This window comes from Rhinoderma darwinii, chromosome 3 (genome assembly GCF_050947455.1).
Source record: "Rhinoderma darwinii isolate aRhiDar2 chromosome 3, aRhiDar2.hap1, whole genome shotgun sequence".
In the NCBI taxonomy this organism is placed as follows: Eukaryota; Metazoa; Chordata; class Amphibia; order Anura; family Rhinodermatidae; genus Rhinoderma; species Rhinoderma darwinii.
The window spans coordinates 18,150,653-18,221,306 of NC_134689.1; the positions used below are offsets into that span (position 1 = coordinate 18,150,653).

Sequence of the window (70,654 nt, forward strand, 5' to 3'; positions counted from 1 at the left end):
CGGCGCCGGTTGTAACGGAAGTGTCCCCTGCGGTAGTTTGGGAAGGCCCCAGGGACGTGGGATCGTTGCAGGCGCGTCCTGTGGTGGCGGTTAGAGAGGCGGTCGCGGTGTCGGTGCAGACTGAGGCACAGAAGGACGGCGATCGAGTGCGCATGGACGATCGTGCTCGGGGGGAGGTGTATGTTTGTTTTGAGGGTCCGTTGGGGGCGCATTTAAAGCAGGAGGTGCGTGATCGGATCTGGAAAGATGAATACGTTGAAATTTTTTCTCTCTTGCCGCTGGCTAAATTCAATTTGGATAAGAGCAAGCGGGATGAGAGTAAAAAGGACGAGGAGGAACGGCGGCGGTATAGGCTTATCCCGCAGACGTTCGTTAATTGGTCGCAGGCGTTCGCCATATTGGCTAGTGTGATAGGGGAAAAGGCGCCGGAAAATTGTTCGGCGTTATTTTGTTATTTTGATGCTATTGGGGAGGCTCATAGGGCGTATGGGGGTCAGGCGTGGCTGCGATATGATGAGCAATTCCGTCAGCGGAAGGCGGTTCGGCCGGCGATTCGGTGGGACCAGAAGGATATTGCTCTCTGGTTACGGGTTACGGCTCCGGTTAGGCAGCCCTTTCCCGGGAGCGGTGGCCAGGGAGGCCAGTCTAGTCAGAGTGGACCAAGCGGCGGGGGAAAGGCGGGGTTTTGCTGGCAATTCAATGAAGGCCAGTGCAAGTTTGGGGCCACGTGCAAGTTCAAGCACGTGTGCTCCGAGTGTAATGGTGCATCACACGGGGCGGCAAAATGTCTGCGGAAAAAGAGGTCCGGGAACCAGCACGGGGCTGGTCAAGGGGGTGTCGCCGGTGAGGGTGGAAAGGATGGCCCCTTATCTAAGTGAGTATCCGGATAGGGCGGCAGCTAAGTTGCTTTATGAAGGGTTTAGTGTTGGTTTTGTTATTCCTCCGCCTCCTTATGAGGTTCCGGTTACGCGGAGAAATTTAAAATCGGCTTACTTGCATGCGGAAGTCGTGTCGGAAAAGTTGCTAAAAGAAGTTTCGTTGGGGCGCATGTCGGGGCCATTTGTGGAGTCGCCGGTGAAAGATTTAGTTGTGTCCCCTTTGGGTATTGTCCCTAAACGCGAGCCCGGAAAGTTTCGTTTGATTCAACATTTATCGTATCCCAAAGGTTCGTCGGTAAATGACGGGATTGATCACGAGTTGTGTTCCGTAGTTTATACCTCATTCGATAAGGCGGTGGGGTTAGTGCGGGCTGCGGGTCCGGGGGCGCTGCTAGCAAAAACCGACATCGAGGCGGCGTTCAGGTTGTTGCCGGTGCATCCAGAAAGCCAACGGCTGTTGGGTTGTTTTTGGAATGGGGCCTTTTACGTGGATCGGTGCCTTCCGATGGGGTGTTCTCTTTCTTGTGCATACTTCGAGGCGTTTAGTAGCTTCGTGGAGTGGGTAACGAGGGGAGTATCCGGGGTCGATTCGTTGATCCATTACTTAGATGATTTTTTGTGCGTTGGCCCGGGGGGTTCGCCGGTTTGCGGTAACTTGCTTCATGCCCTGCAGAAGGTGGCGAGGGATTTTGGGATCCCTTTGGCGCCGGAAAAAACGGAGGGCCCGGTAGCGACGATTTGTTTCTTGGGAATCGAAATTGACTCGGTGGCAATGGAGTGTCGGCTCCCGGCGGATAAGTTGGGTGCTTTGAGGCTGGAGGTGCGACGGGCTTGTAGAAGGAAGAAAATGTCGCTGAGGGAGCTTCAGTCGCTGCTGGGGAAGTTGAATTTCGCCTGCCGGATTATGCCGATGGGGAGGGTGTTTGGTAGAAGGTTGGCGGCGGCAACGGCGGGAGTGCGGGCGCCGCATCATTTTGTGAGGCTCAAGGAGGAGCACCGAGCTGATCTTCAGGTTTGGGATGACTTCTTGGGCCAGTACAATGGTCGCTCGCTATGGATGGCCCCAGCGCAGGATACGAGTGATCTGAATATTTTCACGGATGCGGCTGGGGCGGGTGGCTTTGGAGCTTACGGGGGAGGTCCGTGGTGCGCAGGTCAATGGCCGGCTAGCTGGGTGTCCAGTGGATTGACGCGGAATCTGGCCCTGCTCGAGCTGTTTCCCATCGTGGTGGCGGCTACCATTTGGGGGGACAGGCTCAGGGATAAGAAGGTCCGTTTTTACTGCGACAACATGGGGGTGGTGCTTGCCATTAATAACATCACGGCGTCCTCTCCTCCGGTAGTTCAATTGTTGCGACATTTAGTGTTGGTGTGTTTGTCGTTGAACGCGTGGGTGGTGGCGGTGCATGTCCCGGGTGTACGGAATTGTGTTGCTGATGCTCTTTCTCGCTCGCAGTGGGACCGGTTTCGGCAATTGGCCCCGGGAGCGGAACGTCTCGGTTTGGCGTGTCCGGATCATCTATGGGATCTGGTATCGGTCCCGTAGAGCAGCTGTTACAAAGGTCTTTGGCGCGCACGACGTGGAGTGCTTATGCTGCTTGTTGGAGGCAGTGGGAGGAGTGGGTAAGAGGGTTGGGTGATGTCAATACGGATAGAGACAGGTTGGTGGCACTTTTGTATTGGTTAGGGGATGCCTGGGAGGGGGGGTTTTCAGTAGCGAAGGTGAACCGGTTTATATCCGCGGTGGCGTTTGGGCTTAAGTTGCGGGGCTTGCGGGATGTATCGAAGGAATTTCTGGTATCGCAGGCTTTGAAGGGGTTGCGCAGAGGTAGGGTGGAGGCGGATAGTAGAAGGCCGGTGTCGTTTGCTTTGCTGGGCTTGTTGGGCGGTTCATTGGCATCGGTATGTCGTTCTTCAAATGAAATGGATTTGTTTCGGTTGGCTTTCTCGTTGGCGTTCTTCGGAGCATTTAGAATAGGTGAGTTGGTGTCGCCAAGTACTAAACAGGCAGGGGGGTTGAGATCTGGGGAGTTGAGCCTTTTTGCAGATCGATTGGAGGTATGGTTGCGTAGATCAAAAACTGACCAACTAGGGAAGGGAAAACTGATAGTTTTGTTCGCTCTCCCGGGGTCGGTCATGTGCCCAGTAGAGTGCATGCGGGGTTTTACAAAAAACAGGGGGTCTCCAGATTTGCCTTTGTTACGTCATGTGGACGGGTCGTTCTTGTCCAGGTTTCAGTTTGGAGCTGTTTTTAAAAAATGTTTGACGGCAGTTGGGGTTGCGGCAGGCTCATATTCATCTCATTCCTTCCGGATTGGCGCAGCAACGGAAGCAGGGCGCTGGGTGTTGGATGACGAGGGGGTGAGGCGTATTGGTCGTTGGGAGTCTAAAAGGTTTAAGTCCTATGTCCGCCCCCATATGTTGTAATTTTGTTGTTTATGCTTGCAAATGTTATATGGTGGTGCCTAACTGTGTTTTCCGTTTCAGATTCGCCTCCTTGTCTGGTGTGGTTGATGGGTCATTCGTACGTGCACTGGGGGGCTTTGAGGGCGGACGTCCGCCCGGATGGTCGCCAGTTGCGCATTCCGCGACAGGATGCGGTTGTGCATTGGCTGGGGTTTAGAGGTATGTCGTGGAACAGGGTGTTGGCGGAATTCCAGACATATGTGCGGCTTGATAGGGTTCCGGAGGTTTTAGTGTTGCACGTGGGTGGGAATGACTTAGGAGTCCGCCCTTTTCGTGAGTTGGTGCGGGATATCAAACATGATTTGTTGTGTTTGTGGGTATCTTATCCCAAGTTGGTGGTAGTGTGGTCGGACATAGTCCCAAGGAAGCATTGGCGGTTAGCTAGATCGGTGGAGAGAGTCAATAAGGCTCGGATAAAAGTTAACCGGGCGGTGTCCCGTTTTGTGGCGAAGAACGGGGGCATTTGCGTGAGGCATAGGGATTTGGAGTCAGGATTGGGGAATTTCTGGAGGAGTGATGGGGTTCATCTGACCGAGGTTGGCATTGATATTTGGAGCTTGGCTATAGCAGAAGGCATAGAAAGGGCGGTGGTGGTGTGGAGGAACTCACAGGCTTAAGGTGGTCAAGGCCTGTTTCGCGGTGGCGGGGGGAGTCCTTGAGGCCAGTCAGTACAAAATGGTGGGGGGGTCGCATCGGGGGTATGCGTCCCCCAAAAAAGGTACATGGTTGAAGACTTCATCGGGTGTTATCCCTTTGAAGTGGTCTTCTGGTAGAAGGTATGTCACTTGAAGGCTTCATCGGGTGTTATCCCTTTGAAGTGGACTTCTAGTGGTCGGTATATCACTTAAGGGCTTCATCGGGTGTTATCCCCTTGAAGTGGACTTCTAGTGGTTGGAGCCATCTGCAGAGGTGAACGGTGCTTCCGAGCTGGTTTACGGCTGGAGGTAATTAGTGGTTTGCAGATGGCTAATTCGGTGTGTTCTTGAAAGGAACATCTGAAGGGGCTTCAAGGACTTCCTCTGCTCGGGTTAATGTTAACGTTTAATTGTTATTTATGATTCTGACCCATGTTGGGTCATGTGAATTATTAGGAGGAATTCTCTGGTGGATTCCTAACTAGTTATCCGAATGTTTCGGATTTAAATTGTTTTTATAAAACTGTGAAATTAATAAACGGCTGCTGTGGCCATTTCACATCCAACCTCGGTGTCATGTGTCGTTACTAAATGGGGATGGGGGATAGTATGGTTTAAGGTTAACCTACGACTCTACCTAGGCAGGTCAAGAAGAGGCTGGACGCAGCTGCAGGCTTAAGGGAAGCCGACATGACCGTCCTGGTAGGGAAAGGGTTAATGTTACGAGGTCAGGGAAAGTTGAAGGAGCTGAAGGAGGGACGGGGAGGAGTTAAGGGGGGCGGGGGGGCCGTTACTGCGCTTCCCGCTGTTTCTCGGCATTGAGCCGGAAGCAGCGGGAGGAGTAACACACAGTAAGCAAAGCTCCCACCCTCCCAGCCTTGTTTTGTTACTCCTTAGGTCTTATGTACGTCTGGCTATGAGCGTTGTGTTTTATTTTGTGTGCTTATTTAACATGTTTTTCTTTTTTCCGGAGTAGGTTCTGTTGTCATGGCAGCTGGCGGGGGGAGTCCTTGAGGCCAGTCAGTACAAAATGGTGGGGGGGTCGCATCGGGGGTATGCGTCCCCCAAAAAAGGTACATGGTTGAAGACTTCATCGGGTGTTATCCCTTTGAAGTGGTCTTCTGGTAGAAGGTATGTCACTTGAAGGCTTCATCGGGTGTTATCCCTTTGAAGTGGACTTCTAGTGGTCGGTATATCACTTGAGGGCTTCATCGGGTGTTATCCCCTTGAAGTGGACTTCTAGTGGTTGGAGCCATCTGCAGAGGTGAACGGTGCTTCCGAGCTGGTTTACGGCTGGAGGTAATTAGTGGTTTGCAGATGGCTAATTCGGTGTGTTCTTGAAAGGAACATCTGAAGGGGCTTCAAGGACTTCCTCTGCTCGGGTTAATGTTAACGTTTAATTGTTATTTATGATTCTGACCCATGTTGGGTCATGTGAATTATTAGGAGGAATTCTCTGGTGGATTCCTAACTAGTTATCCGAATGTTTCGGATTTAAATTGTTTTTATAAAACTGTGAAATTAATAAACGGCTGCTGTGGCCATTTCACATCCAACCTCGGTGTCATGTGTCGTTACTAAATGGGGATGGGGGATAGTATGGTTTAAGGTTAACCTACGACTCTACCTAGGCAGGTCATGGGGAGGTGAAAGGTTCTCTTTAAATGAGACTAGTTATGGGAAGTTATTTTCACATACTAAATTACTTGACTTGGGCTCTATAGTAATTTGGGGGCTGCCTGAGTGTGGGTTCAGAATTCATTTTAGGGTCTCTAAGTCTAGGGTTTTAATTCACTTTGGAGTCCCTGAGTCTGGGGTCTGAAATAATTTTGGAGTCGTTTGGGGTCTGAGCTAAGTATTTCTGTTATATATATTGAATTACCATGGATTACGGCTTCCAATAACGTTAATACAGGAGGGGATAAGGGCGAGGCCGAGAGGGGCGTAATGAGTATACGTATGGTGCGGGTAAAGTGCATTAAGACCATAGCAACGAAGAGAAAGGATCCAGCGATGTATGGTGTAGATAAGGGAAAACTGAGTTCCCACTTTATTGAAAAATAATCCACGAACAGTGACACAAAGTAACGGAAACACCAGGAGGGTAACAAGGTGGTGGAATGGCAAAGAATGAAGCCTACGCGTTTCAAGCAGGATCCTTTCTCTTCGTTGCTATTGTTACCTGCCGCGAGCCGTGGCGGCTGATCCGGGCGATACTCAACACAGGAGTGTGAAGCTGGTGAGCTGGAGGTTTCCTCCCTTTTCCTTTTTCCCTGCTGTTACCATTGCATTAAGACCAGTCATGGAACTCCAGGGTGACTTCTAAAATTATTTATTATTTATAGCAGGGGGTACCTCATTCCTTATAATACACATATCAGCTGCTGCAGAACCTCTTTTTGAAGAGTGAAAGAGAAATTCTTGTGCACCATGAATTAGTATTTTTCAACTGTTTTCAACTGGTGCAAATGCTAACATGTGGTTAAGACAGGGAGATGCTTATACCATAGACATGTATTATATCTATTCTGTTTATTACACTCAGATCGTATGGCTGGTAATTACGTGCCCGGAGCGGCAGCTGGGCCACCTTAAAACATTGTGATGACATCACAATGCCTGAGGTTGGTAGGTGGGCCCCCTTAAGACATAGCTAATGACATCACAATGCCTAGGGTTGGCAGCTGGGCCACCTTAAGACATAGCTGATGACATCACAATGCCTAAAGGTCACAGCTGGGCTACCTTAATACATAGCTGATGACATCACAATGCCCCATGCGCTCATCTATACAGGTGCACTGGCCAGAAACATTGCATTTGCATGCTGCGAGTTAGCAGAGATACATGTGAGTGCTCCTGGACAATTTTTGGATTGTTCTTTCTATTGCGATTACCGTTTTTGACACAAAATGAAGAGAAAGAGAAATATGGAAGAAGGAGGAGAAAGAGGGAAGGAGAGTGAGGGGAGTAAAGAAGGAGAGGGGACCAAGAAGACTAAAATGGAGAAAACCGGACTTACAGCTAAGAGGAGTATAAAGAACTGGCTCTTAGCCATCATTGGACGGAGAAGTTCACAAGACCTCCCAGGACCCAGTAACATCAGCCTGATGGACGAGAAGATCAGGACATCAGGTAAGAACTCTGAATGTACAAGCAAGTTCTAGTCATATAAATCCATAGAATGTCCATAGACTCCTACGGGACAAATAACCTCATAACTAGACATAGTGTGCACGCATAGCGCCCATATCTCATATCAGAGTTGGTAACCACCATACAAAAGTAGTATTTACTGAATAGTTCAGCCAAGATGTACACAAAACTTAGCTATGGCAATAAAGAATATAATATATAATTATCGGGGTATATCGGCCTGTATAGACAGATTGATCGCTATCCCTCTAACCTACACGGATACATGCATAAAACTTACAATCTTTTTATTCTCATGTTTTTAATTCTTTGGTCATTTGGTTATATATCCCAAAGCTGCATGATTCTTTGTGAATGATCATTTCTTGCTACCTCATGGGCAGAACCGAAAACAAGTCTGTGCAGCATAGACAAGCTTTCTATTGTGCAGAAAATAGACATGTGCACTTACTATAATAGAGCTTGGTTTACTCTTGTTTACAGAGGACCTATCATGGGGAAGTCATCTCTGCTTATTATTGTAAAATGTTTTCCACCACAAATTTTTTGGGGAATATAACTAATAAAATGTAAAAAAAAAAAAAAACAACTTACAGAGCGTATCAACAATATGTAAATAAGCTGTTCCACCGCAGGGTCTGGCTCCGAACTTCCTGTAAGACTGGTCACGGCACGCCTAGCGCACCTTCCCATAACCCCCCAGTGGCATATGTAGCGTCTATGGCCGCGGGCTGTCGAGTTTACTTACCCTTCGACGCCCGCAGCCATGGATCTGTGAGCGCTGGTCCCCATCTCCTTCCTAGGAGACGCCAGTGCTAACTTCCGCTCCAGTCCACTGTGTTCCGCTCCAGTCACGCTCGTGCCCGCTCTTAAAGGGCCAGCGCGCGCACATGAAAACAATCATCATCCTCAACTCACATGATTTCCTGGACTATAAGAAGGCCCCTGCCATTCTGATCCTTGCCTGAGCGTTGTTTGTAGTATCCTAGTTTGTCTATGCAAATGGCCTCCTAGTGTTTTCCAGTTCCCAGTGTTCCCATTTCCTGTATCCTGTATCCCATGCTATCCTGGTCAAGTGCTGTGCTGTAGTCGTGCTGTGCTGTATTCCACGCCTGTCCTGCTACTCCACGCCTGACGTCTACCCGCTGCCTAGTCCTAGCCGAGCCTGTCTTACTACTGTCCGAGCTGCCACAGGTACCCTATACGCACTATAGACAGTGACCTGCGTCCTGTTAGCCAGCTGCCATACCGCCAAGGCAGTTCGGCCCAGTGGGTCCACGAACCCTATGTGACAGCATACAGTATCAGTACACGAGATCTCGCTAGTTATGATGAGATCTCGCATTCTGACACTATGGGCAATAAGGCCTGTTTTCTATAAGACAGCTTTGATAAATGAGTCCCAATAGAGGAAAATTTAGTATGCAAAATGCGTAAGACTTCTGGCACAAATTGCGCCTAAAAAGTGGCATAAATGGGGTGTGTCAAATTATTATTATTATGTTTTAGACACTTTTTCACCTTCTTTGACAGTTTTGAAAGTGTCTAGAAAAAAGGGGAGTGTCAAAGACTCATTGTAAAATCCGCCAGATTTATTACTGGTGTACACCATTTTTTTTTTTTGCAAAATATCGATGTAAAGTAGGTGAGCCATGAGGTGGCATAAGTAAGAGAAAAAGGTCTAACATGGTTAGCAAGATGAGCCAAATTTATCATACAGCGTGCGCCATTGTGATAAATCTAGCACAATTTCTCCCAGTCTAGTTTAGTTTTATCCTGTCTTCCTTTAGGACAGAATGAATAAATCTCCCCCAGTGTCCTAATTACGTTCCAAAAATGAAAAGTTATTTGAAAAACCATTGTCATTTACATTACACATAGAAAAATACTAATAATAAATACTTATTTTCTCAACCCAATAGGCAAAAAAGGGTCCAAGATCAAGGAGGAGGAAAAAGATAGGGACAAAAAGGGGACAGCAAAAAAGGAGACACAGCGTAAGAGAAAGAGGACGACAGAGGAGAAGGAACCTTCTGGAAAGAAAGCAAAGAAATCTAAAGGAAAAATATCAAATAGTCTGGATGAACTGGAGAAAAAAGCTGAAGAGGAACAACCTGCACCATCTAAGCAGGAGAAAGAGACACCGGCTGCACCTAAGAGAAAGAGAACAACAGACGAGAACCAGGAATCAAATAAAAAACTAAAAACATCTCTGAGATCTTCCAAAGAAAAAACATCAGGGAGTCAGGATGCAACAACCATCCTCAATGAAAAGCCTGGACCATCTCGTGAGGAGACTAGGACAGCCACTGTTCCTCTAAGCTTGAATTCCTTTACCTTCCATCGTGAACTTGGTAAAGGCTCCTATGGCGAAGTAACTCTTGCAAAAGACAAAATCCGTAAAGAACTTGTCGCCATTAAAAAGACGGACAAAAGCGATTTCACAGAACTAGGCCATACTTTCGTAGAACGGGACATACTTGGTCTATCACACGAGAGCCGCTTTCTGATCCACGGACTTGCAGCGTTCCACAGTAAGAACCACGTGTATTACGTCATGGAACTGGCCAGTGGGGGTGACCTCGATACATTTACTGAGAATAACTTTCCACTGGAATTAAACACCGTGAAGTTTATTGCAGCAGAGCTGGTTTGTGGGGTGCAATTCCTCCATAACAAAGGCATCATCCACAGGGATCTAAAGCCAAATAACGTCTTATTAACATCAGATGGACATGTGAAGATCACAGATTTTGGACTGGCAATAACAAATGTCTTTGGAAGAACAACAGACCCCTGTGGTGGAACACTAGGATATGGAGCCCCAGAACTGATCGGGTGTGAGGAATATGGACCAGGGGTCGATTGGTTTGCATTTGGAGTCATCCTCTATAACATGGTCACCAATAAAGACCCCTTTCCTGGGAACACAAAATCAGAGATCGAGGCCTCGGTCCTGAACTATGTTCCACAGTATCCAACGTCTTTATCCTCTGACACCGTGGATATAATCAAGCGGCTGCTGTGTAAGAACCAGTTTGAACGTCTGGGAGTGACAGAAAACATCCGAGAACATCCATTCTTCTCTACCACCAACTGGCAAGAAGTAGAGGCTGGACAAGCGGCACCCCCGGATATACTGGTGACTGAGTCTGTGGATCTGAATATTAGTGACATCAGGCCTGCGCCCTGTACTAGGGACCATAACGCCACAATTAAAGCTAAAGATCAGAAACTTTTCAATGAATTTAGTTTTGTGTGTCCTGAGTGGTCGGAGAACTACCACGTCAGCCACATCTATCCAGACACCCGGCTAAGAAGATTCTCCTCGTCCCAGTGCAAAGTCAACTAAAGTTTCATAACGTCTATAACAACACTGTGCTACTAAAATCTGCAACGCCATAAAATTCACTGTGTCTCCAAGATCTGAGAAACACCAAGGATTTGAGGAACCACCTTGTCCACCTTCTGCATCCCTGTCTAACAACCACCACATGAGGGCTTGGAATATTACATCATATTAACACCTACATTGTGAACAAATCTCCTTTATAGAGGTATTCCACCATCGTATCAGCTGATTGTGCTGCCTTGTCCCCATCGAGCACTTCTGAAGACACCTCCTGGCTGATCCACAGCTGTAGTTTACCTGGGTCATCCCTGGCTATGACATACTACATGCCCCGGAGTCATCATCTGATTGGCCAGCTGTCCATGCCCGAAGAGGCTCAGTCTTGTTTCCAGATAAGACAATAAAGCACACCAGACCTCCACCGAGTCCATGACAGACTTATTACCATTCCTTGTACCATTCTAGGAAGGTGGAGGGTCTTGTTTCTAGGAACCTGGTATCAGAGCACAATCTATAAAGTAAGTACGAAGAATAAATCTTGTAATTGACAAATATCTATTACTGGGATGATATTATCCCGAATTCTTATTTCGTGTTTTTAATAAGTCACTTACATTTCTTATTTCTTTTTGACTCTTCAGGTGATTGACACATTTCGTCAGGAGTTTCCTTCCATTCAATGGTAAGTTTTACTCAATGTCTACATTTACTGAGTTTATTATTGTAAGATACTGCTCAAGAATGGAAAGAAAACGAATGATCGGGAAAACACTGATAATCTAGTATGAAACCAAAAACACCCATGCCAGATTATCATAACACTAACCTGATAGTCCGGCAGGCAGTCTGATGGCCATTCAATTGGGGGGTTGATAGATCTTAATGATACATTGGATCCACCTAAAATGAATGTAATGTAATTATCTATGAGTCACTACATTACCTATCACAGGCCTCCTATGGGGCGCAGGAATGCCTGTGTCATGATGTTGTCATGTAGCGTAGACCATATTATCCAATAAACTAGTTTTTTACAGGATTGTCTAGTATAGCAAACCACAATGTGGGATGGGCCTATGCAAATGTGCTCCAAATGGGCGTTTCTGTGACACTTTGTGGGCGTTCCTGGGCAGATAGGGCTGGGACTTAGAAGTGTCCCACAAATAGAAATTTGAATGCTGTCCAGATATTAACATTTCACCATACCAGTACCAGTAGTAGTTGTAGGCCTCTGCTTGAAGGCTCGGTACATAATTAATTTTAAGTGGATCTATTATTTATTTTATATTTGGCTTAATCATCCAATACTCCGGAATTAGCAGTTCAGAGGATGCACGAATATTACAATGTTTTTATACATACATGTAAACTATCAAACAGAGATGAAGACAAGGACATAAAATCTGGTGACTCTTCTTACTGTTCCAGTTAGTTCTTCATCTACTGACAGATGATACGTTTTTGCCCCTTCTATATAAATACATTGATACTAGAATTGTGACACTAACCACAGGTTTTTTAAATTTCCTTTTCTTTAGATTTCCACCATCAGCGATCAGTCACCGGATATGTGCAGCAATATCATCCTCCATACATGATACCTATTCCTGTGTGCAACATAATAAACATCCTGACTTATAAACTCACATTGTGTCTTTCATTTCCATCTTTTTGATCGTCCGCCTCTATTATGGACAATGGAGTTTATAATATCACTTCTTTATAATACAGTGTATGTTATTTATAGAGGATGTAGATGGAGATTTACTAGATATCGGTATAAATGTACAGACTGCGGTTATCTGCACCGCCAGCCACGTGACCTCCTGCTCAACTCGAATGTTTCAGTGCCATATTTATCTATCTATCTATCTATCTATCTATCTATCTATCTATCTATCTATCTATCTATCTATCTATCTATCTATCTATCTATCTATCTATCATATCTTAAGTACACCAGCCATGAGGTGACATAAGGAGGAGAAAAGTGTCTTACATGTCTAGACAGATGTACTAAATTTATGATATAGCGTGCGCCATTGTGATAGATTTGGCGCAGTTTTTGCTTGTCTGGTCTAAGTTCAAGACAGTAATAATCAATCTCCCCCATAGGATTCATGAAAACATGCCAATAGCAACCAATCACAGTGCAGCTTTAATTTTTCAAGAGCACTATAAGACATTAAAGCTGTGCTGTGATTGGTTTCTATGGAGGGCAACAAAGACAACTTTTCTGTTAGGCAGATTTCATGAATCTCATTGGGGACATTTATCATGAGAGGATTTCCTATAGATAGTCTTGTATGTAGGAGTAGTATTTTGTGTCTGTTAATTTTGCGCCAAATTCACTTGTATCACTCAGTATTTAGTGAACATGGCACATCTTGTAAAAAGCGGAAAAATCGGAAATTGTCTGAATTTCCAGTCAGTTCTCTGGAGAGGGCACCAAGAGCCCAGGAAAGCTGTGTGGCTTCACTATGAGCCTGGTGTCACCCAGCTTTTCAGGGGCTCACACACAATATAAAGAGAGGGCAGAAAAATGCGGCTGAAACAGTTGCATAACCTGCAGCTCAGATCGCTACAGGACAGCCGGCAGCTGCCATCTGGGAGGGTCTGTGAGCTGGGTTTTCCTGAAAACCAGCCTGGGAGGATCAAAAAGTGCCGGCACCACCAAGGAGGAGCGGAGGAAGAGTCAGCACAGGCACAAAGAAAGGCCTTCATGCGATAGCTGGGAGGGAGGGAACTTGGCCAAAATTTTAGGGAGGCATCTAGGGAGAGTGGGCGGAGAGTAGGCGGGATCTAGCGTTAATAAAACTCCTCCCTCTTCTTGGAATTCCTGGGCTTTTGCAGCATGGGCAGCGAAGAAACAGTATTTCCGCCTGCCTGTTTTTTATTGAGATGTGTGTCTTTGTGGTTTGGCCAATTTATCCGACCTTTGGTCTCGAGTCTTCCATGGAGGTACGGTTAAAGAGAACCTTTCACCTGCCCATACATGTGCAGCTGGGTACAGCATGTAATGGGGAAGGCTGCACAAACCCTGGGGCACTTCACATTCTTTCTTTTCCCACACGCTTTCCTCTCTCCAGCTCTTGCTGTGACACTGTCCATATCTGATTGGACAGTGTCACAGCGATAGTAACACGCCCCCTTGCCATTACACGCCCCATTGACAGTTCAGGGGGTTATTTAAATAACGGGTGCCAAATATAACGGCACCGATATCTAAATAACGGAGGAGGGTAGAAAAAAAAATGTAAAGTGCCCCAGGGTTTGTGCTGCTGTGCCCATTACATGCTGCACTCAGCGGCACAGGTATGGGGAGGTGAAAGGTTCTCTTTAAATGAGACTAGTTATGGGGAGTTATTTTCACATACTAAATGACTTGGGCTCTATAGTAATTTGGGGGCTGCCTGAGTGTGGGTTCAGAATTCATTTTAGGGTCTCTAAGTCTAGGGTTTTAATTCACTTTGGAGTCCCTGAGTCTGGGGTCTGAAATAATTTTGGAGTCGTTTGGGGTCTGAGCTAAGTACTTCTGTTATATATATTGAATTACCATGGATTACGGCTTCCAATAACGTTAATACAGGAGGGGATAAGGGCGAGGCCGAGAGGGGCGTAATGAGTGTACGTATGGTGCGGGTAAAGTGCATTAAGACCAGTCATGGAACTCCAGGGTGACTTCTAAAATTATTTATTATTTATAGCAGGGGGTACCTCATTCCTTATAATACACATATCAGCTGCTGCAGAACCTCTTTTTGAAGAGTGAAAGAGAAATTCTTGTGCACCATGAATTAGTATTTTTCAACTGTTTTCAACTGGTGCAAATGCTAACATGTGGTTAAGACAGGGAGATGCTTATACCATAGACATGTATTATATCTATTCTGTTTATTACACTCAGATCGTATGGCTGGTAATTACGTGCCCGGAGCGGCAGCTGGGCCACCTTAAAACATTGTGATGACATCACAATGCCTGAGGTTGGTAGGTGGGCCCCCTTAAGACATAGCTAATGACATCACAATGCCTGGGGTTGGCAGCTGGGCCACCTTAAGACATAGCTGATGACATCACAATGCCTAAAGGTCACAGGTGGGCTACCTTAATACATAGCTGATGACATCACAATGCCCCATGCGCTCATCTATACAGGTGCACTGGCCAGAAACATTGCATTTGCATGCTGCGAGTTAGCAGAGATACATGTGAGTGCTCCTGGACAATTTTTGGATTGTTCTTTCTATTGCGATTACCGTTTTTGACACAAAATGAAGAGAAAGAGGAATATGGAAGAAGGAGGAGAAAGAGGGAAGGAGAGTGAGGGGAGTAAAGAAGGAGAGGGGACTAAGAAGACTAAAATGGAGAATACCGGACTTACAGCTAAGAGGAGCATAAAGAACTGGCTCTTAGCCATCATTGGACGGAGAAGTTCACGAGACCTCCCAGGACCCAGTAACATCAGCCTGATGGACGAGAAGATCAGGACATCAGGTAAGAACTCTGAATGTACAAGCAAGTTCTAGTCATATAAATCCATACAATGTCCATAGACTCCTACGGGACAAATAACCTCATAACTAGACATAGTGTGCACGCATAGCGCCCATATCTCATATCAGAGTTGGTAACCACCATACAAAAGTAGTATTTACTGAATAGTTCAGCCAAGAGGTACACAAAACTTAGCTATGGCAATAAAGGATATAATATATCATTCTTGGGGTATATCGGCCTGTATAGACAGATTGATCGCTATCCCTCTAACCTACACGGATACATGCATAAAACTTACAATCTTTTTATTCTCATGTTTTTAATTCTTTGGTAATTTGGTTATATATCCCAAAGCTGCATGATTCTTTCTGAATGATCATTTCTTGCTACCTCATGGGCAGAACCGAAAACAAGTCTGTGCAGCATAGACAAGCTTTCTATTGTACAGAAAATAGACATGTGCACTTACTATAATAGAGCTTGGTTTACTCTTGTTTACAGAGGACCTATCATGGGGAACTCATCTATGTTTATTATTGTAAAATGTTTTCCACCACAAATTTTTTGGGGAATATAACTAATAAAATGTAAAAAAAAAAAAACAACTTACAGAGCGTATCAACAATATGTAAATAAGCTGTTCCACCGCAGGGTCTGGCTCCGAACTTCCTGTAAGGCTGGTCACGGCACGCCTAGCGCACCTTCCCATAACCCCCCAGTGGCATATGTAGCGTCTATGGCCGCGGGCTGTCGAGTTTACTTACCCTTCGACGCCCGCAGCCATGCATCTGTGAGCGCTGGTCCCCATCTCCTTCCTAGGAGACGCCAGCGCTAACTTCCGCTCCAGTCCGCTGTGTTCCGCTCCAGTCACGCTCGTGCCCGCTCTTAAAGGGCCAGCGCGCGCACATGAAAACAATCATCATCCTCAACTCACATGATTGCCTGGACTATAAGAAGGCCCCTGCCATTCTGATCCTTGCCTGAGCGTTGTTTGTCGTATCCTAGTTTGTCTATGCAAATGGCCTCCTAGTATTTTCCAGTTCCCAGTGTTCCCATTTCCTGTATCCCATGCTATCCTGGTCAAGTGCTGTGCTGTAGTCGTGCTGTGCTGTATTCCACGCCTGTCCTGCTACTCCACGCCTGACGTCTACACGCTGCCTAGTCTTACTACTGTCCGAGCTGCCACAGGTACCCTATACGCACTATAGACAGTGACCTGCGCCCTGTTAGCCAGCTGCCATACCGCCAAGGCAGTTCGGCCCAGTGGGTCCACGAACCCTATGTGACAGCATACAGTATCAGAACACGAGATCTCGCTAGTTATGATGAGATCTCGCATTCTGACACTATGGGCAATAAGGCCTGTTTTCTATAAGACAGCTTTGATAAATGAGTCCCAATAGAGGAAAATTTAGTATGCAAAATGCGTAAGACTTCCGCCAAAAATTGCGCCTAAAAAGTGGCATAAATGGGGTGTGTCAAATTATTATTATTATGTTTTAGACACTTTTTCACCTTCTTTGACAGTTTTGAAAGTGTCTAAAAAAAAGGGGAGTGACAAAGACTCATTGTAAAATCCGCCAGATTTATCACTGGTGTACACCTTTTTTTTTTTTTGCAAAATATCGATGTAAAGTAGGTGAGCCATGAGGTGGCATAAGTAAGAAAAAAAGGTCTAACATGGTTAGCAAGATGAGCCAAATTTATCATACAGCGTGCGCCATTGTGATAAATCTAGCACAATTTCTCCCAGTCTAGTTTAGTTTTATCCTGTCTTCCTTTATGACAGAATGAATAAATCTCCCCCAGTGTCCTAATTACGTTCCAAAAATGAAAAGTTATTTGAAAAACCATTGTTATTTACATTACACATAGAAAAATACTAATAATAAATACTTATTTTCTCAACCCAATAGGCAAAAAAGGGTCCAAGATCAAGGAGGAGGAAAAAGATAGGGACAAAAAGGGGACAGCAAAAAAGGAGACACAGCGTAAGAGAAAGAGGATGACAGAGGAGAAGGAACCTTCTGGAAAGAAAGCAAAGAAATCTAAAGGAAAAATATCAAATAGTCTGGATGAACTGGAGAAAAAAGCTGAAGGGGAACAACCTGCACCATCTAAGCAGGAGAAAGAGACACCGGCTGCACCTAAGAGAAAGAGAACAGCAGACGAGAACCAGGAATCAAATAAAAAACTAAAAACATCTCTGAGATCTTCCAAAGAAAAAACATCAGGGAGCCAGGATGCAACAACCATCCTCAATGAAAAGCCTGGACCATCTCGTGAGGAGACTAGGACAGCCACTGTTCCTCTAAGCTTGAATTCCTTTACCTTCCATCGTGAACTTGGTAAAGGCTCCTATGGCGAAGTAACTCTTGCAAAAGACAAAATCCGTAAAGAACTTGTCGCCATTAAAAAGACGGGCAAAAGCGATTTCACAGAACTAGGCCATACTTTCGTAGAGCGGGACATACTTGGTCTATCACACGAGAGCCGCTTTCTGATCCACGGACTTGCAGCGTTCCACAGTAAGAACCACGTGTATTACGTCATGGAACTGGCCAGTGGGGGTGACCTCGATACATTTACTGAGAATAACTTTCCACTGGAATTAAACACCGTGAAGTTTATTGCAGCAGAGCTGGTTTGTGGGGTGCAATTCCTCCATAACAAAGGCATCATCCACAGGGATCTAAAGCCAAATAACGTCTTATTAACATCAGATGGACATGTGAAGATCACAGATTTTGGACTGGCAATAACAAATGTCTTTGGAAGAACAACAGACCCCTGTGGTGGAACACTAGGATATGGAGCCCCAGAAATGATCGGGTGTGAGGAATATGGAACAGGGGTCGATTGGTTTGCATTTGGAGTCATCCTCTATGACATGGTCACCAATAAAGACCCCTTTCCTGGGAACACAAAATCAGAGATCGAGGCCTCGGTCCTGAACTATGTTCCACAGTATCCAACGTCTTTATCCTCTGACACCGTGGATATAATCAAGCGGCTGTTGTGTAAGAACCAGTTTGAACGTCTGGGAGTGACAGAAAACATCCGAGAACATCCATTCTTCTCTACCACCAACTGGCAAGAAGTAGAGGCTGGACGAGCGGCACCCCCGGATATACTGGTGACTGAGTTTGTGGATCTGAATATTAGTGATATCAGGCCTGCGCCCTGTACTAGGGACCATAACGCCACAATTAAAGCTAAAGATCAGAAACTTTTCAATGAATTTAGTTTTGTGTGTCCTGAGTGGTCGGAGAACTACCACGTCAGCCCCATCTATCCAGACACCCGGCTAAGAAGATTCTCCTCGTCCCAGTGCAAAGTCAACTAAAGTTTCATAACGTCTATAACAACACTGTGCTACTAAAATCTGCAACGCCATAAAATTCACTGTGTCTCCAAGATCTGAGAAACACCAAGGATTTGAGGAACCACCTTGTCCACCTTCTGCATCCCTGTCTAACAACCACCACATGAGGGCTTGGAATATTACATCATATTAACACCTACATTGTGAACAAATCTCCTTTATAGAGGTATTCCACCATCGTATCAGCTGATTGTGCTGCCTTGTCCCCATCGAGCACTTCTGAAGACACCTCCTGGCTGATCCACAGCTGTAGTTTACCTGGGTCATCCCTGGCTATGACATACTACATGCCCCGGAGTCATCATCTGATTGGCCAGCTGTCCATGCCCGAAGAGGCTCAGTCTTGTTTCCAGATAAGACAATAAAGCACACCAGACCTCCACCGAGTCCATGACAGACTTATTACCATTCCTTGTACCATTCTAGGAAGGTGGAGGGTCTTGTTTCTAGGAACCTGGTATCAGAGCACAATCTATAAAGTAAGTACGAAGAATAAATCTTGTAATTGACAAATATCTATTACTGGGATGATATTATCCCGAATTCTTATTTCGTGTTTTTAATAAGTCACTTACATTTCTTATTTCTTTTTGACTCTTCAGGTGATTGACACATTTCGTCAGGAGTTTCCTTCCATTCAATGGTAAGTTTTACTCAATGTCTACATTTACTGAGTTTATTATTGTAAGATACTGCTCAAGAAGGGAAAGAAAACGAATGATCGGGAAAAGACTGATAATCTAGTATGAAACCAAAAACAGCCATGCCAGATTATCATAACACTAACCTGATAGTCCGGCACGCAGTCTGATGGCCATTCAATTGGGGGGTTGATAGATCTTAATGATACATTGGATGCACCTAAAATGAATGTAATGTAATTATCTATGAGTCACTACATTACCTATCACAGACCTCCTATGGGGCGCAGGAATGCCTGTGTCATGATGTTGTCATGTAGCGTAGACCATATTATCCAATAAACTAGTTTTTTACAGGATTGTCTAGTATAGCAAACCACAATGTGGGATGGGCCTATGCAAATGTGCTCCAAATGGGCGTTTCTGTGACACTTTGTGGGCGTTCCTGGGCAGATAGGGCTGGGACTTAGAAGTGTCCCACAAATAGAAATTTGAATGCTGTCCAGATATTAACATTTCACCATACCAGTACCAGTAGTAGTTGTAGGCCTCTGCTTGAAGGCTCGGTACATAATTAATTTTAAGTGGATCTATTATTTATTTTATATTTGGCTTAATCATCCAATACTCCGGAATTAGCAGTTCAGAGGATGCACGAATATTACAATGTTTTTATACATACATGTAAACTATCAAACAGAGATGAAGACAAGGACATAAAATCTGGTGACTCTTCTTACTGTTCCAGTTAGTTCTTCATCTACTGACAGATGATACGTTTTTGCCCCTTCTATATAAATACATTGATACTAGAATTGTGACACTAACCACAGGTTTTTTTAATTTCCTTTTCTTTAGATTTCCACCATCAGCGATCAGTCACCGGATATGTGCAGCAATATCATCCTCCATACATGATACCTATTCCTGTGTGCAACATAATAAACATCCTGACTTATAAACTCACATTGTGTCTTTCATTTCCATCTTTTTGATCGTCCGCCTCTATTATGGACAATGGAGTTTATAATATCACTTCTTTATAATACAGTGTATGTTATTTATAGAGGATGTAGATGGAGATTTACTAGATATCGGTATAAATGTACAGACTGCGGTTATCTGCACCGTCAGCCACGTGACCTCCTGCTCAACTCGAATGTTTCAGTGCCATATTTATCTATCTATCTATCTATCTATCTATCTATCTATCTATCTATCTATCTATCTATCTATCTATCTATCTATCTATCTATCTATCTATCTATCTATCTATCTATCTATCTATCATATCTTAAGTACACCAGCCATGAGGTGACATAAGGAGGAGAAAAGTGTCTTACATGTCTAGACAGATGTACTAAATTTATGATATAGCGTGCGCCATTGTGATAGATTTGGCGCAGTTTTTGCTTGTCTGGTCTAAGTTCAAGACAGTAATAATCAATCTCCCCCATAGGATTCATGAAAACATGCCAATAGCAACCAATCACAGTGCAGCTTTAATTTTTCAAGAGCACTATAAGACATTATAACCCCTTAGTGTCTAAGCCTGTTTTGGCCTTCAGGACCAGCCCCATTTTTGCAAATCTGACATGTGTCACTTTATGTGGTAATAACTCCAGAATGCTTTTACCTATCCAAGCGATTCTGGGATTGTTTTCTCGTGACATGTTGTACTTTATGATACTGAAAAAATTTTGTCATTAAATTCAATATTTATTTGTAAGAAACGCCAAAATTTAGAGAAAATTAGCAAAAATTAGCATTTTTCTAAATTTTAATGTATTTACTTGTAAAACAGATAGTAATACCACACAAAATACATACTAGTTTATATTTCCCATATGTCTACTTTATGTTTGCGTCGTTTTTTGAACATTCTTTTATTTTTCTAGGACGTTACAACGCTTAGAACTTTAGCAGCAATTTCTCATATTTTCAAGAAAATTTCAAAAGGCTATTTTTTCAGGGACCAGTTCAGTTCTGAAATGGCTTTGAGGGCCTTATATATTAGAAAGTCACCATAAATCACCCCATTTTGAAAACTGCACCCATCAAAGTATTCAAAACAGCATTCACAAAGTATTTTAGCCCTTTAGGCGTTTCACAGGAATTAAAGCAAAGTAGAGGTGAAATTTACAAATTTCATTTTTTTTCCTTCAAAAATTCATTTGTAATAAATTTTTTCTGTACCACAGAAGGTTTTACCCAAGAAATGCAACTCAATATTTATTGCCCAGATTCTGCAGTTTTTAGAAATACCCCACATGTGGCCCTAGCGCGGTCATGGACTGAAACACAGGCCTCAGAAGCAAAGGAGCACCTAGTGGATTTTGGGCCTCTATTTTATTAGAATATATTTTAGGTACCATGTCAGGTGTGAGGAGGCCTTGTGCTGCCAAAACAGTGGAAACACCCCAAAAGTGACCCCATTTTGGAAACTATACCCCTCAAGGAATTTATCTATGGGTATAGTTAGCATTTTGAACCCACAGTTTTTTTGCTAAATTTATTTGAATTAGTATGTGAAGGTGAAAATCTACTTTTTTTGTGAAAAAATTAGGAAATGTTAAATTTTTACAAGGAATAAAGTAGAAAAAACACCCCAACATATGTAAAGCAATGTCTTCCGATTATAGCAATACCCCATATGTGGTAATAAATTGCTGTTTGGACCCACAGCAGGCCTCAGAAGAGAAGGAGCACCATTTGGATTTTGGATTTCTGATTTTGCTGGAATAGTTTTCAGTGCCGTGTCGCGTTTGCAATGCACTGGAGGGAAGAAAACCGTGGAAACCCCCCAATAGTGACCCCATTTTGGAAACTATACCCCTCAAGGAATTTATCTAAGGGTATAGTTAGCATTTTGAACCCACAGTTTTTTTGCTAAATTTGTTTGAATTAGTATGTGAAGATGAAAATCTCCTTTTTTTCTGAAAAAAGGTAGCCATTTTTTAATTTTTACAAGGAATAAAGGAGAAAAAGCGCCCCAACATTTGTAAAACAATTTCTCCTGATTACGTAAATACCCCATATGTGGTAATAAACTACTGTTTGGACCCACACCGGGGCTTAGAAGGGAAGGAGCGCTATTTGGCTTTTGGAGCTCAAATTTTGCTGGAATGTTTTTGGGTGTCATGTCGAATTTGCAAAGCCCCTGAGAGACAGAAACAGTGGAAGCCCCCCAAAAGTAACCCCATTTGGGAAACTACACCACTTAAGGAATCTATCTAGGGGTATAGTGAGCATTTAGGCCCCACACGTCTTTTGCAGAATTTATTAGAATTAGGCCGTGAAAATTAATATCAACATTATTTCCACTAAAATGTTGAATTTTTTCAATTTCACAAAGGATAAACGAGAAAATGCACCCCAACGTTTGTAAAGCAATTTCTCCCGAGTACGGCAATACCCCACATGTGGTCATAAATGTTTTTTCATTAGAAAGTAATTAACCCTTTACGAACTGATTCATGTTTTGCTTTTTCGTTTTTCCTCCCCGCTTTCCAAGAGCCACTACTTTTTTATTTTTCTGTCAATAGAGCGGTGTGGGGGCTTATTTTTTGCGGGACGAGCTGTCGTTTTTATTGGTACCATTTTTTGGTACGATGCCATATCGGTGGACATAAACGGCTGTTTGGGCACGCTGTAGGGCTCAGAAGGGAGGGACGCCATTTGGCTTTTGGAGCGCATATTTTGCTTGGTAGTAGCTCTGGCGTTTTGCTGGTATTTCAGTTTATAATGTTGGGGCACATGTAGGCTGGGCAGAGTACATCAGGGGCATAATAAGAGGGTATAATAATGGGGTAAATAAATAATAATCCACAGATATGTGGCCGGTGTCGCACTGATAAATGGTGCCCGATCTTATCCACTTTTGGAACGCTCTGCACATTTTGCATCGCCATAATCTGGGAGCCGGAACTTTTTTTATTTTTTCACCACCGGAGCCATGTGAGGGCTTATTTGTTGCAGGACAATCTGTATTTTTCATTGGTACCATTTTGGGGTACATGCGATTTTGTTGATCACTTTTTATTCAATTTTTCGGCAAGCCAGGTGACCAAAAACCATCAATTCTGACAATGATTTTTATTTATTTTTGACGGTGTTTACCCTGGGCTATAAATGACTATTATACTTTATTCTGCGGGTCGGTACGATTACGGCGATACCATATGTATATACGTTTTTTTATGTTTTGCAGCGTTTGAGCAATAAAATAACTTATTTAGAAAATAATGTATTTTCTGTGTCACCATATTCTGAGAGCCATAACTTTTTTATTTTTCAGTCAAAAAAGCTGTGTAAGGGCTTGTTTTTTGCGGGATGGGTTGTAGTTTGTATCAGTACTATTTTGGCTTACATGCGACTTTTTGATCACTTTTATTACATATTTTGTGAGGGGTGGTGACCAAAAAATAGTGATTCTGGCATTGTTTTTCGTTTATTTTTTTTGCGGCGTTCACTGTGTGGGAAAAATAATATTATAGTTTTATAGTTGGGGTCGTTACGAACGCGGTGATACCAAATATGTGTACTTTTTTTTACGTGTTCATTTTTTTTCCTATAATGAAAGACTTATTATAGGAAAAAAAGAAAAGCAGTTCTTGTTTATGTCACTTATAACTTTTATTTTTACACTTTTTTTAAAACATTTTTATTCTTTTTTTTACTTTTTTCACTTGTCCCACTAGGGGACACTTAGACTTGCAGCTCTGATCGCTGCTGGAATACATTACACTACACACGTAGTGTAATGCATTTCAACTGTCATTGTGACGAGACAGTCACACTGACAGGAAGCCTACGACGACCACCCTCGGGGTGGTCCTCATAGGCTTCTGTACATGGCAACCCGGAAGCCATTGTCTGGCGTCCGGTTGCCATAGGTACCATCGCCAGCCCCCGTGATTTCACATGGGGGCTGCCGATCGGCGCTAAAGACCTTAATTGTGGCGTTCAAAATCGAGCGCCGCAATTAAGGGGTTAACTGCCAATATCAGCAGCGACAGGCCGCTGATCGGCAACGGGGAGAGCAGGGCTGACACCCTGCACAGTTAACCGCCGCTGCGGTGTAGCGCCGCGCGGCGGTTAACTGTCAAAGCACTGACGTAACTGTACGTCAAGGTGCGCGAACTCACTGCTCACCATGACGTACAGTTACGTCATGGTGCGTTAAGGGGTTAAAGCTGTGCTGTGATTGGTTTCTATGGAGGGCAACAAAGACAACTTTTCTGTTAGGCAGATTTCATGAATCTCATTGGGGACATTTATCATGAGAGGATTTCCTATAGATAGTCTTGTATGTAGGAGTAGTATTTTGTGCCTGTTAATTTTGCGCCAAATTCACTTGTATCACTCAGTATTTAGTGAACATGGCACATCTTGTAAAAAGCGGAAAAATCGGAAATTGTCTGAATTTCCAGTCAGTTCTCTGGAGAGGGCACCAAGAGCCCAGGAAAGCTGTGTGGCTTCACTATGAGCCTGGTGTCACCCAGCTTTTCAGGGGCTCACACACAATATAAAGAGAGGGCATAAAAATGCGGCTGAAACAGTTGCATAACCTGCAGCTCAGATCGCTACAGGACAGCCGGCAGCTGCCATCTGGGAGGGTCTGTGAGCTGGGTTTTCCTGAAAACCAGTCTGGGAGGATCAAAAAGTGCCGGCACCACCAAGGAGGAGCGGAGGAAGAGTCAGCACAGGCACAAAGAAAGGCCTTCATGCGATAGCTAGGAGGGAGGGAACTTGGCCAAAATTTTAGGGAGGCATCTGGGGAGAGTGGGCGGAGGGTAGGCGGGATCTAGCGTTAATAAAACTCCTCCCTCTTCTTGGAGTTCCTGGGCTTTTGCAGCATGGGCAGCGAAGAAACAGTATTTCCGCCTGCCTGTTTTTTATTGAGATGTGTGTCTTTGTGGTTTGGCCAATTTATCCGACCTTTGGTCTCGAGTCTTCCATGGAGGTACGGTTAAAGAGAACCTTTCACCTGCCCATACATGTGCAGCTGGGTACAGCATGTAATGGGGAAGGCTGCACAAACCCTGGGACACTTCACATTCTTTCTTTTCCCACACGCTCTCCTCTCTCCAGCTCTTGCTGTGACACTGTCCATATCTGATTGGACAGTGTCACAGCGATAGTAACACATCCCCTTGCCATTACACGCCCCATTGACAGTTCAAGGGGTTATTTAAATATCGGGTGCCAAATATAACGGCACCGATATCTAAATAACGGAGGAGGGTAGAAAAAAAATGTAAAGTGCCCCAGGGTTTGTGCTGCTGTGCCCATTACATGCTGCACTCAGCGGCACAGGTAAGAAGAGGCTGGACGCAGCTGCAGGCTTAAGGGAAGCCGACATGACCGTCCTGGTAGGGAAAGGGTTAATGTTACGAGGTCAGGGAAAGTTGAAGGAGCTGAAGGAGGGACGGGGAGGAGTTAAGGGGGGCGGGGGGGCCGTTACTGCGCTTCCCGCTGTTTCTCGGCATTGAGCCGGAAGCAGCGGGAGGAGTAACACACAGTAAGCAAAGCTCCCCGTTGCCCGGTTTTTTAGTAATGGCAGAGGCCTTGATTTTAGAGCGGCTGCGCGCCGCTGCTGTGCACCACGGTCCCGGATGGCTGGAGGAGACCGTGGCTGCATTAACGCGGATCCCGGACGCCGTTTCGCCACGTCGGGCACGGCGTTCGGGGTCTGTTGTAAGGGACAGGCTCCCCTCCCCCGGCCCCCCTACGAGCATGGCTATGGCGGCGGGGGGGGAGTCGGCAACAACCGCTCCTGCGCTGGGCAGGCAGAGAGCGGTGGCAGGGGTGACGGCGATGCAGGCTGTGTCGACCCGTCCCTCTCGGCGGTCCCGACCTCCAGAGCGCCTTAGTCCGGAGGTAGTCCCGCGGACACGGCGTCGCAGAGGGAGCCCGATCCCGGACGCTGCAGGCCAGGCAGCTGGGAGGACCGCCCCTTCCCAGGCCCTGCGTCCTGGCAGGAATCCCAGGCCGCGACGGGGTCCGGCGGTAAGCAGGGAGTCGCAGGCCGGGCTCCCTGTCACCCCTCCCCCATCAGATGGAAGATGTCGAGAGCAAAGTACGGCCGCCCCGCATGGTGATGTTCCGGCCAGGGGGCAGGCTTCGTCAGGATCGTCTAGACGGACGACTAGATCTGCAGCGACGTCGAGGCAACAGGTCCGGTCGGAAGTCTGGGTCCCGGCGGTCGGGCGGCAGGTTGCCGGCCCATCGGTCAGCGCGTCCTCATCCCCTTTCCGAAGATGTCGTTGGGAGGGACAGTCGTCGGCGAGAGAAGAACTGGAGGAAGGTGAACTGGACGTCTATCGTCGAGGTCAGGATGGTCCGGCTGACGGGAACACAGCGCCTGTGCAGCCCGGTGAGTGTATAACTCCATTATTGTCTTATCCAGCGATTTTTATGTCGGGTGTCGGCGGGGGGGCTGCTAGCATAGCATCGGGGGCCGCTAGTGGCGCGGGCGGACGCGACGGAGCGGGTTTGGCAGATTTAGTGGGTTGCTTACGGGAGCTGGTGGGGCGCCTTGATAGGGCCGCGGCGCCGGTTGTAACGGAAGTGTCCCCTGCGGTAGTTTGGGAAGGCCCCAGGGACGTGGGATCGTTGCAGGCGCGTCCTGTGGTGGCGGTTAGAGAGGCGGTCGCGGTGTCGGTGCAGACTGAGGCACAGAAGGACGGCGATCGAGTGCGCATGGACGATCGTGCTCGGGGGGAGGTGTATGTTTGTTTTGAGGGTCCGTTGGGGGCGCATTTAAAGCAGGAGGTGCGTGATCGGATCTGGAAAGATGAATACGTTGAAATTTTTTCTCTCTTGCCGCTGGCTAAATTCAATTTGGATAAGAGCAAGCGGGATGAGAGTAAAAAGGACGAGGAGGAACGGCGGCGGTATAGGCTTATCCCGCAGACGTTCGTTAATTGGTCGCAGGCGTTCGCCATATTGGCTAGTGTGATAGGGGAAAAGGCGCCGGAAAATTGTTCGGCGTTATTTTGTTATTTTGATGCTATTGGGGAGGCTCATAGGGCGTATGGGGGTCAGGCGTGGCTGCGATATGATGAGCAATTCCGTCAGCGGAAGGCGGTTCGGCCGGCGATTCGGTGGGACCAGAAGGATATTGCTCTCTGGTTACGGGTTACGGCTCCGGTTAGGCAGCCCTTTCCCGGGAGCGGTGGCCAGGGAGGCCAGTCTAGTCAGAGTGGACCAAGCGGCGGGGGAAAGGCGGGGTTTTGCTGGCAATTCAATGAAGGCCAGTGCAAGTTTGGGGCCACGTGCAAGTTCAAGCACGTGTGCTCCGAGTGTAATGGTGCATCACACGGGGCGGCAAAATGTCTGCGGAAAAAGAGGTCCGGGAACCAGCACGGGGCTGGTCAAGGGGGTGTCGCCGGTGAGGGTGGAAAGGATGGCCCCTTATCTAAGTGAGTATCCGGATAGGGCGGCAGCTAAGTTGCTTTATGAAGGGTTTAGTGTTGGTTTTGTTATTCCTCCGCCTCCTTATGAGGTTCCGGTTACGCGGAGAAATTTAAAATCGGCTTACTTGCATGCGGAAGTCGTGTCGGAAAAGTTGCTAAAAGAAGTTTCGTTGGGGCGCATGTCGGGGCCATTTGTGGAGTCGCCGGTGAAAGATTTAGTTGTGTCCCCTTTGGGTATTGTCCCTAAACGCGAGCCCGGAAAGTTTCGTTTGATTCAACATTTATCGTATCCCAAAGGTTCGTCGGTAAATGACGGGATTGATCACGAGTTGTGTTCCGTAGTTTATACCTCATTCGATAAGGCGGTGGGGTTAGTGCGGGCTGCGGGTCCGGGGGCGCTGCTAGCAAAAACCGACATCGAGGCGGCGTTCAGGTTGTTGCCGGTGCATCCAGAAAGCCAACGGCTGTTGGGTTGTTTTTGGAATGGGGCCTTTTACGTGGATCGGTGCCTTCCGATGGGGTGTTCTCTTTCTTGTGCATACTTCGAGGCGTTTAGTAGCTTCGTGGAGTGGGTAACGAGGGGAGTATCCGGGGTCGATTCGTTGATCCATTACTTAGATGATTTTTTGTGCGTTGGCCCGGGGGGTTCGCCGGTTTGCGGTAACTTGCTTCATGCCCTGCAGAAGGTGGCGAGGGATTTTGGGATCCCTTTGGCGCCGGAAAAAACGGAGGGCCCGGTAGCGACGATTTGTTTCTTGGGAATCGAAATTGACTCGGTGGCAATGGAGTGTCGGCTCCCGGCGGATAAGTTGGGTGCTTTGAGGCTGGAGGTGCGACGGGCTTGTAGAAGGAAGAAAATGTCGCTGAGGGAGCTTCAGTCGCTGCTGGGGAAGTTGAATTTCGCCTGCCGGATTATGCCGATGGGGAGGGTGTTTGGTAGAAGGTTGGCGGCGGCAACGGCGGGAGTGCGGGCGCCGCATCATTTTGTGAGGCTCAAGGAGGAGCACCGAGCTGATCTTCAGGTTTGGGATGACTTCTTGGGCCAGTACAATGGTCGCTCGCTATGGATGGCCCCAGCGCAGGATACGAGTGATCTGAATATTTTCACGGATGCGGCTGGGGCGGGTGGCTTTGGAGCTTACGGGGGAGGTCCGTGGTGCGCAGGTCAATGGCCGGCTAGCTGGGTGTCCAGTGGATTGACGCGGAATCTGGCCCTGCTCGAGCTGTTTCCCATCGTGGTGGCGGCTACCATTTGGGGGGACAGGCTCAGGGATAAGAAGGTCCGTTTTTACTGCGACAACATGGGGGTGGTGCTTGCCATTAATAACATCACGGCGTCCTCTCCTCCGGTAGTTCAATTGTTGCGACATTTAGTGTTGGTGTGTTTGTCGTTGAACGCGTGGGTGGTGGCGGTGCATGTCCCGGGTGTACGGAATTGTGTTGCTGATGCTCTTTCTCGCTCGCAGTGGGACCGGTTTCGGCAATTGGCCCCGGGAGCGGAACGTCTCGGTTTGGCGTGTCCGGATCATCTATGGGATCTGGTATCGGTCCCGTAGAGCAGCTGTTACAAAGGTCTTTGGCGCGCACGACGTGGAGTGCTTATGCTGCTTGTTGGAGGCAGTGGGAGGAGTGGGTAAGAGGGTTGGGTGATGTCAATACGGATAGAGACAGGTTGGTGGCACTTTTGTATTGGTTAGGGGATGCCTGGGAGGGGGGGTTTTCAGTAGCGAAGGTGAACCGGTTTATATCCGCGGTGGCGTTTGGGCTTAAGTTGCGGGGCTTGCGGGATGTATCGAAGGAATTTCTGGTATCGCAGGCTTTGAAGGGGTTGCGCAGAGGTAGGGTGGAGGCGGATAGTAGAAGGCCGGTGTCGTTTGCTTTGCTGGGCTTGTTGGGCGGTTCATTGGCATCGGTATGTCGTTCTTCAAATGAAATGGATTTGTTTCGGTTGGCTTTCTCGTTGGCGTTCTTCGGAGCATTTAGAATAGGTGAGTTGGTGTCGCCAAGTACTAAACAGGCAGGGGGGTTGAGATCTGGGGAGTTGAGCCTTTTTGCAGATCGATTGGAGGTATGGTTGCGTAGATCAAAAACTGACCAACTAGGGAAGGGAAAACTGATAGTTTTGTTCGCTCTCCCGGGGTCGGTCATGTGCCCAGTAGAGTGCATGCGGGGTTTTACAAAAAACAGGGGGTCTCCAGATTTGCCTTTGTTACGTCATGTGGACGGGTCGTTCTTGTCCAGGTTTCAGTTTGGAGCTGTTTTTAAAAAATGTTTGACGGCAGTTGGGGTTGCGGCAGGCTCATATTCATCTCATTCCTTCCGGATTGGCGCAGCAACGGAAGCAGGGCGCTGGGTGTTGGATGACGAGGGGGTGAGGCGTATTGGTCGTTGGGAGTCTAAAAGGTTTAAGTCCTATGTCCGCCCCCATATGTTGTAATTTTGTTGTTTATGCTTGCAAATGTTATATGGTGGTGCCTAACTGTGTTTTCCGTTTCAGATTCGCCTCCTTGTCTGGTGTGGTTGATGGGTCATTCGTACGTGCACTGGGGGGCTTTGAGGGCGGACGTCCGCCCGGATGGTCGCCAGTTGCGCATTCCGCGACAGGATGCGGTTGTGCATTGGCTGGGGTTTAGAAGTATGTCGTGGAACAGGGTGTTGGCGGAATTCCAGACATATGTGCGGCTTGATAGGGTTCCGGAGGTTTTAGTGTTGCACGTGGGTGGGAATGACTTAGGAGTCCGCCCTTTTCGTGAGTTGGTGCGGGATATCAAACATGATTTGTTGTGTTTGTGGGTATCTTATCCCAAGTTGGTGGTAGTGTGGTCGGACATAGTCCCAAGGAAGCATTGGCGGTTAGCTAGATCGGTGGAGAGAGTCAATAAGGCTCGGATAAAAGTTAACCGGGCGGTGTCCCGTTTTGTGGCGAAGAACGGGGGCATTTGCGTGAGGCATAGGGATTTGGAGTCAGGATTGGGGAATTTCTGGAGGAGTGATGGGGTTCATCTGACCGAGGTTGGCATTGATATTTGGAGCTTGGCTATAGCAGAAGGCATAGAAAGGGCGGTGGTGGTGTGGAGGAACTCACAGGCTTAAGGTGGTCAAGGCCTGTTTCGCGGTGGCGGGGGGAGTCCTTGAGGCCAGTCAGTACAAAATGGTGGGGGGGTCGCATCGGGGGTATGCGTCCCCCAAAAAAGGTACATGGTTGAAGACTTCATCGGGTGTTATCCCTTTGAAGTGGTCTTCTGGTAGAAGGTATGTCACTTGAAGGCTTCATCGGGTGTTATCCCTTTGAAGTGGACTTCTAGTGGTCGGTATATCACTTGAGGGCTTCATCGGGTGTTATCCCCTTGAAGTGGACTTCTAGTGGTTGGAGCCATCTGCAGAGGTGAACGGTGCTTCCGAGCTGGTTTACGGCTGGAGGTAATTAGTGGTTTGCAGATGGCTAATTCGGTGTGTTCTTGAAAGGAACATCTGAAGGGGCTTCAAGGACTTCCTCTGCTCGGGTTAATGTTAACGTTTAATTGTTATTTATGATTCTGACCCATGTTGGGTCATGTGAATTATTAGGAGGAATTCTCTGGTGGATTCCTAACTAGTTATCCGAATGTTTCGGATTTAAATTGTTTTTATAAAACTGTGAAATTAATAAACGGCTGCTGTGGCCATTTCACATCCAACCTCGGTGTCATGTGTCGTTACTAAATGGGGATGGGGGATAGTATGGTTTAAGGTTAACCTACGACTCTACCTAGGCAGGTCAAGAAGAGGCTGGACGCAGCTGCAGGCTTAAGGGAAGCCGACATGACCGTCCTGGTAGGGAAAGGGTTAATGTTACGAGGTCAGGGAAAGTTGAAGGAGCTGAAGGAGGGACGGGGAGGAGTTAAGGGGGGCGGGGGGGCCGTTACTGCGCTTCCCGCTGTTTCTCGGCATTGAGCCGGAAGCAGCGGGAGGAGTAACACACAGTAAGCAAAGCTCCCACCCTCCCACCCTTGTTTTGTTACTCCTTAGGTCTTATGTACGTCTGGCTATGAGCGTTGTGTTTTATTTTGTGTGCTTATTTAACATGTTTTTCTTTTTTCCGGAGTAGGTTCTGTTGTCATGGCAGCTGGCGGGGGGAGTCCTTGAGGCCAGTCAGTACAAAATGGTGGGGGGGTCGCATCGGGGGTATGCGTCCCCCAAAAAAGGTACATGGTTGAAGACTTCATCGGGTGTTATCCCTTTGAAGTGGTCTTCTGGTAGAAGGTATGTCACTTGAAGGCTTCATCGGGTGTTATCCCTTTGAAGTGGACTTCTAGTGGTCGGTATATCACTTGAGGGCTTCATCGGGTGTTATCCCCTTGAAGTGGACTTCTAGTGGTTGGAGCCATCTGCAGAGGTGAACGGTGCTTCCGAGCTGGTTTACGGCTGGAGGTAATTAGTGGTTTGCAGATGGCTAATTCGGTGTGTTCTTGAAAGGAACATCTGAAGGGGCTTCAAGGACTTCCTCTGCTCGGGTTAATGTTAACGTTTAATTGTTATTTATGATTCTGATCCATGTTGGGTCATGTGAATTATTAGGAGGAATTCTCTGGTGGATTCCTAACTAGTTATCCGAATGTTTCGGATTTAAATTGTTTTTATAAAACTGTGAAATTAATAAACGGCTGCTGTGGCCATTTCACATCCAACCTCGGTGTCATGTGTCGTTACTAAATGGGGATGGGGGATAGTATGGTTTAAGGTTAACCTACGACTCTACCTAGGCAGGTCATGGGGAGGTGAAAGGTTCTCTTTAAATGAGACTAGTTATGGGAAGTTATTTTCACATACTAAATTACTTGACTTGGGCTCTATAGTAATTTGGGGGCTGCCTGAGTGTGGGTTCAGAATTCATTTTAGGGTCTCTAAGTCTAGGGTTTTAATTCACTTTGGAGTCCCTGAGTCTGGGGTCTGAAATAATTTTGGAGTCGTTTGGGGTCTGAGCTAAGTATTTCTGTTATATATATTGAATTACCATGGATTACGGCTTCCAATAACGTTAATACAGGAGGGGATAAGGGCGAGGCCGAGAGGGGCGTAATGAGTATACGTATGGTGCGGGTAAAGTGCATTAAGACCATAGCAACGAAGAGAAAGGATCCAGCGATGTATGGTGTAGATAAGGGAAAACTGAGTTCCCACTTTATTGAAAAATAATCCACGAACAGTGACACAAAGTAACGGAAACACCAGGAGGGTAACAAGGTGGTGGAATGGCAAAGAATGAAGCCTACGCGTTTCAAGCAGGATCATTTCTCTTCGTTGCTATTGTTACCTGCCGCGAGCCGTGGCGGCTGATCCGGGCGATACTCAACACAGGAGTGTGAAGCTGGTGAGCTGGAGGTTTCCTCCCTTTTCCTTTTTCCCTGCTGTTACCATTGCATTAAGACCAGTCATGGAACTCCAGGGTGACTTCTAAAATTATTTATTATTTATAGCAGGGGGTACCTCATTCCTTATAATACACATATCAGCTGCTGCAGAACCTCTTTTTGAAGAGTGAAAGAGAAATTCTTGTGCACCATGAATTAGTATTTTTCAACTGTTTTCAACTGGTGCAAATGCTAACATGTGGTTAAGACAGGGAGATGCTTATACCATAGACATGTATTATATCTATTCTGTTTATTACACTCAGATCGTATGGCTGGTAATTACGTGCCCGGAGCGGCAGCTGGGCCACCTTAAAACATTGTGATGACATCACAATGCCTGAGGTTGGTAGGTGGGCCCCCTTAAGACATAGCTAATGACATCACAATGCCTAGGGTTGGCAGCTGGGCCACCTTAAGACATAGCTGATGACATCACAATGCCTAAAGGTCACAGCTGGGCTACCTTAATACATAGCTGATGACATCACAATGCCCCATGCGCTCATCTATACAGGTGCACTGGCCAGAAACATTGCATTTGCATGCTGCGAGTTAGCAGAGATACATGTGAGTGCTCCTGGACAATTTTTGGATTGTTCTTTCTATTGCGATTACCGTTTTTGACACAAAATGAAGAGAAAGAGAAATATGGAAGAAGGAGGAGAAAGAGGGAAGGAGAGTGAGGGGAGTAAAGAAGGCGAGGGGACCAAGAAGACTAAAATGGAGAAAACCGGACTTACAGCTAAGAGGAGTATAAAGAACTGGCTCTTAGCCATCATTGGACGGAGAAGTTCACAAGACCTCCCAGGACCCAGTAACATCAGCCTGATGGACGAGAAGATCAGGACATCAGGTAAGAACTCTGAATGTACAAGCAAGTTCTAGTCATATAAATCCATACAATGTCCATAGACTCCTACGGGACAAATAACCTCATAACTAAACATAGTGTGCACGCATAGCGCCCATATCTCATATCAGAGTTGGTAACCACCATACAAAAGTAGTATTTACTGAATAGTTCAGCCAAGATGTACACAAAACTTAGCTATGGCAATAAAGAATATAATATATAATTATCGGGGTATATCGGCCTGTATAGACAGATTGATCGCTATCCCTCTAACCTACACGGATACATGCATAAAACTTACAATCTTTTTATTCTCATGTTTTTAATTCTTTGGTCATTTGGTTATATATCCCAAAGCTGCATGATTCTTTGTGAATGATCATTTCTTGCTACCTCATGGGCAGAACCGAAAACAAGTCTGTGCAGCATAGACAAGCTTTCTATTGTGCAGAAAATAGACATGTGCACTTACTATAATAGAGCTTGGTTTACTCTTGTTTACAGAGGACCTATCATGGGGAAGTCATCTCTGCTTATTATTGTAAAATGTTTTCCACCACAAATTTTTTGGGGAATATAACTAATAAAATGTAAAAAAAAAAAAAAACAACTTACAGAGCGTATCAACAATATGTAAATAAGCTGTTCCACCGCAGGGTCTGGCTCCGAACTTCCTGTAAGACTGGTCACGGCACGCCTAGCGCACCTTCCCATAACCCCCCAGTGGCATATGTAGCGTCTATGGCCGCGGGCTGTCGAGTTTACTTACCCTTCGACGCCCGCAGCCATGGATCTGTGAGCGCTGGTCCCCATCTCCTTCCTAGGAGACGCCAGTGCTAACTTCCGCTCCAGTCCACTGTGTTCCGCTCCAGTCACGCTCGTGCCCGCTCTTAAAGGGCCAGCGCGCGCACATGAAAACAATCATCATCCTCAACTCACATGATTTCCTGGACTATAAGAAGGCCCCTGCCATTCTGATCCTTGCCTGAGCGTTGTTTGTAGTATCCTAGTTTGTCTATGCAAATGGCCTCCTAGTGTTTTCCAGTTCCCAGTGTTCCCATTTCCTGTATCCTGTATCCCGTATCCCATGCTATCCTGGTCAAGTGCTGTGCTGTAGTCGTGCTGTGCTGTATTCCACGCCTGTCCTGCTACTCCACGCCTGACGTCTACCCGCTGCCTAGTCCTAGCCGAGCCTGTCTTACTACTGTCCGAGCTGCCACAGGTACCCTATACGCACTATAGACAGTGACCTGCGTCCTGTTAGCCAGCTGCCATACCGCCAAGGCAGTTCGGCCCAGTGGGTCCACGAACCCTATGTGACAGCATACAGTATCAGTACACGAGATCTCGCTAGTTATGATGAGATCTCGCATTCTGACACTATGGGCAATAAGGCCTGTTTTCTATAAGACAGCTTTGATAAATGAGTCCCAATAGAGGAAAATTTAGTATGCAAAATGCGTAAGACTTCTGGCACAAATTGCGCCTAAAAAGTGGCATAAATGGGGTGTGTCAAATTATTATTATTATGTTTTAGACACTTTTTCACCTTCTTTGACAGTTTTGAAAGTGTCTAGAAAAAAGGGGAGTGTCAAAGACTCATTGTAAAATCCGCCAGATTTATTACTGGTGTACACCATTTTTTTTTTTTGCAAAATATCGATGTAAAGTAGGTGAGCCATGAGGTGGCATAAGTAAGAGAAAAAGGTCTAACATGGTTAGCAAGATGAGCCAAATTTATCATACAGCGTGCGCCATTGTGATAAATCTAGCACAATTTCTCCCAGTCTAGTTTAGTTTTATCCTGTCTTCCTTTAGGACAGAATGAATAAATCTCCCCCAGTGTCCTAATTACGTTCCAAAAATGAAAAGTTATTTGAAAAACCATTGTCATTTACATTACACATAGAAAAATACTAATAATAAATACTTATTTTCTCAACCCAATAGGCAAAAAAGGGTCCAAGATCAAGGAGGAGGAAAAAGATAGGGACAAAAAGGGGACAGCAAAAAAGGAGACACAGCGTAAGAGAAAGAGGACGACAGAGGAGAAGGAACCTTCTGGAAAGAAAGCAAAGAAATCTAAAGGAAAAATATCAAATAGTCTGGATGAACTGGAGAAAAAAGCTGAAGAGGAACAACCTGCACCATCTAAGCAGGAGAAAGAGACACCGGCTGCACCTAAGAGAAAGAGAACAACAGACGAGAACCAGGAATCAAATAAAAAACTAAAAACATCTCTGAGATCTTCCAAAGAAAAAACATCAGGGAGTCAGGATGCAACAACCATCCTCAATGAAAAGCCTGGACCATCTCGTGAGGAGACTAGGACAGCCACTGTTCCTCTAAGCTTGAATTCCTTTACCTTCCATCGTGAACTTGGTAAAGGCTCCTATGGCGAAGTAACTCTTGCAAAAGACAAAATCCGTAAAGAACTTGTCGCCATTAAAAAGACGGACAAAAGCGATTTCACAGAACTAGGCCATACTTTCGTAGAACGGGACATACTTGGTCTATCACACGAGAGCCGCTTTCTGATCCACGGACTTGCAGCGTTCCACAGTAAGAACCACGTGTATTACGTCATGGAACTGGCCAGTGGGGGTGACCTCGATACATTTACTGAGAATAACTTTCCACTGGAATTAAACACCGTGAAGTTTATTGCAGCAGAGCTGGTTTGTGGGGTGCAATTCCTCCATAACAAAGGCATCATCCACAGGGATCTAAAGCCAAATAACGTCTTATTAACATCAGATGGACATGTGAAGATCACAGATTTTGGACTGGCAATAACAAATGTCTTTGGAAGAACAACAGACCCCTGTGGTGGAACACTAGGATATGGAGCCCCAGAACTGATCGGGTGTGAGGAATATGGACCAGGGGTCGATTGGTTTGCATTTGGAGTCATCCTCTATAACATGGTCACCAATAAAGACCCCTTTCCTGGGAACACAAAATCAGAGATCGAGGCCTCGGTCCTGAACTATGTTCCACAGTATCCAACGTCTTTATCCTCTGACACCGTGGATATAATCAAGCGGCTGCTGTGTAAGAACCAGTTTGAACGTCTGGGAGTGACAGAAAACATCCGAGAACATCCATTCTTCTCTACCACCAACTGGCAAGAAGTAGAGGCTGGACAAGCGGCACCCCCGGATATACTGGTGACTGAGTCTGTGGATCTGAATATTAGTGACATCAGGCCTGCGCCCTGTACTAGGGACCATAACGCCACAATTAAAGCTAAAGATCAGAAACTTTTCAATGAATTTAGTTTTGTGTGTCCTGAGTGGTCGGAGAACTACCACGTCAGCCACATCTATCCAGACACCCGGCTAAGAAGATTCTCCTCGTCCCAGTGCAAAGTCAACTAAAGTTTCATAACGTCTATAACAACACTGTGCTACTAAAATCTGCAACGCCATAAAATTCACTGTGTCTCCAAGTTCTGAGAAACACCAAGGATTTGAGGAACCACCTTGTCCACCTTCTGCATCCCTGTCTAACAACCACCACATGAGGGCTTGGAATATTACATCATATTAACACCTACATTGTGAACAAATCTCCTTTATAGAGGTATTCCACCATCGTATCAGCTGATTGTGCTGCCTTGTCCCCATCGAGCACTTCTGAAGACACCTCCTGGCTGATCCACAGCTGTAGTTTACCTGGGTCATCCCTGGCTATGACATACTACATGCCCCGGAGTCATCATCTGATTGGCCAGCTGTCCATGCCCGAAGAGGCTCAGTCTTGTTTCCAGATAAGACAATAAAGCACACCAGACCTCCACCGAGTCCATGACAGACTTATTACCATTCCTTGTACCATTCTAGGAAGGTGGAGGGTCTTGTTTCTAGGAACCTGGTATCAGAGCACAATCTATAAAGTAAGTACGAAGAATAAATCTTGTAATTGACAAATATCTATTACTGGGATGATATTATCCCGAATTCTTATTTCGTGTTTTTAATAAGTCACTTACATTTCTTATTTCTTTTTGACTCTTCAGGTGATTGACACATTTCGTCAGGAGTTTCCTTCCATTCAATGGTAAGTTTTACTCAATGTCTACATTTACTGAGTTTATTATTGTAAGATACTGCTCAAGAATGGAAAGAAAACGAATGATCGGGAAAACACTGATAATCTAGTATGAAACCAAAAACACCCATGCCAGATTATCATAACACTAACCTGATAGTCCGGCAGGCAGTCTGATGGCCATTCAATTGGGGGGTTGATAGATCTTAATGATACATTGGATCCACCTAAAATGAATGTAATGTAATTATCTATGAGTCACTACATTACCTATCACAGGCCTCCTATGGGGCGCAGGAATGCCTGTGTCATGATGTTGTCATGTAGCGTAGACCATATTATCCAATAAACTAGTTTTTTACAGGATTGTCTAGTATAGCAAACCACAATGTGGGATGGGCCTATGCAAATGTGCTCCAAATGGGCGTTTCTGTGACACTTTGTGGGCGTTCCTGGGCAGATAGGGCTGGGACTTAGAAGTGTCCCACAAATAGAAATTTGAATGCTGTCCAGATATTAACATTTCACCATACCAGTACCAGTAGTAGTTGTAGGCCTCTGCTTGAAGGCTCGGTACATAATTAATTTTAAGTGGATCTATTATTTATTTTATATTTGGCTTAATCATCCAATACTCCGGAATTAGCAGTTCAGAGGATGCACGAATATTACAATGTTTTTATACATACATGTAAACTATCAAACAGAGATGAAGACAAGGACATAAAATCTGGTGACTCTTCTTACTGTTCCAGTTAGTTCTTCATCTACTGACAGATGATACGTTTTTGCCCCTTCTATATAAATACATTGATACTAGAATTGTGACACTAACCACAGGTTTTTTAAATTTCCTTTTCTTTAGATTTCCACCATCAGCGATCAGTCACCGGATATGTGCAGCAATATCATCCTCCATACATGATACCTATTCCTGTGTGCAACATAATAAACATCCTGACTTATAAACTCACATTGTGTCTTTCATTTCCATCTTTTTGATCGTCCGCCTCTATTATGGACAATGGAGTTTATAATATCACTTCTTTATAATACAGTGTATGTTATTTATAGAGGATGTAGATGGAGATTTACTAGATATCGGTATAAATGTACAGACTGCGGTTATCTGCACCGCCAGCCACGTGACCTCCTGCTCAACTCGAATGTTTCAGTGCCATATTTATCTATCTATCTATCTATCTATCTATCTATCTATCTATCTATCTATCTATCTATCTATCTATCTATCTATCTATCTATCTATCTATCTATCTATCTATCATATCTTAAGTACACCAGCCATGAGGTGACATAAGGAGGAGAAAAGTGTCTTACATGTCTAGACAGATGTACTAAATTTATGATATAGCGTGCGCCATTGTGATAGATTTGGCGCAGTTTTTGCTTGTCTGGTCTAAGTTCAAGACAGTAATAATCAATCTCCCCCATAGGATTCATGAAAACATGCCAATAGCAACCAATCACAGTGCAGCTTTAATTTTTCAAGAGCACTATAAGACATTAAAGCTGTGCTGTGATTGGTTTCTATGGAGGGCAACAAAGACAACTTTTCTGTTAGGCAGATTTCATGAATCTCATTGGGGACATTTATCATGAGAGGATTTCCTATAGATAGTCTTGTATGTAGGAGTAGTATTTTGTGTCTGTTAATTTTGCGCCAAATTCACTTGTATCACTCAGTATTTAGTGAACATGGCACATCTTGTAAAAAGCGGAAAAATCGGAAATTGTCTGAATTTCCAGTCAGTTCTCTGGAGAGGGCACCAAGAGCCCAGGAAAGCTGTGTGGCTTCACTATGAGCCTGGTGTCACCCAGCTTTTCAGGGGCTCACACACAATATAAAGAGAGGGCAGAAAAATGCGGCTGAAACAGTTGCATAACCTGCAGCTCAGATCGCTACAGGACAGCCGGCAGCTGCCATCTGGGAGGGTCTGTGAGCTGGGTTTTCCTGAAAACCAGCCTGGGAGGATCAAAAAGTGCCGGCACCACCAAGGAGGAGCGGAGGAAGAGTCAGCACAGGCACAAAGAAAGGCCTTCATGCGATAGCTGGGAGGGAGGGAACTTGGCCAAAATTTTAGGGAGGCATCTAGGGAGAGTGGGCGGAGAGTAGGCGGGATCTAGCGTTAATAAAACTCCTCCCTCTTCTTGGAATTCCTGGGCTTTTGCAGCATGGGCAGCGAAGAAACAGTATTTCCGCCTGCCTGTTTTTTATTGAGATGTGTGTCTTTGTGGTTTGGCCAATTTATCCGACCTTTGGTCTCGAGTCTTCCATGGAGGTACGGTTAAAGAGAACCTTTCACCTGCCCATACATGTGCAGCTGGGTACAGCATGTAATGGGGAAGGCTGCACAAACCCTGGGGCACTTCACATTCTTTCTTTTCCCACACGCTTTCCTCTCTCCAGCTCTTGCTGTGACACTGTCCATATCTGATTGGACAGTGTCACAGCGATAGTAACACGCCCCCTTGCCATTACACGCCCCATTGACAGTTCAGGGGGTTATTTAAATAACGGGTGCCAAATATAACGGCACCGATATCTAAATAACGGAGGAGGGTAGAAAAAAAAATGTAAAGTGCCCCAGGGTTTGTGCTGCTGTGCCCATTACATGCTGCACTCAGCGGCACAGGTATGGGGAGGTGAAAGGTTCTCTTTAAATGAGACTAGTTATGGGGAGTTATTTTCACATACTAAATGACTTGGGCTCTATAGTAATTTGGGGGCTGCCTGAGTGTGGGTTCAGAATTCATTTTAGGGTCTCTAAGTCTAGGGTTTTAATTCACTTTGGAGTCCCTGAGTCTGGGGTCTGAAATAATTTTGGAGTCGTTTGGGGTCTGAGCTAAGTACTTCTGTTATATATATTGAATTACCATGGATTACGGCTTCCAATAACGTTAATACAGGAGGGGATAAGGGCGAGGCCGAGAGGGGCGTAATGAGTGTACGTATGGTGCGGGTAAAGTGCATTAAGACCAGTCATGGAACTCCAGGGTGACTTCTAAAATTATTTATTATTTATAGCAGGGGGTACCTCATTCCTTATAATACACATATCAGCTGCTGCAGAACCTCTTTTTGAAGAGTGAAAGAGAAATTCTTGTGCACCATGAATTAGTATTTTTCAACTGTTTTCAACTGGTGCAAATGCTAACATGTGGTTAAGACAGGGAGATGCTTATACCATAGACATGTATTATATCTATTCTGTTTATTACACTCAGATCGTATGGCTGGTAATTACGTGCCCGGAGCGGCAGCTGGGCCACCTTAAAACATTGTGATGACATCACAATGCCTGAGGTTGGTAGGTGGGCCCCCTTAAGACATAGCTAATGACATCACAATGCCTGGGGTTGGCAGCTGGGCCACCTTAAGACATAGCTGATGACATCACAATGCCTAAAGGTCACAGGTGGGCTACCTTAATACATAGCTGATGACATCACAATGCCCCATGCGCTCATCTATACAGGTGCACTGGCCAGAAACATTGCATTTGCATGCTGCGAGTTAGCAGAGATACATGTGAGTGCTCCTGGACAATTTTTGGATTGTTCTTTCTATTGCGATTACCGTTTTTGACACAAAATGAAGAGAAAGAGGAATATGGAAGAAGGAGGAGAAAGAGGGAAGGAGAGTGAGGGGAGTAAAGAAGGAGAGGGGACTAAGAAGACTAAAATGGAGAATACCGGACTTACAGCTAAGAGGAGCATAAAGAACTGGCTCTTAGCCATCATTGGACGGAGAAGTTCACGAGACCTCCCAGGACCCAGTAACATCAGCCTGATGGACGAGAAGATCAGGACATCAGGTAAGAACTCTGAATGTACAAGCAAGTTCTAGTCATATAAATCCATACAATGTCCATAGACTCCTACGGGACAAATAACCTCATAACTAGACATAGTGTGCACGCATAGCGCCCATATCTCATATCAGAGTTGGTAACCACCATACAAAAGTAGTATTTACTGAATAGTTCAGCCAAGATGTACACAAAACTTAGCTATGGCAATAAAGGATATAATATATCATTCTTGGGGTATATCGGCCTGTATAGACAGATTGATCGCTATCCCTCTAACCTACACGGATACATGCATAAAACTTACAATCTTTTTATTCTCATGTTTTTAATTCTTTGGTAATTTGGTTATATATCCCAAAGCTGCATGATTCTTTCTGAATGATCATTTCTTGCTACCTCATGGGCAGAACCGAAAACAAGTCTGTGCAGCATAGACAAGCTTTCTATTGTACAGAAAATAGACATGTGCACTTACTATAATAGAGCTTGGTTTACTCTTGTTTACAGAGGACCTATCATGGGGAACTCATCTATGTTTATTATTGTAAAATGTTTTCCACCACAAATTTTTTGGGGAATATAACTAATAAAATGTAAAAAAAAAAAAACAACTTACAGAGCGTATCAACAATATGTAAATAAGCTGTTCCACCGCAGGGTCTGGCTCCGAACTTCCTGTAAGGCTGGTCACGGCACGCCTAGCGCACCTTCCCATAACCCCCCAGTGGCATATGTAGCGTCTATGGCCGCGGGCTGTCGAGTTTACTTACCCTTCGACGCCCGCAGCCATGCATCTGTGAGCGCTGGTCCCCATCTCCTTCCTAGGAGACGCCAGCGCTAACTTCCGCTCCAGTCCGCTGTGTTCCGCTCCAGTCACGCTCGTGCCCGCTCTTAAAGGGCCAGCGCGCGCACATGAAAACAATCATCATCCTCAACTCACATGATTGCCTGGACTATAAGAAGGCCCCTGCCATTCTGATCCTTGCCTGAGCGTTGTTTGTCGTATCCTAGTTTGTCTATGCAAATGGCCTCCTAGTATTTTCCAGTTCCCAGTGTTCCCATTTCCTGTATCCCATGCTATCCTGGTCAAGTGCTGTGCTGTAGTCGTGCTGTGCTGTATTCCACGCCTGTCCTGCTACTCCACGCCTGACGTCTACACGCTGCCTAGTCTTACTACTGTCCGAGCTGCCACAGGTACCCTATACGCACTATAGACAGTGACCTGCGCCCTGTTAGCCAGCTGCCATACCGCCAAGGCAGTTCGGCCCAGTGGGTCCACGAACCCTATGTGACAGCATACAGTATCAGAACACGAGATCTCGCTAGTTATGATGAGATCTCGCATTCTGACACTATGGGCAATAAGGCCTGTTTTCTATAAGACAGCTTTGATAAATGAGTCCCAATAGAGGAAAATTTAGTATGCAAAATGCGTAAGACTTCCGCCAAAAATTGCGCCTAAAAAGTGGCATAAATGGGGTGTGTCAAATTATTATTATTATGTTTTAGACACTTTTTCACCTTCTTTGACAGTTTTGAAAGTGTCTAAAAAAAAGGGGAGTGACAAAGACTCATTGTAAAATCCGCCAGATTTATCACTGGTGTACACCTTTTTTTTTTTTTGCAAAATATCGATGTAAAGTAGGTGAGCCATGAGGTGGCATAAGTAAGAAAAAAAGGTCTAACATGGTTAGCAAGATGAGCCAAATTTATCATACAGCGTGTGCCATTGTGATAAATCTAGCACAATTTCTCCCAGTCTAGTTTAGTTTTATCCTGTCTTCCTTTATGACAGAATGAATAAATCTCCCCCAGTGTCCTAATTACGTTCCAAAAATGAAAAGTTATTTGAAAAACCATTGTTATTTACATTACACATAGAAAAATACTAATAATAAATACTTATTTTCTCAACCCAATAGGCAAAAAAGGGTCCAAGATCAAGGAGGAGGAAAAAGATAGGGACAAAAAGGGGACAGCAAAAAAGGAGACACAGCGTAAGAGAAAGAGGATGACAGAGGAGAAGGAACCTTCTGGAAAGAAAGCAAAGAAATCTAAAGGAAAAATATCAAATAGTCTGGATGAACTGGAGAAAAAAGCTGAAGGGGAACAACCTGCACCATCTAAGCAGGAGAAAGAGACACCGGCTGCACCTAAGAGAAAGAGAACAGCAGACGAGAACCAGGAATCAAATAAAAAACTAAAAACATCTCTGAGATCTTCCAAAGAAAAAACATCAGGGAGCCAGGATGCAACAACCATCCTCAATGAAAAGCCTGGACCATCTCGTGAGGAGACTAGGACAGCCACTGTTCCTCTAAGCTTGAATTCCTTTACCTTCCATCGTGAACTTGGTAAAGGCTCCTATGGCGAAGTAACTCTTGCAAAAGACAAAATCCGTAAAGAACTTGTCGCCATTAAAAAGACGGGCAAAAGCGATTTCACAGAACTAGGCCATACTTTCGTAGAGCGGGACATACTTGGTCTATCACACGAGAGCCGCTTTCTGATCCACGGACTTGCAGCGTTCCACAGTAAGAACCACGTGTATTACGTCATGGAACTGGCCAGTGGGGGTGACCTCGATACATTTACTGAGAATAACTTTCCACTGGAATTAAACACCGTGAAGTTTATTGCAGCAGAGCTGGTTTGTGGGGTGCAATTCCTCCATAACAAAGGCATCATCCACAGGGATCTAAAGCCAAATAACGTCTTATTAACATCAGATGGACATGTGAAGATCACAGATTTTGGACTGGCAATAACAAATGTCTTTGGAAGAACAACAGACCCCTGTGGTGGAACACTAGGATATGGAGCCCCAGAAATGATCGGGTGTGAGGAATATGGAACAGGGGTCGATTGGTTTGCATTTGGAGTCATCCTCTATGACATGGTCACCAATAAAGACCCCTTTCCTGGGAACACAAAATCAGAGATCGAGGCCTCGGTCCTGAACTATGTTCCACAGTATCCAACGTCTTTATCCTCTGACACCGTGGATATAATCAAGCGGCTGTTGTGTAAGAACCAGTTTGAACGTCTGGGAGTGACAGAAAACATCCGAGAACATCCATTCTTCTCTACCACCAACTGGCAAGAAGTAGAGGCTGGACGAGCGGCACCCCCGGATATACTGGTGACTGAGTTTGTGGATCTGAATATTAGTGATATCAGGCCTGCGCCCTGTACTAGGGACCATAACGCCACAATTAAAGCTAAAGATCAGAAACTTTTCAATGAATTTAGTTTTGTGTGTCCTGAGTGGTCGGAGAACTACCACGTCAGCCCCATCTATCCAGACACCCGGCTAAGAAGATTCTCCTCGTCCCAGTGCAAAGTCAACTAAAGTTTCATAACGTCTATAACAACACTGTGCTACTAAAATCTGCAACGCCATAAAATTCACTGTGTGTCCAAGATCTGAGAAACACCAAGGATTTGAGGAACCACCTTGTCCACCTTCTGCATCCCTGTCTAACAACCACCACATGAGGGCTTGGAATATTACATCATATTAACACCTACATTGTGAACAAATCTCCTTTATAGAGGTATTCCACCATCGTATCAGCTGATTGTGCTGCCTTGTCCCCATCGAGCACTTCTGAAGACACCTCCTGGCTGATCCACAGCTGTAGTTTACCTGGGTCATCCCTGGCTATGACATACTACATGCCCCGGAGTCATCATCTGATTGGCCAGCTGTCCATGCCCGAAGAGGCTCAGTCTTGTTTCCAGATAAGACAATAAAGCACACCAGACCTCCACCGAGTCCATGACAGACTTATTACCATTCCTTGTACCATTCTAGGAAGGTGGAGGGTCTTGTTTCTAGGAACCTGGTATCAGAGCACAATCTATAAAGTAAGTACGAAGAATAAATCTTGTAATTGACAAATATCTATTACTGGGATGATATTATCCCGAATTCTTATTTCGTGTTTTTAATAAGTCACTTACATTTCTTATTTCTTTTTGACTCTTCAGGTGATTGACACATTTCGTCAGGAGTTTCCTTCCATTCAATGGTAAGTTTTACTCAATGTCTACATTTACTGAGTTTATTATTGTAAGATACTGCTCAAGAAGGGAAAGAAAACGAATGATCGGGAAAAGACTGATAATCTAGTATGAAACCAAAAACAGCCATGCCAGATTATCATAACACTAACCTGATAGTCCGGCACGCAGTCTGATGGCCATTCAATTGGGGGGTTGATAGATCTTAATGATACATTGGATGCACCTAAAATGAATGTAATGTAATTATCTATGAGTCACTACATTACCTATCACAGACCTCCTATGGGGCGCAGGAATGCCTGTGTCATGATGTTGTCATGTAGCGTAGACCATATTATCCAATAAACTAGTTTTTTACAGGATTGTCTAGTATAGCAAACCACAATGTGGGATGGGCCTATGCAAATGTGCTCCAAATGGGCGTTTCTGTGACACTTTGTGGGCGTTCCTGGGCAGATAGGGCTGGGACTTAGAAGTGTCCCACAAATAGAAATTTGAATGCTGTCCAGATATTAACATTTCACCATACCAGTACCAGTAGTAGTTGTAGGCCTCTGCTTGAAGGCTCGGTACATAATTAATTTTAAGTGGATCTATTATTTATTTTATATTTGGCTTAATCATCCAATACTCCGGAATTAGCAGTTCAGAGGATGCACGAATATTACAATGTTTTTATACATACATGTAAACTATCAAACAGAGATGAAGACAAGGACATAAAATCTGGTGACTCTTCTTACTGTTCCAGTTAGTTCTTCATCTACTGACAGATGATACGTTTTTGCCCCTTCTATATAAATACATTGATACTAGAATTGTGACACTAACCACAGGTTTTTTTAATTTCCTTTTCTTTAGATTTCCACCATCAGCGATCAGTCACCGGATATGTGCAGCAATATCATCCTCCATACATGATACCTATTCCTGTGTGCAACATAATAAACATCCTGACTTATAAACTCACATTGTGTCTTTCATTTCCATCTTTTTGATCGTCCGCCTCTATTATGGACAATGGAGTTTATAATATCACTTCTTTATAATACAGTGTATGTTATTTATAGAGGATGTAGATGGAGATTTACTAGATATCGGTATAAATGTACAGACTGCGATTATCTGCACCGCCAGCCACGTGACCTCCTGCTCAACTCGAATGTTTCAGTGCCATATTTATCTATCTATCTATCTATCTATCTATCTATCTATCTATCTATCTATCTATCTATCTATCTATCTATCTATCTATCTATCTATCTATCTATCTATCTATCTATCTATCTATCTATCTATCATATCTTAAGTACACCAGCCATGAGGTGACATAAGGAGGAGAAAAGTGTCTTACATGTCTAGACAGATGTACTAAATTTATGATATAGCGTGCGCCATTGTGATAGATTTGGCGCAGTTTTTGCTTGTCTGGTCTAAGTTCAAGACAGTAATAATCAATCTCCCCCATAGGATTCATGAAAACATGCCAATAGCAACCAATCACAGTGCAGCTTTAATTTTTCAAGAGCACTATAAGACATTAACCCCTTAGTGTCTAAGCCTGTTTTGGCCTTCAGGACCAGCCCCATTTTTGCAAATCTGACATGTGTCACTTTATGTGGTAATAACTCCAGAATGCTTTTACCTATCCAAGCGATTCTGGGATTGTTTTCTCGTGACATGTTGTACTTTATGATACTGAAAAAATTTTGTCATTAAATTCAATATTTATTTGTAAGAAACGCCAAAATTTAGAGAAAATTAGCAAAAATTAGCATTTTTCTAAATTTTAATGTATTTACTTGTAAAACAGATAGTAATACCACACAAAATACATACTAGTTTATATTTCCCATATGTCTACTTTATGTTTGCGTCGTTTTTTGAACATTCTTTTATTTTTCTAGGACGTTACAACGCTTAGAACTTTAGCAGCAATTTCTCATATTTTCAAGAAAATTTCAAAAGGCTATTTTTTCAGGGACCAGTTCAGTTCTGAAATGGCTTTGAGGGCCTTATATATTAGAAAGTCACCATAAATCACCCCATTTTGAAAACTGCACCCATCAAAGTATTCAAAACAGCATTCACAAAGTATTTTAGCCCTTTAGGCGTTTCACAGGAATTAAAGCAAAGTAGAGGTGAAATTTACAAATTTCATTTTTTTTCCTTCAAAAATTCATTTGTAATAAATTTTTTCTGTACCACAGAAGGTTTTACCCAAGAAATGCAACTCAATATTTATTGCCCAGATTCTGCAGTTTTTAGAAATACCCCACATGTGGCCCTAGCGCGGTCATGGACTGAAACACAGGCCTCAGAAGCAAAGGAGCACCTAGTGGATTTTGGGCCTCTATTTTATTAGAATATATTTTAGGTACCATGTCAGGTGTGAGGAGGCCTTGTGCTGCCAAAACAGTGGAAACACCCCAAAAGTGACCCCATTTTGGAAACTATACCCCTCAAGGAATTTATCTATGGGTATAGTTAGCATTTTGAACCCACAGTTTTTTTGCTAAATTTATTTGAATTAGTATGTGAAGGTGAAAATCTACTTTTTTTGTGAAAAAATTAGGAAATGTTAAATTTTTACAAGGAATAAAGTAGAAAAAACACCCCAACATATGTAAAGCAATGTCTTCCGATTATAGCAATACCCCATATGTGGTAATAAATTGCTGTTTGGACCCACAGCAGGCCTCAGAAGAGAAGGAGCACCATTTGGATTTTGGATTTCTGATTTTGCTGGAATAGTTTTCAGTGCCGTGTCGCGTTTGCAATGCACTGGAGGGAAGAAAACCGTGGAAACCCCCCAATAGTGACCCCATTTTGGAAACTATACCCCTCAAGGAATTTATCTAAGGGTATAGTTAGCATTTTGAACCCACAGTTTTTTTGCTAAATTTGTTTGAATTAGTATGTGAAGATGAAAATCTCCTTTTTTTCTGAAAAAAGGTAGCCATTTTTAATTTTTACAAGGAATAAAGGAGAAAAAGCGCCCCAACATTTGTAAAACAATTTCTCCTGATTACGTAAATACCCCATATGTGGTAATAAACTACTGTTTGGACCCACACCGGGGCTTAGAAGGGAAGGAGCGCTATTTGGCTTTTGGAGCTCAAATTTTGCTGGAATGTTTTTGGGTGTCATGTCGAATTTGCAAAGCCCCTGAGAGACAGAAACAGTGGAAGCCCCCCAAAAGTAACCCCATTTGGGAAACTACACCACTTAAGGAATCTATCTAGGGGTATAGTGAGCATTTAGGCCCCACACGTCTTTTGCAGAATTTATTAGAATTAGGCCGTGAAAATTAATATCAACATTATTTCCACTAAAATGTTGAATTTTTTCAATTTCACAAAGGATAAACGAGAAAATGCACCCCAACGTTTGTAAAGCAATTTCTCCCGAGTACGGCAATACCCCACATGTGGTCATAAATGTTTTTTCATTAGAAAGTAATTAACCCTTTACGAACTGATTCATGTTTTGCTTTTTCGTTTTTCCTCCCCGCTTTCCAAGAGCCACTACTTTTTTATTTTTCTGTCAATAGAGCGGTGTGGGGGCTTATTTTTTGCGGGACGAGCTGTCGTTTTTATTGGTACCATTTTTTGGTACGATGCCATATCGGTGGACATAAACGGCTGTTTGGGCACGCTGTAGGGCTCAGAAGGGAGGGACGCCATTTGGCTTTTGGAGCGCATATTTTGCTTGGTAGTAGCTCTGGCGTTTTGCTGGTATTTCAGTTTATAATGTTGGGGCACATGTAGGCTGGGCAGAGTACATCAGGGGCATAATAAGAGGGTATAATAATGGGGTAAATAAATAATAATCCACAGATATGTGGCCGGTGTCGCACTGATAAATGGTGCCCGATCTTATCCACTTTTGGAACGCTCTGCACATTTTGCATCGCCATAATCTGGGAGCCGGAACTTTTTTTATTTTTTCACCACCGGAGCCATGTGAGGGCTTATTTGTTGCAGGACAATCTGTATTTTTCATTGGTACCATTTTGGGGTACATGCGATTTTGTTGATCACTTTTTATTCAATTTTTCGGCAAGCCAGGTGACCAAAAACCATCAATTCTGACAATGATTTTTATTTATTTTTGACGGTGTTTACCCTGGGCTATAAATGACTATTATACTTTATTCTGCGGGTCGGTACGATTACGGCGATACCATATGTATATACGTTTTTTTATGTTTTGCAGCGTTTGAGCAATAAAATAACTTATTTAGAAAATAATGTATTTTCTGTGTCACCATATTCTGAGAGCCATAACTTTTTTATTTTTCAGTCAAAAAAGCTGTGTAAGGGCTTGTTTTTTGCGGGATGGGTTGTAGTTTGTATCAGTACTATTTTGGCTTACATGCGACTTTTTGATCACTTTTATTACATATTTTGTGAGGGGTGGTGACCAAAAAATAGTGATTCTGGCATTGTTTTTCGTTTATTTTTTTTGCGGCGTTCACTGTGCGGGAAAAATAATATTATAGTTTTATAGTTGGGGTCGTTACGAACGCGGTGATACCAAATATGTGTACTTTTTTTTACGTGTTCATTTTTTTTCCTATAATGAAAGACTTATTATAGGAAAAAAAGAAAAGCAGTTCTTGTTTATGTCACTTATAACTTTTATTTTTACACTTTTTTTAAAACATTTTTATTCTTTTTTTTACTTTTTTCACTTGTCCCACTAGGGGACACTTAGACTTGCAGCTCTGATCGCTGCTGGAATACATTACACTACACACGTAGTGTAATGCATTTCAACTGTCATTGTGACGAGACAGTCACACTGACAGGAAGCCTACGACGACCACCCTCGGGGTGGTCCTCATAGGCTTCTGTACATGGCAACCCGGAAGCCATTGTCTGGCGTCCGGTTGCCATAGGTACCATCGCCAGCCCCCGTGATTTCACATGGGGGCTGCCGATCGGCGCTAAAGACCTTAATTGTGGCGTTCAAAATCGAGCGCCGCAATTAAGGGGTTAACTGCCAATATCAGCAGCGACAGGCCGCTGATCGGCAACGGGGAGAGCAGGGCTGACACCCTGCACAGTTAACCGCCGCTGCGGTGTAGCGCCGCGCGGCGGTTAACTGTCAAAGCACTGACGTAACTGTACGTCAAGGTGCGCGAACTCACTGCTCACCATGACGTACAGTTACGTCATGGTGCGTTAAGGGGTTAAAGCTGTGCTGTGATTGGTTTCTATGGAGGGCAACAAAGACAACTTTTCTGTTAGGCAGATTTCATGAATCTCATTGGGGACATTTATCATGAGAGGATTTCCTATAGATAGTCTTGTATGTAGGAGTAGTATTTTGTGCCTGTTAATTTTGCGCCAAATTCACTTGTATCACTCAGTATTTAGTGAACATGGCACATCTTGTAAAAAGCGGAAAAATCGGAAATTGTCTGAATTTCCAGTCAGTTCTCTGGAGAGGGCACCAAGAGCCCAGGAAAGCTGTGTGGCTTCACTATGAGCCTGGTGTCACCCAGCTTTTCAGGGGCTCACACACAATATAAAGAGAGGGCATAAAAATGCGGCTGAAACAGTTGCATAACCTGCAGCTCAGATCGCTACAGGACAGCCGGCAGCTGCCATCTGGGAGGGTCTGTGAGCTGGGTTTTCCTGAAAACCAGTCTGGGAGGATCAAAAAGTGCCGGCACCACCAAGGAGGAGCGGAGGAAGAGTCAGCACAGGCACAAAGAAAGGCCTTCATGCGATAGCTAGGAGGGAGGGAACTTGGCCAAAATTTTAGGGAGGCATCTGGGGAGAGTGGGCGGAGGGTAGGCGGGATCTAGCGTTAATAAAACTCCTCCCTCTTCTTGGAGTTCCTGGGCTTTTGCAGCATGGGCAGCGAAGAAACAGTATTTCCGCCTGCCTGTTTTTTATTGAGATGTGTGTCTTTGTGGTTTGGCCAATTTATCCGACCTTTGGTCTCGAGTCTTCCATGGAGGTACGGTTAAAGAGAACCTTTCACCTGCCCATACATGTGCAGCTGGGTACAGCATGTAATGGGGAAGGCTGCACAAACCCTGGGACACTTCACATTCTTTCTTTTCCCACACGCTCTCCTCTCTCCAGCTCTTGCTGTGACACTGTCCATATCTGATTGGACAGTGTCACAGCGATAGTAACACATCCCCTTGCCATTACACGCCCCATTGACAGTTCAAGGGGTTATTTAAATATCGGGTGCCAAATATAACGGCACCGATATCTAAATAACGGAGGAGGGTAGAAAAAAAATGTAAAGTGCCCCAGGGTTTGTGCTGCTGTGCCCATTACATGCTGCACTCAGCGGCACAGGTACGGGGAGGTGAAAGGTTCTCTTTAAATGAGACTAGTTATGGGAAGTTATTTTCACATACTAAATGACTTGACTTGGGCTCTATAGTAATTTGGGGGCTGCCTGAGTGTGGGTTCAGAATTCATTTTAGGGTCTCTAAGTCTAGGGTTTTAATTCACTTTGGAGTCCCTGAGTCTGGGGTCTGAAATAATTTTGGAGTCGTTTGGGGTCTGAGCTAAGTATTTCTGTTATATATATTGAATTACCATGGATTACGGCTTCCAATAACGTTAATACAGGAGGGGATAAGGGCGAGGCCGAGAGGGGCGTAATGAGTATACGTATGGTGCGGGTAAAGTGCATTAAGACCATAGCAACGAAGAGAAAGGATCCAGCGATGTATGGTGTAGATAAGGGAAAACTGAGTTCCCACTTTATTGAAAAATAATCCACGAACAGTGACACAAAGTAACGGAAACACCAGGAGGGTAACAAGGTGGTGGAATGGCAAAGAATGAAGCCTACGCGTTTCAAGCAGGATCCTTTCTCTTCGTTGCTATTGTTACCTGCCGCGAGCCGTGGCGGCTGATCCGGGCGATACTCAACACAGGAGTGTGAAGCTGGTGAGCTGGAGGTTTCCTCCCTTTTCCTTTTTCCCTGCTGTTACCATTGCATTAAGACCAGTCATGGAACTCCAGGGTGACTTCTAAAATTATTTATTATTTATAGCAGGGGGTACCTCATTCCTTATAATACACATATCAGCTGCTGCAGAACCTCTTTTTGAAGAGTGAAAGAGAAATTCTTGTGCACCATGAATTAGTATTTTTCAACTGTTTTCAACTGGTGCAAATGCTAACATGTGGTTAAGACAGGGAGATGCTTATACCATAGACATGTATTATATCTATTCTGTTTATTACACTCAGATCGTATGGCTGGTAATTACGTGCCCGGAGCGGCAGCTGGGCCACCTTAAAACATTGTGATGACATCACAATGCCTGAGGTTGGTAGGTGGGCCCCCTTAAGACATAGCTAATGACATCACAATGCCTAGGGTTGGCAGCTGGGCCACCTTAAGACATAGCTGATGACATCACAATGCCTAAAGGTCACAGCTGGGCTACCTTAATACGTAGCTGATGACATCACAATGCCCCATGCGCTCATCTATACAGGTGCACTGGCCAGAAACATTGCATTTGCATGCTGCGAGTTAGCAGAGATACATGTGAGTGCTCCTGGACAATTTTTGGATTGTTCTTTCTATTGCGATTACCGTTTTTGACACAAAATGAAGAGAAAGAGAAATATGGAAGAAGGAGGAGAAAGAGGGAAGGAGAGTGAGGGGAGTAAAGAAGGAGAGGGGACCAAGAAGACTAAAATGGAGAAAACCGGACTTACAGCTAAGAGGAGTATAAAGAACTGGCTCTTAGCCATCATTGGACGGAGAAGTTCACAAGACCTCCCAGGACCCAGTAACATCAGCCTGATGGACGAGAAGATCAGGACATCAGGTAAGAACTCTGAATGTACAAGCAAGTTCTAGTCATATAAATCCATACAATGTCCATAGACTCCTACGGGACAAATAACCTCATAACTAAACATAGTGTGCACGCATAGCGCCCATATCTCATATCAGAGTTGGTAACCACCATACAAAAGTAGTATTTACTGAATAGTTCAGCCAAGATGTACACAAAACTTAGCTATGGCAATAAAGAATATAATATATAATTATCGGGGTATATCGGCCTGTATAGACAGATTGATCGCTATCCCTCTAACCTACACGGATACATGCATAAAACTTACAATCTTTTTATTCTCATGTTTTTAATTCTTTGGTCATTTGGTTATATATCCCAAAGCTGCATGATTCTTTGTGAATGATAATTTCTTGCTACCTCATGGGCAGAACCGAAAACAAGTCTGTGCAGCATAGACAAGCTTTCTATTGTGCAGAAAATAGACATGTGCACTTACTATAATAGAGCTTGGTTTACTCTGGTCTACAGAGGACCTATCATGGGGAAGTCATCTCTGCTTATTATTGTAAAATGTTTTCCACCACAAATTTTTTGGGGAATATAACTAATAAAATGTAAAAAAAAAAAAAAACAACTTACAGAGCGTATCAACAATATGTAAATAAGCTGTTCCACCGCAGGGTCTGGCTCCGAACTTCCTGTAAGACTGGTCACGGCACGCCTAGCGCACCTTCCCATAACCCCCCAGTGGCATATGTAGCGTCTATGGCCGCGGGCTGTCGAGTTTACTTACCCTTCGACGCCCGCAGCCATGGATCTGTGAGCGCTGGTCCCCATCTCCTTCCTAGGAGACGCCAGTGCTAACTTCCGCTCCAGTCCACTGTGTTCCGCTCCAGTCACGCTCGTGCCCGCTCTTAAAGGGCCAGCGCGCGCACATGAAAACAATCATCATCCTCAACTCACATGATTTCCTGGACTATAAGAAGGCCCCTGCCATTCTGATCCTTGCCTGAGCGTTGTTTGTAGTATCCTAGTTTGTCTATGCAAATGGCCTCCTAGTGTTTTCCAGTTCCCAGTGTTCCCATTTCCTGTATCCTGTATCCCATGCTATCCTGGTCAAGTGCTGTGCTGTAGTCGTGCTGTGCTGTATTCCACGCCTGTCCTGCTACTCCACGCCTGACGTCTACCCGCTGCCTAGTCCTAGCCGAGCCTGTCTTACTACTGTCCGAGCTGCCACAGGTACCCTATACGCACTATAGACAGTGACCTGCGTCCTGTTAGCCAGCTGCCATACCGCCAAGGCAGTTCGGCCCAGTGGGTCCACGAACCCTATGTGACAGCATACAGTATCAGTACACGAGATCTCGCTAGTTATGATGAGATCTCGCATTCTGACACTATGGGCAATAAGGCCTGTTTTCTATAAGACAGCTTTGATAAATGAGTCCCAATAGAGGAAAATTTAGTATGCAAAATGCGTAAGACTTCTGGCACAAATTGCGCCTAAAAAGTGGCATAAATGGGGTGTGTCAAATTATTATTATTATGTTTTAGACACTTTTTCACCTTCTTTGACAGTTTTGAAAGTGTCTAGAAAAAAGGGGAGTGTCAAAGACTCATTGTAAAATCCGCCAGATTTATTACTGGTGTACACCATTTTTTTTTTTTGCAAAATATCGATGTAAAGTAGGTGAGCCATGAGGTGGCATAAGTAAGAGAAAAAGGTCTAACATGGTTAGCAAGATGAGCCAAATTTATCATACAGCGTGCGCCATTGTGATAAATCTAGCACAATTTCTCCCAGTCTAGTTTAGTTTTATCCTGTCTTCCTTTAGGACAGAATGAATAAATCTCCCCCAGTGTCCTAATTACGTTCCAAAAATGAAAAGTTATTTGAAAAACCATTGTCATTTACATTACACATAGAAAAATACTAATAATAAATACTTATTTTCTCAACCCAATAGGCAAAAAAGGGTCCAAGATCAAGGAGGAGGAAAAAGATAGGGACAAAAAGGGGACAGCAAAAAAGGAGACACAGCGTAAGAGAAAGAGGACGACAGAGGAGAAGGAACCTTCTGGAAAGAAAGCAAAGAAATCTAAAGGAAAAATATCAAATAGTCTGGATGAACTGGAGAAAAAAGCTGAAGAGGAACAACCTGCACCATCTAAGCAGGAGAAAGAGACACCGGCTGCACCTAAGAGAAAGAGAACAACAGACGAGAACCAGGAATCAAATAAAAAACTAAAAACATCTCTGAGATCTTCCAAAGAAAAAACATCAGGGAGTCAGGATGCAACAACCATCCTCAATGAAAAGCCTGGACCATCTCGTGAGGAGACTAGGACAGCCACTGTTCCTCTAAGCTTGAATTCCTTTACCTTCCATCGTGAACTTGGTAAAGGCTCCTATGGCGAAGTAACTCTTGCAAAAGACAAAATCCGTAAAGAACTTGTCGCCATTAAAAAGACGGGCAAAAGCGATTTCACAGAACTAGGCCATACTTTCGTAGAACGGGACATACTTGGTCTATCACACGAGAGCCGCTTTCTGATCCACGGACTTGCAGCGTTCCACAGTAAGAACCACGTGTATTACGTCATGGAACTGGCCAGTGGGGGTGACCTCGATACATTTACTGAGAATAACTTTCCACTGGAATTAAACACCGTGAAGTTTATTGCAGCAGAGCTGGTTTGTGGGGTGCAATTCCTCCATAACAAAGGCATCATCCACAGGGATCTAAAGCCAAATAACGTCTTATTAACATCAGATGGACATGTGAAGATCACAGATTTTGGACTGGCAATAACAAATGTCTTTGGAAGAACAACAGACCCCTGTGGTGGAACACTAGGATATGGAGCCCCAGAACTGATCGGGTGTGAGGAATATGGACCAGGGGTCGATTGGTTTGCATTTGGAGTCATCCTCTATAACATGGTCACCAATAAAGACCCCTTTCCTGGGAACACAAAATCAGAGATCGAGGCCTCGGTCCTGAACTATGTTCCACAGTATCCAACGTCTTTATCCTCTGACACCGTGGATATAATCAAGCGGCTGCTGTGTAAGAACCAGTTTGAACGTCTGGGAGTGACAGAAAACATCCGAGAACATCCATTCTTCTCTACCACCAACTGGCAAGAAGTAGAGGCTGGACAAGCGGCACCCCCGGATATACTGGTGACTGAGTCTGTGGATCTGAATATTAGTGACATCAGGCCTGCGCCCTGTACTAGGGACCATAACGCCACAATTAAAGCTAAAGATCAGAAACTTTTCAATGAATTTAGTTTTGTGTGTCCTGAGTGGTCGGAGAACTACCACGTCAGCCACATCTATCCAGACACCCGGCTAAGAAGATTCTCCTCGTCCCAGTGCAAAGTCAACTAAAGTTTCATAACGTCTATAACAACACTGTGCTACTAAAATCTGCAACGCCATAAAATTCACTGTGTCTCCAAGATCTGAGAAACACCAAGGATTTGAGGAACCACCTTGTCCACCTTCTGCATCCCTGTCTAACAACCACCACATGAGGGCTTGGAATATTACATCATATTAACACCTACATTGTGAACAAATCTCCTTTATAGAGGTATTCCACCATCGTATCAGCTGATTGTGCTGCCTTGTCCCCATCGAGCACTTCTGAAGACACCTCCTGGCTGATCCACAGCTGTAGTTTACCTGGGTCATCCCTGGCTATGACATACTACATGCCCCGGAGTCATCATCTGATTGGCCAGCTGTCCATGCCCGAAGAGGCTCAGTCTTGTTTCCAGATAAGACAATAAAGCACACCAGACCTCCACCGAGTCCATGACAGACTTATTACCATTCCTTGTACCATTCTAGGAAGGTGGAGGGTCTTGTTTCTAGGAACCTGGTATCAGAGCACAATCTATAAAGTAAGTACGAAGAATAAATCTTGTAATTGACAAATATCTATTACTGGGATGATATTATCCCGAATTCTTATTTCGTGTTTTTAATAAGTCACTTACATTTCTTATTTCTTTTTGACTCTTCAGGTGATTGACACATTTCGTCAGGAGTTTCCTTCCATTCAATGGTAAGTTTTACTCAATGTCTACATTTACTGAGTTTATTATTGTAAGATACTGCTCAAGAATGGAAAGAAAACGAATGATCGGGAAAACACTGATAATCTAGTATGAAACCAAAAACACCCATGCCAGATTATCATAACACTAACCTGATAGTCCGGCAGGCAGTCTGATGGCCATTCAATTGGGGGGTTGATAGATCTTAATGATACATTGGATCCACCTAAAATGAATGTAATGTAATTATCTATGAGTCACTACATTACCTATCACAGGCCTCCTATGGGGCGCAGGAATGCCTGTGTCATGATGTTGTCATGTAGCGTAGACCATATTATCCAATAAACTAGTTTTTTACAGGATTGTCTAGTATAGCAAACCACAATGTGGGATGGGCCTATGCAAATGTGCTCCAAATGGGCGTTTCTGTGACACTTTGTGGGCGTTCCTGGGCAGATAGGGCTGGGACTTAGAAGTGTCCCACAAATAGAAATTTGAATGCTGTCCAGATATTAACATTTCACCATACCAGTACCAGTAGTAGTTGTAGGCCTCTGCTTGAAGGCTCGGTACATAATTAATTTTAAGTGGATCTATTATTTATTTTATATTTGGCTTAATCATCCAATACTCCGGAATTAGCAGTTCAGAGGATGCACGAATATTACAATGTTTTTATACATACATGTAAACTATCAAACAGAGATGAAGACAAGGACATAAAATCTGGTGACTCTTCTTACTGTTCCAGTTAGTTCTTCATCTACTGACAGATGATACGTTTTTGCCCCTTCTATATAAATACATTGATACTAGAATTGTGACACTAACCACAGGTTTTTTAAATTTCCTTTTCTTTAGATTTCCACCATCAGCGATCAGTCACCGGATATGTGCAGCAATATCATCCTCCATACATGATACCTATTCCTGTGTGCAATATAATAAACCTCCTGACTTATAAACTCACATTGTGTCTTTCATTTCCATCTTTTTGATCGTCCGCCTCTATTATGGACAATGGAGTTTATAATATCACTTCTTTATAATACAGTGTATGTTATTTATAGAGGATGTAGATGGAGATTTACTAGATATCGGTATAAATGTACAGACTGCGGTTATCTGCACCGTCAGCCACGTGACCTCCTGCTCAACTCGAATGTTTCAGTGCCATATTTATCTATCTATCTATCTATCTATCTATCTATCTATCTATCTATCTATCTATCTATCTATCTATCTATCTATCTATCTATCTATCTATCTATCTATCTCATATCTATCTATCTATCTATCTATCTATCTATCTATCTATCTATCTATCTATCTATCTATCTATCTATCATATCTTAAGTACACCAGCCATGAGGTGACATAAGGAGGAGAAAAGTGTCTTACATGTCTAGAAAGATGTACTAAATTTATGATATAGCGTGCGCCATTGTGATAGATTTGGCGCAGTTTTTGCTTGTCTGGTCTAAGTTCAAGACAGTAATAATCAATCTCCCCCATAGGATTCATGAAAACATGCCAATAGCAACCAATCACAGTGCAGCTTTAATTTTTCAAGAGCACTATAAGACATGAAAGCTGTGCTGTGATTGGTTGCTATGGAGGGCAACAAAGACAACTTTTCTGTTAGGCAGATTTCATGAATCTCATTGGGGACATTTATCATGAGAGGATTTCCTATAGATAGTCTTGTATGTAGGAGTATTATTTTGTGCCTGTTAATTTTGCGCCAAATTCACTAAAGTATCGCTCAGTATTTAGTGAAGATGGCACATCTTGTAAAAAGCGGAAAAATCTGAAATTGTCTGAATTTCCAGTCAGTTCTCTGGAGAGGGCACCAAGAGCCCAGGAAAGCTGTGTGGCTTCACTATGAGCCTGGTGTCACCCAGCTTTTCAGGGGCTCACACACAATATAAAGAGACGGCAGAAAAATGCGGCTGAAACAGTTGCATAACCTGCAGCTCAGATCGCTACAGGACAGCCGGCAGCTGCCATCTGGGAGGGTCTGTGAGCTGGGTTTTCCTGAAAACCAGCCTGGGAGCATCAAAAAGTGCCGGCACCACCAAGGAGGAGCGGAGGAAGAGTCAGCACAGGCACAAAGAAAGGCCTTCATGCGATAGCTGAGAGGGAGGGAACTTGGCCAAAATTTTAGGGAGGCATCTGGGGAGAGTGGGCGGAGAGTAGGCGGGATCTAGCGTTAATAAAACTCCTCCCTCTTCTTGGAGTTCCTGGGCTTTTGCAGCATGGCCAGCGAAGAAACAGTATTTCCGCCTGCCTGTTTTTTATTGAGATGTGTGTCTTTGTGGTTTGGCCAATTTATCCGACCTTTGGTCTCGAGTCTTCCATGGAGGTACGGTTAAAGAGAACCTTTCACCTGCCCATACATGTGCAGCTGGGTACAGCATGTAATGGGGAAGGCTGCACAAACCCTGGGGCACTTCACATTCTTTCTTTTCCCACACGCTTTCCTCTCTCCAGCTCTTGCTGTGACACTGTCCATATCTGATTGGACAGTGTCACAGCGATAGTAACACGCCCCCTTGCCATTACACGCCCCATTGACAGTTCAGGGGGTTATTTAAATATCGGGTGCCAAATATAACGGCACCGATATCTAAATAACGGAGGAGGGTAGAAAAAAAAATGTAAAGTGCCCCAGGGTTTGTGCTGCTGTGCCCATTACATGCTGCACTCAGCGGCACAGGTACGGGGAGGTGAAAGGTTCTCTTTAAATGAGACTAGTTATGGGGAGTTATTTTCACATACTAAATGACTTGACTTGGGCTCTATAGTAATTTGGGGGCTGCCTGAGTGTGGGTTCAGAATTCATTTTAGGGTCTCTAAGTCTAGGGTTTTAATTCACTTTGGAGTCCCTGAGTCTGGGGTCTGAAATAATTTTGGAGTCGTTTGGGGTCTGAGCTAAGTACTTCTGTTATATATATTGAATTACCATGGATTACGGCTTCCAATAACGTTAATACAGGAGGGGATAAGGGCGAGGCCGAGAGGGGCGTAATGAGTGTACGTATGGTGCGGGTAAAGTGCTTTAAGACCAGTCATGGAACTCCAGGGTGACTTCTAAAATTATTTATTATTTATAGCAGGGGGTACCTCATTCCTTATAATACACATATCAGCTGCTGCAGAACCTCTTTTTGAAGAGTGAAAGAGAAATTCTTGTGCACCATGAATTAGTATTTTTCAACTGTTTTCAACTGGTGCAAATGCTAACATGTGGTTAAGACAGGGAGATGCTTATACCATAGACATGTATTATATCTATTCTGTTTATTACACTCAGATCGTATGGCTGGTAATTACGTGCCCGGAGCGGCAGCTGGGCCACCTTAAAACATTGTGATGACATCACAATGCCTGAGGTTGGTAGGTGGGCCCCCTTAAGACATAGCTAATGACATCACAATGCCTGGGGTTGGCAGCTGGGCCACCTTAAGACATAGCTGATGACATCACAATGCCTAAAGGTCATAGGTGGGCTACCTTAATACATAGCTGATGACATCACAATGCCCCATGCGCTCATGTATACAGGTGCACTGGCCAGAAACATTGCATTTGCATGCTGCGAGTTAGCAGAGATACATGTGAGTGCTCCTGGACAATTTTTGGATTGTTCTTTCTATTGCGATTACCGTTTTTGACACAAAATGAAGAGAAAGAGGAATATGGAAGAAGGAGGAGAAAGAGGGAAGGAGAGTGAGGGGAGTAAAGAAGGAGAGGGGACTAAGAAGACTAAAATGGAGAATACCGGACTTACAGCTAAGAGGAGCATAAAGAACTGGCTCTTAGCCATCATGGGACGGAGAAGTTCACGAGACCTCCCAGGACCCAGTAACATCAGCCTGATGGACGAGAAGATCAGGACATCAGGTAAGAACTCTGAATGTACAAGCAAGTTCTAGTCATATAAATCCATACAATGTCCATAGACTCCTACGGGACAAATAACCTCATAACTAGACATAGTGTGCACGCATAGCGCCCATATCTCATATCAGAGTTGGTAACCACCATACAAAAGTAGTATTTACTGAATAGTTCAGCCAAGATGTACACAAAACTTAGCTATGGCAATAAAGGATATAATATATCATTCTTGGGGTATATCGGCCTGTATAGACAGATTGATCGCTATCCCTCTAACCTACACGGATACATGCATAAAACTTACAATCTTTTTATTCTCATGTTTTTAATTCTTTGGTAATTTGGTTATATATCCCAAAGCTGCATGATTCTTTCTGAATGATCATTTCTTGCTACCTCATGGGCAGAACCGAAAACAAGTCTGTGCAGCATAGACAAGCTTTCTATTGTACAGCAAATAGACATGTGCACTTACTATAATAGAGCTTGGTTTACTCTTGTTTACAGAGGACCTATCATGGGGAACTCATCTATGTTTATTATTGTAAAATGTTTTCCACCACAAATTTTTTGGGGAATATAACTAATAAAATGTAAAAAAAAAAAAACAACTTACAGAGCGTATCAACAATATGTAAATAAGCTGTTCCACCGCAGGGTCTGGCTCCGAACTTCCTGTAAGGCTGGTCACGGCACGCCTAGCGCACCTTCCCATAACCCCCCAGTGGCATATGTAGCGTCTATGGCCGCGGGCTGTCGAGTTTACTTACCCTTCGACGCCCGCAGCCATGGATCTGTGAGCGCTGGTCCCCATCTCCTTCCTAGGAGACGCCAGCGCTAACTTCCGCTCCAGTCCGCTGTGTTCCGCTCCAGTCACGCTCGTGCCCGCTCTTAAAGGGCCAGCGCGCGCACATGAAAACAATCATCATCCTCAACTCACATGATTGCCTGGACTATAAGAAGGCCCCTGCCATTCTGATCCTTGCCTGAGCGTTGTTTGTCGTATCCTAGTTTGTCTATGCAAATGGCCTCCTAGTATTTTCCAGTTCCCAGTGTTCCCATTTCCTGTATCCCATGCTATCCTGGTCAAGTGCTGTGCTGTAGTCGTGCTGTGCTGTATTCCACGCCTGTCCTGCTACTCCACGCCTGACGTCTACCCGCTGCCTAGTCTTACTCCTGTCCGAGCTGCCACAGGTACCCTATACGCACTATAGACAGTGACCTGCGCCCTGTTAGCCAGCTGCCATACCGCCAAGGCAGTTCGGCCCAGTGGGTCCACGAACCCTACGTGACAGCATACAGTATCAGAACACGAGATCTCGGTAGTTATGATGAGATATCGCATTCTGACACTATGGGCAATAAGGCCTGTTTTCTATAAGACAGCTTTGATAAATGAGTCCCAATAGAGGAAAATGTAGTATGCAAAATGCGTAAGACTTCTGGCACAAATTGCGCCTAAAAAGTGTCATAAATGGGGTGTGTCAAATTATTATTATTATGTTTTAGACACTTTTTCGCCCTCTTTGACAGTTTTGAAAGTGTCTAGAAAAAAGGGGAGTGACAAAGACTCATTGTAAAATCCGCCAGATTTATTACTGGTGTACACCATTTTTTTTTTTTTGCAAAATATCGATGTAAAGTAGGTGAGCCATGAGGTGGCATAAGTAAGAAAAAAAGGTCTAACATGGTTAGCAAGATGAGCCAAATTTATCATACAGCGTGCGCCATTGTGATAAATCTAGCACAATTTCTCCCAGTCTAGTTTAGTTTTATCCTGTCTTCCTTTAGGACAGAATTAATAAATCTCCCCCAGTGTCCTAATTACGTTCCAAAAATGAAAAGTTATTTGAAAAACCATTGTTATTTACATTACACATAGAAAAATACTAATAATAAATACTTATTTTCTCAACCCAATAGGCAAAAAAGGGTCCAAGATCAAGGAGGAGGAAAAAGATAGGGACAAAAAGGGGACAGCAAAAAAGGAGACACAGCGTAAGAGAAAGAGGACGACAGAGGAGAAGGAACCTTCTGGAAAGAAAGCAAAGAAATCTAAAGGAAAAATATCAAATAGTCTGGATGAACTGGAGAAAAAAGCTGAAGAGGAACAACCTGCACCATCTAAGCAGGAGAAAGAGACACCGGCTGCACCTAAGAGAAAGAGAACAACAGACGAGAACCAGGAATCAAATAAAAAACTAAAGACATCTCTGAGATCTTCCAAAGAAAAAACATCAGGGAGTCAGGATGCAACAACCATCCTCAATGAAAAGCCTGGACCATCTCGTGAGGAGACTAGGACAGCCACTGTTCCTCTAAACTTGAATTCCTTTACCTTCCATCGTGAACTTGGTAAAGGCTCCTATGGCGAAGTAACTCTTGCAAAAGACAAAAACCGTAAAGAACTTGTCGCCATTAAAAAGACGGGCAAAAGCGATTTCACAGAACTAGGCCATACTTTCGTAGAACGGGACATACTTGGTCTATCACACGAGAGCCGCTTTCTGATCCACGGACTTGCAGCGTTCCACAGTAAGAACCACGTGTATTACGTCATGGAACTGGCCAGTGGGGGTGACCTCGATACATTTACTGAGAATAACTTTCCACTGGAATTAAACACCGTGAAGTTTATTGCAGCAGAGCTGGTTTGTGGGGTGCAATTCCTCCATAACAAAGGCATCATCCACAGGGATCTAAAGCCAAATAACGTCTTATTAACATCAGATGGACATGTGAAGATCACAGATTTTGGACTGGCAATAACAAATGTCTTTGGAAGAACAACAGACCCCTGTGGTGGAACACTAGGATATGGAGCCCCAGAACTGATCGGGTGTGAGGAATATGGACCAGGGGTCGATTGGTTTGCATTTGGAGTCATCCTCTATAACATGGTCACCAATAAAGACCCCTTTCCTGGGAACACAAAATCAGAGATCGAGGCCTCGGTCCTGAACTATGTTCCACAGTATCCAACGTCTTTATCCTCTGACACAGTGGATATAATCAAGCGGCTGCTGTGTAAGAACCAGTTTGAACGTCTGGGAGTGACAGAAAACATCCGAGAACATCCATTCTTCTCTACCACCAACTGGCAAGAAGTAGAGGCTGGACGAGCGGCACCCCCGGATATACTGGTGACTGAGTCTGTGGATCTGAATATTAGTGACATCAATTCTGCGCCCTGTACTAGGGACCATAACACCACAATTAAAGCTAAAGATCAGAAGCTTTTCAATGAATTTAGTTTTGTGTGTCCTGAGTGGTCGGAGAACTACCACGTCAGCCCCATCTATCCAGACACCCGGCTAAGAAGGTTCTCCTCGTCCCAGTGCAAAGTCAACTAAAGTTTCATAACGTCTATAACAACACTGTGCTACTAAAATCTCCAACGCCATAAAATTCACTGTGTCTCCAAGATCTGAGAAACACCAAGGATTTGAGGAACCACCTTGTCCACCTTCTGCATCCCTGTCTAACAACCACCACATGAGGGCTTGGAATATTACATCATATTAACACCTACATTGTGAACAAATCTCCTTTATAGAGGTATTCCACCATCGTATCAGCTGATTGTGCTGCCTTGTCCCCATCGAGCACTTCTGAAGACACCTCATGGCTGATCCACAGCTGTAGTTTACCTGGGTCATCCCTGGCTATGACATACTACATGCCCCGGAGTCATCATCTGATTGGCCAGCTGTCCATGCCCGAAGAGGCTCAGTCTTGTTTCCAGATAAGACAATAAAGCACACCAGACCTCCACCGAGTCCATGACAGACTTATTACCATTCCTTGTACCATTCTAGGAAGGTGGAGGGTCTTGTTTCCAGGAACCTGGTATCAGAGCACAATCTATAAAGTAAGTATGAAGAATAAATCTTGTAATTTACAAATATCTATTACTGGGATGATATTATCCCGAATTCTTATTTCGTGTTTTTATTAAGTCACTTACATTTCTTATTTCTTTTTGACTCTTCAGGTGATTGACACATTTCGTCAGGAGTTTCCTTCCATTCAATGGTAAGTTTTACTCAATGTCTACATTTACTGAGTTTATTATTGTAAGATACTGCTCAAGAAGGGAAAGAAAACGAATGATCGGGAAAAGACTGATAATCTAGTATGAAACCAAAAACACACATGCCAGATTATCATAACACTAACCTGATAGTCCGGCAGGCAGTCTGATGGCCATTCAATTGGGGGGTTGATAAATCTTAATGATATATTGGATCCACCTAAAATGAATGTAATGTAATTATCTATGAGTCACTACATTACCTATCACAGGCCTCCTATGGGGCGCAGGAATGCCTGTGTCATGATGTTGTCATGTAGCGTAGACCATATTATCCAATAATCCTGTTTTTTACAGGATTGTTTAGTATAGCAAACCACAATGTGGGATGGGCCTATGCAAATGTGCTCCAAATGGGCGTTTCTGTGACACTTTGTGGGTGTTCCTGGGCAGATAGGGCTGGGACTTAGAAGTGTCCCACAAATAGAAATTTGAATGCTGTCCAGATATTAACATTTCACCATACCAGTACCTGTAATAGTTGTAGGCCTCTGCTTGAAGGCTCGGTACATAATTAATTTTAAGTGGATCTATTATTTATTTTATATTTGGCTTAATCATCCAATACTCCGGCATTAGCGGTTCAGAGGATGCACGATTATTAGAATGTTTTTATATATACATGTAAACTATAAAACAGAGATGAAGACAAGGAAATAAAATCTGGTGACTCTTCTTACTGTTCCAGTTAGTTCTTCATCTACTGACAGATGATACGTTTTTGCCCCTTCTATATAAATGCATTGATACTAGAATTGTGACACTAACCACAGATTTGTTTTATTTCCCTTCCTTTAGATTTCCACCATCAGCGATCAGTCACCGGATATGTGCAGCAATATCATCCTCCATACATGATACCTATTCCTGTGTGCAACATAATAAACATCCTGACTTATAAACTCACATTGTGTCTTTCATTTCCATCTTTTTGATCGTCCGCCGCTATTATGGACAATGGAGTTTATAATATCACTTCTTTATAATACAGTGTATGTTATTTATAGAGGATGTAGATGGAGATTTACTAGATATCGGTATAAATGTACAGACTGCGGTTATCTGCACCGTCAGCCACGTGACCTCCTGCTCAACTCGAATGTTTCAGTGCCATATTTATCTATCATCTATCTATCTATCTATCTATCTATCTATCTATCTATCTATCTATCTATCTATCTTGTCCTATACTATATAGACAAAAGTATTGGGACACACCTCTTAATCATTGAATTCAGGTATTTCATTCAGTCCCATTGACACAGATATATAAAATCCGGCACCTAGTCATGCAGACTGCCTTTTTGAAAGAATGGGTTGATTTAAATAGCCCACTGAATCCAGCATGGTCATGTAATAGGACGCCACAGTTGCAACATGTCAGTTTGTGAATTTCTTTTTTCCTAGACATTCCACGATTAACTGTGAGTGATATTATTGCAAAGTGGAAGCGTTTAGGAACCACAGCAATTCAGCCATGAAGTGGAGACCACGTAATGTCACCGAGTGCTGAGGTTTATAGTGCATAAAAGTCGCCAACGCTCTGATGACTCAATAACCGCAGAGTCCAAGCCTCCTCTGGCATTAACATCCACACAAAAACTGTGCGCCGGGGAGCTTCATGGCTCGGCCAAGCAGCTGCATGCCAGCCTTACATCACCAAGCACAATGCCAAGCGTCGGATGGAGTGGTGTAAAGCACGTCGCGACTGGACTCTGGAACAGTGGAAATGTGTTCTGTGGAGTGATGAATCACGCTTCTCTATTGGGCAGTGTGATGGACGAGTCTGGGTTTGGTGAATGCCAGAAGAATGTTGCCTGCATGACTGCATTGTGCCAACTGTAAAGTATGGTGGAGGAGGTATAAGACTATGGGGTTGTTTTTCAGGGGTTGGCCAAGCCACCTAAGTTGCAGTGAAAGGAAATCTTAATGCTTCAACATACCAGGACATTTCGGACAATTATATGCTTCCAACTTTGTGGGCACAGTTTGGGGTTCACGCCTTTTCTGTTCCAGCATGACTGTGCACAAAGAAAGGTCCATAAAGTCATGGTTGGGTGAGTTTGGTGTGAAAGGACTTGACTGGCCCGAACAGATCCCTGACCCTAAACCACATCCAACACTTTGGGATGAACTAGAACAAAGATTGCGAGCCAGACCCGCTCGTCCATCATCAGTGTGTAACTTCTCAAATGCTCTTTAAGATGAATGGGCAAAAAGCTCATACCATAAACACTGTACCAGAACCAAGCTGAGTATATATATACAACACCAGAACAAAGCTCAGTACATAAATACAATGGTAGAGCTAAGCCCAATACTTAAATACAGATAGTGGATGAGAGAGACGGCAGGCTAATATGTGTTGATTTAAGTTAACAGCTCTCCTCTTCAGTGTATTTCCCGTGATTTGAGATTTGATGTAACTTGTAGCTGTCGATTTGTGGGGAGATGGCGGGTGGGAGTGGCAGCCATGAAACTCATTATTATTCTGGGGTTCACAAACTAAAGTTGATAGCCTATACTCAGCGGATACATAGTCACGAAGGGTCTGTGGACCCACTGGGCCGTACCGCCTTGACGGAACGGCAGCTGGCCAACAGGGCGCAGATCAATGTCTATAGTTCGTATAGGGTACCTGTGGCAGCTCGGACAGTAGCAAGGCAGGCTCGGCTGGAACTAGGCAGCAGGCAGACGTCAGGCGTGGTGAAGCAGGACAGGCGTGGTATACAGCACGGCACGACTTTGGCTCAGCACAGTACTCGACTAGGATAGTATGGAATCCAGTGAACAGGAACACACTAGGAGGCCATCACATAGACAAACTTAGGAAACAACAACGCTCAGGCATCAAAGCAGGGGGCTGAACCCCTCTTATAGTCCAGAGTACTCACGGCCTGATGTACATCAAAGTCTGGTGTGCGCGCTGCCCCTTTAAGAGCGGGCACGAGCGTGCGTGCGCACCCTACGGGATCTGGCTGAGGTGAGTGGAAGCGAGTGCTGGCGTCTCCTGAGGAGGAGGCTGGGGCCAGCGCTTGCCGACTCGTGGCTGCGGCTGTCTGGGGGATTGGAGTTGACAGCCCGCAGCCACGGACATGACACATAGACTTCAGAGACTTGAGTCCGATAGGACTGAGGCCCAGGCAATTATCTTGCAGTGAGAAACCTTGGTGTCGGAGGTTTGGATCTGGGTAAACGTGGCTGGCACTCCACTGTGCCTTATTATGAGATGTATATTATTGGAAACTGGAATGGATGCTGTCTTGTTGATAAAATGTTGTAAACTGAATAAAAACAACTTTAAAAAAATAAAATAAAATACAGATAGTGCCCCCTGTAGATAGTGCCACAGTGCCCCTGTAGATAGTGCCCTCTGTAGATAGTGCCTTCTCTACATAATGCCACAATGCCATAATGTAGATAATGCCACACACAGTAGTGCCTCCTGTAGATAGCGCCAGAGTAGCCCTGTAGAAAGTTCCACACAGTGCCCCAGTAGATAGTGCCACCTTGCCCATTGTAGATAGTGCTACTGTGCAACCCTGTATATACTGTCATAGTGCATCAGTGGCCCTGTAGATACTGCCACAAAGAGTCCCCTGTAGATAATGCCAAACAGTTCTCCATGTAGATAGCACAACAACCTATCCCCTGTAGACAGTGCCACAGTGGCCCTATAGATAGTGATACACAGTGCCGTCTGTAGGCAGTGCCACCATTGTTCTCTGTAGACAGTGCCACACAGTGTCCCCTGTAGATAGATCCACAGTGCTCCATGTAGATAGTGCCACAATGATTCTTGTAGATATTGCCACAGTACCTCCTGTAGATAGTGCCACAGTGCCTCCTGTAGATAGTGCCACAGTGCCCCCTGTAGATAGTGTCATAAGTCACAACAAGAATACTCACCTGTCCCCGTTTTCACGCTGTCCTCCAGCAATACAGACCAGGTCTTTTTTGACCGGGACTGCTACAGCAGAACAATGCAGGCAGCGTGATGAAGCCATCCTGCTGCCTGCATCACAAGGGAAGTGGGAATGGGAACTGATGGTTCCTTTGACTCGCCACCGCTGTCAATTGCGCTCGAGTCAGCAGGGAACCATTAGGGGTCAGGGGCACAGTGGGGTCTGGAGCTTCAAGAGCATTAATGATAATCCAGCCCTGCCCATGATCCATTTAGATACAAGAAACATGTCCACAAATGTAGCAGGACTTTAAATTCTACAGCAATCCATTTCATCTGTTACTGGCTCACATATAAAGAAGATAACTCAGGGGACCTGGCAAACAGTCAGACTCAAGAAACAGAATACATATTTTAAGAATTTGCTGCGCCCGCGAGATCAAAGAGTTCTCTTTACTCTGTCTGACCTGGCATTCAGCCTGTTTAGTTCAATGCTGGCAAACCTCTTTAATGAATTCCAAGCATGGCATCCTAACAGTAGACAACAGTGACAGATATAGCTTCGCCCCGGATAGCAAATGCACAGTATTACATTTTAGAAGAAGAACTATGATACTTTGAAGGTTTTACCATTTTAAAAGGATAGTACCCCAAAAAATTTTATATTTGAAATAAAAAAAAAGTGTGTCCTGAATGGGGCTGCTGACTTAATGACGTGTTATGGCTCAATCGGATGCTGCGTGTATGGAGCTCTCCTCCCCTAGAAGTATTGCTAATTCCAAACATATAGCACCCAAAGAATCACTTTATGGCAGCAAATGGCAGATGATCTTGAGTTTACAATTAAAGTGTGGATTAGCTTAAATCCACAACATAAACTATTTTTTCAGATGTTTCTAACCTACAAAAATCTAATATAACAAAATGTGACCTGGAATTCCGTCTTTTGATTTTTATGAGAATTGTGTAATGCTTAATTTCCCCTCTGGTGGCACTACAGGGAAATTGAACACTTCCTTCCAGATTTTTCTACAGATTACAACTGATCAGTGGGGATCCCAACAAAGGGATTCCTTCCTTCGAAGAAGTAAAGATTGTCCAAAGTGGACAACCCCTTTAATCCAGTATTGACCATTTTAGTATTAAGGTTATCATATGTGTATGGAATATATAATGAGAAAACTACATATTATTTAACTCAGCTTTTTATTAGAATTTTTTTATGTTGGTTTATTCCTTTTTACTATCCGATTTTCAAAAAAAAATTAAAATTTTTCAGTTTTCA

The 70,654-nt window shown here is 44.3% G+C and overlaps 6 protein-coding genes across 6 annotated transcripts; all 6 read left to right on the top strand.

The window, feature by feature from the left end:
- Positions 1–6,772: 6,772 nt before the first annotated feature.
- Positions 6,773–12,133, top strand: LOC142750873 (protein kinase C delta type-like). The gene is made up of 4 exons (XM_075859850.1): positions 6,773–7,114; positions 9,058–11,005; positions 11,129–11,169; positions 12,026–12,133. Exons 1-2 carry the CDS (start codon positions 6,892–6,894, stop codon positions 10,485–10,487), a joined length of 1,653 nt encoding a protein of 550 aa, XP_075715965.1. The 5' UTR covers positions 6,773–6,891; the 3' UTR covers positions 10,488–11,005; positions 11,129–11,169; positions 12,026–12,133.
- Positions 12,134–14,640: 2,507 nt separating this feature from the next.
- On the top strand, positions 14,641–19,979 carry LOC142750874 (protein kinase C delta type-like). The gene is made up of 4 exons (XM_075859852.1): positions 14,641–14,984; positions 16,904–18,851; positions 18,975–19,015; positions 19,872–19,979. Exons 1-2 carry the CDS (start codon positions 14,762–14,764, stop codon positions 18,331–18,333), a joined length of 1,653 nt encoding a protein of 550 aa, XP_075715967.1. The 5' UTR covers positions 14,641–14,761; the 3' UTR covers positions 18,334–18,851; positions 18,975–19,015; positions 19,872–19,979.
- Positions 19,980–33,340: 13,361 nt separating this feature from the next.
- LOC142750875 (protein kinase C delta type-like) lies at positions 33,341–38,705 on the top strand. Its single transcript, XM_075859853.1, has 4 exons — positions 33,341–33,679; positions 35,630–37,577; positions 37,701–37,741; positions 38,598–38,705. The coding sequence occupies exons 1-2, from the start codon at positions 33,457–33,459 to the stop codon at positions 37,057–37,059; spliced, it is 1,653 nt and encodes a 550-aa protein (XP_075715968.1). The 5' UTR covers positions 33,341–33,456; the 3' UTR covers positions 37,060–37,577; positions 37,701–37,741; positions 38,598–38,705.
- A 2,519-nt stretch (positions 38,706–41,224) lies between these two features.
- Positions 41,225–46,563, top strand: LOC142750876 (protein kinase C delta type-like). Its single transcript, XM_075859854.1, has 4 exons — positions 41,225–41,568; positions 43,488–45,435; positions 45,559–45,599; positions 46,456–46,563. Exons 1-2 carry the CDS (start codon positions 41,346–41,348, stop codon positions 44,915–44,917), a joined length of 1,653 nt encoding a protein of 550 aa, XP_075715969.1. The 5' UTR covers positions 41,225–41,345; the 3' UTR covers positions 44,918–45,435; positions 45,559–45,599; positions 46,456–46,563.
- Positions 46,564–53,077: 6,514 nt separating this feature from the next.
- Positions 53,078–58,408, top strand: LOC142750877 (protein kinase C delta type-like). The gene is made up of 4 exons (XM_075859855.1): positions 53,078–53,419; positions 55,363–57,310; positions 57,434–57,474; positions 58,331–58,408. Exons 1-2 carry the CDS (start codon positions 53,197–53,199, stop codon positions 56,790–56,792), a joined length of 1,653 nt encoding a protein of 550 aa, XP_075715970.1. The 5' UTR covers positions 53,078–53,196; the 3' UTR covers positions 56,793–57,310; positions 57,434–57,474; positions 58,331–58,408.
- A 2,674-nt stretch (positions 58,409–61,082) lies between these two features.
- LOC142750878 (protein kinase C delta type-like) lies at positions 61,083–66,371 on the top strand. Its single transcript, XM_075859856.1, has 4 exons — positions 61,083–61,375; positions 63,296–65,243; positions 65,367–65,407; positions 66,264–66,371. Exons 1-2 carry the CDS (start codon positions 61,153–61,155, stop codon positions 64,723–64,725), a joined length of 1,653 nt encoding a protein of 550 aa, XP_075715971.1. The 5' UTR covers positions 61,083–61,152; the 3' UTR covers positions 64,726–65,243; positions 65,367–65,407; positions 66,264–66,371.
- The last annotated feature ends 4,283 nt before the right edge of the window (positions 66,372–70,654 follow it).

Coding starts and splice junctions, on each gene's coding strand:
- LOC142750873 (XM_075859850.1), top strand. CDS start 6,892: ATGAAGAGAAAGAGAAATATGGAAGAAGGAGGAGAAAGAGGGAAGGAG. Junction 7,115..9,057: donor CGAGAAGATCAGGACATCAG/GTAAGAACTCTG, acceptor TCAACCCAATAG/GCAAAAAAGGGTCCAAGATC.
- LOC142750874 (XM_075859852.1), top strand. CDS start 14,762: ATGAAGAGAAAGAGGAATATGGAAGAAGGAGGAGAAAGAGGGAAGGAG. Junction 14,985..16,903: donor CGAGAAGATCAGGACATCAG/GTAAGAACTCTG, acceptor TCAACCCAATAG/GCAAAAAAGGGTCCAAGATC.
- LOC142750877 (XM_075859855.1), top strand. CDS start 53,197: ATGAAGAGAAAGAGAAATATGGAAGAAGGAGGAGAAAGAGGGAAGGAG. Junction 53,420..55,362: donor CGAGAAGATCAGGACATCAG/GTAAGAACTCTG, acceptor TCAACCCAATAG/GCAAAAAAGGGTCCAAGATC.
- LOC142750875 (XM_075859853.1), top strand. CDS start 33,457: ATGAAGAGAAAGAGAAATATGGAAGAAGGAGGAGAAAGAGGGAAGGAG. Junction 33,680..35,629: donor CGAGAAGATCAGGACATCAG/GTAAGAACTCTG, acceptor TCAACCCAATAG/GCAAAAAAGGGTCCAAGATC.
- LOC142750878 (XM_075859856.1), top strand. CDS start 61,153: ATGAAGAGAAAGAGGAATATGGAAGAAGGAGGAGAAAGAGGGAAGGAG. Junction 61,376..63,295: donor CGAGAAGATCAGGACATCAG/GTAAGAACTCTG, acceptor TCAACCCAATAG/GCAAAAAAGGGTCCAAGATC.
- LOC142750876 (XM_075859854.1), top strand. CDS start 41,346: ATGAAGAGAAAGAGGAATATGGAAGAAGGAGGAGAAAGAGGGAAGGAG. Junction 41,569..43,487: donor CGAGAAGATCAGGACATCAG/GTAAGAACTCTG, acceptor TCAACCCAATAG/GCAAAAAAGGGTCCAAGATC.